General features: G+C 37.9%; 1 protein-coding gene across 2 annotated transcripts; it reads right to left on the bottom strand.

The window, feature by feature from the left end:
- Positions 1-18,260: 18,260 nt before the first annotated feature.
- Positions 18,261-53,442, bottom strand: CWC22 (CWC22 spliceosome associated protein homolog). Of its 2 annotated transcripts, none has more exons than XM_055812064.1 (20): positions 53,392-53,442; positions 52,854-52,965; positions 49,843-49,910; positions 48,925-49,041; positions 48,556-48,813; positions 47,945-48,073; positions 46,294-46,462; positions 45,753-45,806; positions 44,706-44,841; positions 44,417-44,623; positions 44,235-44,297; positions 43,784-43,879; positions 42,465-42,546; positions 41,157-41,217; positions 28,444-28,521; positions 27,162-27,314; positions 26,153-26,280; positions 24,360-24,461; positions 24,069-24,265; positions 18,261-20,792 (listed from the first exon to the last, which is right to left on the bottom strand). In XM_055812064.1, the coding sequence occupies exons 2-20, from the start codon at positions 52,878-52,880 to the stop codon at positions 20,206-20,208; spliced, it is 2,712 nt and encodes a 903-aa protein (XP_055668039.1). In that variant the 5' UTR covers positions 52,881-52,965; positions 53,392-53,442; the 3' UTR covers positions 18,261-20,205. The 2 variants fall into 2 exon arrangements, with proteins under 2 accessions (XP_055668039.1, XP_055668040.1); XM_055812065.1 differs by having other exon boundaries at positions 48,556-48,810.
- Between the last annotated feature and the right edge of the window lie 17,048 nt (positions 53,443-70,490).

Below are 70,490 nucleotides of genomic sequence, written 5' to 3'. Positions count from 1 at the left end.
TTTTTCCCAAAAATTCTGAGTTCGTCTGAATCTGTAGACACCAAGTAGATGACACAGTAGGAACAATCTGCCACTTAAGGTGGGAACATTGGACTAATGGTAGAGGAACTGTGAGTGTACACAACCTCTTCAGTAACTGAGCTCACAAAAAAAAAAAAAAAAAGGCAAACCAAAACCAAAAAAAAACCAGGCTGGCAGGATTTGGGGTCAGATTACCTTGCAAAGGAACATCCATGTATGATCACACACAAGCAACATCCAACATTTTAATATTTGATTATCTTTCGTCTATCTTGTAGCCCTTTTCAAGACAAACTTCATGTAATCTAGTATAACAGTCTCCAAAATACATTCAGAAATCTCAAAATATGTCAGGACCGGAAAAAAAAACACATAAGCAATTTTCTCTTCATGTCCAACTGTTAAGTCCTATTGTAAAGAACTAAGAATATTACGTTCACACAATATTATTTTCCTATGTAAGCAGTTGTTGTAGTTGCCATAGAGATGTTATTCAATCTCAAATTGAAAGGTGGTCTACAATGACCATGCACCATATTTGTTGTTTAGATGAAAATGTTTAAGAACCCCTGTGAATACTATGACAGTCTTCAGAACAAATACATTACTGTTCAGTAGGCTTATTAATTACTTTTTACAAAAGAAATTATATTTCAGTGAATGCTAACCATCAACCCCCTACAGAGAGATGTAATGGCAGATAGATAATTGTATATGGTTTTGAACACTTTATGTGAAAGTGTATCTTGGATCTGTCATTGAAAGAACTTTCTCATCAGAAACAGCATCATTTAACCCATAACTGTAAACATCTTTATAAAGCATTTCAGTTAAGTCTTCCACTGTGCTCTAGAAGACAGTATAGGTGGGAAAGGTGAAAAATTTGTATTACCAAAATCTCACGTTTCATCTCTCTCTAACTCTGAAAGCACACTAGAAGTTATGAAATTACAGATTTGTTGTACAATTATTATTTCCTAGGAGCTGAAGAATATCAAGACAACTGTAAAAGTGGTGTGAGCAACAAGACCATTTAACTAAGGAGACCTTATACAGAGATAACAGGTCTGTAAACTCTGAGGAACCTCATGGAAAGGAGAGGTTGCTATTTGCTGCATTTCTACTCAAAAGCTGCTGCATAAAAACCAACTTATAAAAATAGGTAGAGTTGGGATCCGATCCTGAGTAAAGTAAAAATATGCAGAGTAAGACAATGACATGCCAAGTGTGAATTAGAATTGCTTTTTATCATTTCAGTTTATCCAGAACTTTACATTTCATTCTACCAAAATAAACTTGGATGGTTTGGATTTTTTAAAGCATCTACCATTGGGAGTGGGTTGTGTGACACAAATTTTTCACTGAAGGAGTAGATCCACGCAGAATGATGTGTGCAAGCAAACCTCTCAGGGCTGCCTGTGACCCAAAATCAGTTAGGGAAATTCAAAGATCTGGGAAGTGTTTCCTGCTAAAGGCAATGGTAATGTTAAATCTGGATGATACTTTGTATTAGATTAGAGGCGAGGTTACCACTGGGAGACTTCAAGCCACCCTCACAGATGTGATTAAACCTGTAAGAGACATAATGCAAGAAATCCAAGTAACTTTTTCTTTTTTCCTCTAGAAAACAAGGCAACTGCCAAGTTCTCCATACTAGTCTGTTCTATATAAGGCCTACTTGCCTGTCGTTCTTCCTATGAGAATGAAGGGTCAATAATTTTTTATTATTGTCCATTTCAAAGATAAGCTGCCTCTAAGCACCACAGGGCATTTGATGTATGCATATAGGCTTTTTTTGTTTGGTTGGTTGGTTGTTGTTTGTTTTGGGTTTTTTTGGTTGTCTGTGCAAAATACAAAATTAGTGTCCTAATATTAGCGCCAAGTGTTGATTTGCCTTTTTGGTGATCCCATAAGGCTAATAATGTAAGGAACAACAAAAATAAGTACTTCCAAGGCACATCACAAGTCTCCTTCTGTGGGCATAAACCTAAGTGTTTCACTTCTCCAGTAACCTAATCGATGGTGAGAAATGTTTCAATAAAAGACTTCAGAAATGGGAGACCAGACATAGAAACCAAGACTGCAGGTACAGTTAGTACAACATTTCCCCTCCATTAAGTACCAATTCTTCTCATAATGGGAAATGTTTCTAAATTATTACCTCAACATGTCTTCTTTCCCATGGTAATTGGCCCAGACTCTCTAAACTCATACTCTCTTGATTTTAACTGAATATGGGCAGCCTTCTGTGTTTGCTTTGCACTCTACCCATTCCAAGACAGTAATAGCCTTGTCACCATGTAGATGTGAAGAAGAAATTTGAGATGCGTTTGCTTTTTTTTCCTCTGAGAATTTCAACTAATTTCTATGGTCTTCAAAATCAATGTCTAATAACAGAGTTTTTATTAAAACACAGCTAAAGATCTAGCCACTTACTTTCATGCATAGAAAAAGTATGGTGAAGAAAGTCCCTCTGATGACTGAAGTATGATCTTCCATGCCTGAATGCATGTCTCTGTCCCTAATCAAACTGAGATTTTCCTGGTATTTTCTCACAACATTGCTTCAAAAGACTGTAAGTTTTCCCCACTGGCATGCAGTTCCTTGTTTGTCACCGGTTTTGGTTTTGTGGTTTGGTTTTTTGTTGGTTTGGTTTTTTTTTTTCCCCAGTAAAAGAGTTCTTTAGAGTTGTTTCTAGATCAAGTGGGTTTTTAAAGGCTTTTGAAACTTCTTTGATTTCTTTACTCAATTTAAAACTCACAGCTATATGTGTGTCTTGAGTTTCAGTTCCTCTAAGGGAATTTGACATTTTATAACCAGGTATCTAGCTTCCCTGTTACTGCCTCTGGGGAAACAATCCCAGATTTAGTAGATCTCCATCTGCCTCCCCTGTAAAACCAGACAAAGCAACTACTTAGCCACCCTGCTACTTGCTAACCAATCTATCTTTATTTTTTAAGTAGGGCAATGATTTATTTTGTTGTTCTTTTTTACCTTGCATCTATATTTGATGGAGTCCTTGTTACTGGAGATGCTTTTTGCAGTTTGCTGTTAACTCTTTACTGCTCTTTTTTTATTTTTCTCCAGTTTTCCAGTTTCTTGGTGTTTTAAAAGTGTGTTAAGTGTCCCACTTGTCTTTTTAAATGCTTAAAGCAAGGGTCCTCAAACTATGGCCTGCGGGCTGGATATGGCCCCCCAGGGTCCTCAATCGGGCCCCTGGTATTTACAGAACCCCCCCCGCCCCCCTGCCAGGGGTTGCAGGGAGGGGGGGGGGAACCAAGCAGCTGCAGATGACTGCCTGCCACTTCATCTGCGCGCTGGCCCCCTGTTTAAAAAGTCTGAGGACCCCTGGCTTAAAGGATACCTCTTAAAAACCTGTGTCTGCTAGCTATAGCTAGAATGCTCAGTATCTGATGAATTTAGCTTGGGGAGAATGCCTTTCTGTGTTATTCAAAATTATTTGATAAGTTGTTTATGTGAATACACTTTATGCAGCATCTGCCAGTCATTCAATCTACATAACTATGCTATTTGTACTGTGTGACAGGTCAGTTAATTTCCATGATAGCATTTCTATTTCCTGACTGCATGTTGAGTAACATGATGTGGATTTAGTTTGTAAGCTGTTTGGCACAAGGAATTCTCTGTATTATCTATCTACATCATGCTCAGAAAGCGCATCTGTGAGCTATGATTAGGGTTGTATGTGCACATTCAAAGTAAATAGTAAATAACAAACAGAATAACCAGATAGTCATATGAATGCATCTTCACAAGTCTGCTGTCATTTATATATTCACCGTTCTTTCCAAAACGACTTGTGAACAAACATTTATGTTTTATACTAAAAATAATACTGAAAGTTGGAAACCAGGAATAAATATTTTATTTTAATGAAATATTTACATCATTACCTTCCCAGCTATGTCAAATGTTTTTATATTTTTGCAGTATGTTCTTCCTTTGAGAAACTGAAGCAGAAAAAAGTAATCTAAAGAAAAACATATGACATCTTTCCAAGCACTTGAAAAGCAGCTAAACCCTTCCTTCCAGTCACAATCTGTTCTAAGAATGAGAGCTCACTGGTACATATTAAGACTATTCAATGTTATCCTGTCCCCTGAGAATATCAGCTTCACAGTTAACATGGAGGCCTGTTCCTCTGCATAACTAATTTACTGTGAATGCTGGAAACACTAGAGATTTTCTAATTTAGAGGATAAGTAATAGCAACAACAGACAGGGAAGATCTTCGCAAAAGAGAGCCAGATTTTTAAAACTCTGATTCAGTTCAAGGAATAAGGTGATTCCTACACAGGGAAGAACAATTGGGTAAAGAAAGTACATCAGTAATATAGGACTTAAGAAGTTGAAAACTGGCAGAGAGAACAGCTGAAAACCTCCCGGTAAAGTACCCGGGTAGGCTAGCCAGATGGCATACTATTCGTTTTCACTACTTCATTTAACATAGAAACAAACTACTCTTCAGCTGAAAAACAAAACCAATTAGAATATTTCTTTCTTTCAGTGTTCCTAAACGAGCATCCATTAAAAAATCACCAGGGGTTTTCAGATAAGAACTATGCAGTTTCTCTTTTAAAGTACAGGTGAAAGATCAGAGACACCTCCCGAGTTCCCATCTGTTTTTAAAATAATACTACCTGCACAGTGCAGGAGATGAGGAACTGTGAGAAGGGTAGTACAAGGCATTTGAGCTACTGCATTTGTTCTCTGGTGTCATTGAGTCAAAACCAAGGCTGTTGTATCATATATGCATGTAATATTGGGATTTTTTTTTTTATTAATATAAAAACAGTGCAACAAACTATGATTCCAAAAAAATCTGAATTGAAAAGATCATTCTTTGGTTAGGGGGTGGTCTCTTCTCCAAGATATCTGCCACTTCAAGGACAGACAACAAGCCAAGTATATACAGCATAACTTTACCACTTTCACCCTAGTAGAAACACAAAAAATATGAAATACGAAATCCAATGTAAAAGCTAGCAGTTTAGATCAGACAGGAAACTAGTAATTTTCTATCTTGGGCTGTGGCTTGAAAAAGGTACCAAGGATAAGAGTAATCTTTTATTCTTTACGTTGCCAAAGCTTACCTTGGAAAAGTCAGTATGTGGTAAAAGAAGCGGGGTGGTGGCAAAAGAGACTTTTCTTTTCAACATCCTCAGGACCTTCTCTGATCAATGAAAATAAAAGAAAATGTTATGAAAAAACATTGAGATCCTTGATTGCAAGTACTTGAATGAACGCTATTCAGTATGAAATCTCAATGCATCACCCAAAATTGTAAAATAAATAATAGTTCTTCTAATTAATCCTCAGGGAGAATTACTCTAATGACAACATGAATAGGATTTGTCTTTAACTGCAGCTCTGTCTGTACCTTGAACAAGACTAGTGCAAATCTGGCAGCACAGGTGATGCTACTTAGCTACTTAATTGAACTGGTATAGCATGCCATAAATTTCTATGTATGGATATTAGGTGCTTTATGCTGGTATTACAGCATATTCCAGTATAGGAAGGCTATGCAAGTACATTGCTATACCAGGATATACATATACACATCAGCTCTAATGATACAAAATCCACGCTAAAAGTTTGTACTAGCATTACCTGTGTTATTTGATACTGTGTGCCATACTATTATTTTTGAAAATTTATAAGTATTTGACTACTAGCTTGTAGGTTTGTTTTTTCCACCCCCAGCAAACAGATTGCGTATCAAGACTTCTCTCTCATACAGAAACTTTTCCTTCTCCATGGTAAAACTTACCCACTCCCCAGCCCCCACCACCCTTTTCTTTTTCTGTCAAGAGATAACTGTTCCAGAAAAATACAGGACAAAACCCAAACCTTACAAATAGTTATATCCATAGAAAATCTGAACAGAGAGCAAGTTTAAGAATATTTAAAGGACAAGCTGCAGCTGTGCTTGTTTAATTTCAGCAGAAATGTGAGAAATTGCATCAATAAGGTGGATGTCTCTTAGACACACTGGATGAGTCATATGAATCAGTCTTCAGGACACAGTAACTGGACACCTGCAAGAGCATGCTTGTGCCATAAGAAGAGCACAGAAAGAAAAATAAGGTGATCAAGAACGGGATTTAGACTATTTTTATTTCCTACTTTTGTAGGGCTTTTATGCCTGCATACATATATGTTCATCTGAATTCCAGAAAGATACTTCTGCTTAACCAGTAGGAGGAATGGATATGTTATGTGGACATACCATTTTTAAAATACACAGGGGTTTCATGGACAATGTTGAGACTGGATTATACTATTGGTTAAAGAGTAATTTGAGTTGGCAGATAATGCAGCAAAATAACTTTGGGAAACTTAAGATGGGTTCCTCAGTTTAAAGATTACTTTTAGTATGCAGCCCTGTAATTACATTGCATATTTTAAAATACCCAACACAATGTATAATTAAATAGCTGCTTATTAAACATACAACTCCACAGCCTTATGGAGTTATACCCCTACAATTACTGTATTTCCCATTAAGTCCTACAACAATTTTAAAATAATTAAACTTTCCTTAGCTTGTTTGCATGGATCTTGTACACTAAGATTTGAGGAGGAGATTAATTCTGATAGACTAGAAATTATATCAACACTTCAATTCTACATCTGATTTTTCTCAGGGTTTATCACTCAGTTGAAAAAAATAGTTGGTTTCTTCCCAGCACGTTTTCATTCCTTCATTTACTTGCTTATTCTGTAGAAGAAAGACAGCAATAGATACAGCTTAATTATACGCTAAACAGATGAAAAGCTGCCTCCATATGATTACACAGTTCTGAAAAAGAACAGTCACCAAAATAATATCCACCAAACCAAATTACATCTGATGTAACCACAGAGAAGCAAATCAAACCTTATGTGCAAGGTAAAATCTGCACTACTGTGAGATCTGCCTTCTCTTTAAGAGGAGGCTTAGTGTGTACAAAAAAAGCATAGCTTCAGCACTGTCAAGAGAAAAAGCAAAATGGGAAGCTCTCAGATCTCAGAAGCAAATCGCTTAGACTACAGTTGCAAAGAAAAGCCACACCTAGTATTGTACTGGTGGATTTCTCAACACACCCAGCTCCTCAGATAGCGATGATTTTGGAGTGGAGCAGAGAGAAGGTGGCTTTTGTGAAACCCTTCCCATCAGTGTGCCAGGTAAGGGGCTGAGCCACGCTTGTGGTCAGGGCTCTCTGCAGGGTGTGCAGGCTTGAGGCACTCATTTTTAACACGTGCCAGGCACCGGGCTTGCTTAGAACTAGTGAAAAATATAGTGGTTTTATTTCGTGAAGTCTCTGTTGCTGTAGAACTAGTCTCTCTCTTGGGTGTTGCAAGTGCCAGTGACAGGCTGTAAAGAAATACAGCAGCAGTCCCAGGGATAACGATAAGGCGCAGGGATCTCTGGGGGCTTTTCAAGGTCTATTATAGGTTTTGAGGAACGTGCAGATTTTGGTACCAGATTTACTGCCTGTGCCAGAAAGGGGAAACAAATTCACCCTGAGCTCCTCCCATGTCCGTTTGATGGAAGCTCCAAGGGGAACGCTAATGAATATTCTGCTTTCTACATGGATAAGAGAATGCTTCAGTGCACAGATACACATTTATCTATAAAACAACAAATGCAGTTTATATGTTAGGAAGGTTTTATCAGAGTTGGTCCACCTTGTAATTATGCTGAGAAATGAATGGAATGGAATCTGAATGACTTAAGGTAAATGAGGTATTAACCTACCAAATGATTCATGTGCACTCGCTTTTTCCCTCTTGCCTCTCACTTCATTGTAAAGGTGAAATGAATGACTAAGTTGATCAGGACATCAGCAATCGTGGCTGCAACAGTGTTCGGCAGAAATGAAAACCAACCTTCTTTACACTAAACAATCCAGATAATGTTAAAACAGTAGGATTATTTTCTTTTTAACATTTGCACAACATGGACAAATAAGAAAGAGTCAAGCAAGACCCTGGGTAGTCTCATTTCCTCATTACAAGAAATCCCCATTGGAGCTAACCATACAAAAGAATGAATAAATTCTGGGATCAGACTGAGAGGAAGACAAAGTGATGTTCTGCTCAGCTCTACACCTACACAAAGTCCCTCTCACACAATTTTCAGCTTATTAGGGACAACTTTTCTTATTTCTTTTCTTAGTAGGCACAGGAAATCAGCTGCTTTGAAAATATGTGACAGCCTGGCAACGGCATGGCACAGACAGGCTGTTGTGTCTCAGCAAAGGAATTGACACATGACATGACTGTCTCTACTACCAGCCATCATCCCAAAAAACTGTACAACCTCCAGTGATTCCTTTTGTAGCTTAAAATCTTTGTGACAGCAAACATAGTGGGGAGACGGACTCCCCCTAAGAGCCTGCATTCATTCTTTCCTAGAATGAAGAATACTAAATGGACAAAAAAAAATATATTTCTCGAGAGTTCTTTGCAGCTGCAACTTGGTCACTGCCGGCCAGCATCTCTTGTTGGATGGGCTGGCAGGCCAGCACCGGTCCTTCTGGCCAGGGGTCGGAGTTGCACCTTGCCTTCAGCTGGTTAAAGCAACCAGAGTTTCTGTGTGAACCTTGCACCAGGTGGTCCCTTCTGATTGAATAATACAGGTCTTTAAGAAAAAAATCGCCCACCCACCCCTGAATGTTGCTATGACAAGAAAATGTTTCAATCACTTCTTTCTCTCGCCTGTATACAAGTAAAACTGGTACCAGCTGGGGGATCCCCTCCCCTCCCGAAGTCAGGCTGTATGTGGGGGATGGTTGCAGACAGCTCTCTCTTGTGATTATGAACATGTGTTTCATGATTTCTACCCCAAACACAACAATCACATCTGAAAGTTACGTATGCAGTATTTTGCTGTTTCATGTTGTAAACTACAGCGCTGTTTAAGAGTAATCATTAAGATTAGGACCTGGAAATAATACAAAGCAGGATGAGAGAACCTGCTTACAGCTCTGTACAGAGAAGAGAGCGAGGAATCTGCAGAGCAGACTGGGAAGACACTGCCAGCCCCAGCTGTCCACAGCTCAGAGCTTCTCAGGCACGGACTGTGTGCATGAAGAGCGTGTGTGTAACCTAAACAGAGCATGTTGTATGCAGCGTTGCCTATGACAAAGCAGTTTATAGCCCAGGAGACTGTTTCCTGTTCCTGTTTGAGCCGTATCAGCCACCCTGGGGGCTCCCGCATGCTCTCCTCACAGCTCCATCAGGTAGGATCCGAGGAGGACCCAGTGCCATGGCCCAGTGCTGGGCTCCAGCACCGGGCTGTTCCTGGGACATCACCCTCCCTCCCAGCAGTTTGCTTCCCGAAGCTGCCAGCCAGTCAATGGTTCAGCCGGCTGGAGGGCATGGAGAAGGGCCCGGCTGAGCACCTAACAGCAAAGGCAGGCAGAGAGCAAGCAAAGGAGATGTGGCAGGACTGTCCCCGGCCTTGTGCTCAAGCCTTTTTGCACGTGACATTCTCCCTGTGCTCTGTGCCAAGCTGCTGCATCTCTGCGTCTGGGGTAACACATGGCCTGACAGTGGATTAATAAATCTAGAGGGACTGACGCTGTGTTCACACTTCCTCCTGCTTTTGTCACCTGCTGTAGCAAGTCAGGGACACAGCAGCTCTGCAACGTCTGCTTGTAATTGAACTAAGCAGTTCAAGGGATTAAGATGGTTTTCAATAAGTAAAATATTTTATTTCACTGCTTTTTTTTTTTGGTCCTTGGCATGAAACAAATTAAACTCTAGCTGTTCCTGAAGTAGTTTCAAACGAAGCTGCTCAACCACCTGGAGCCCCAACAAGGGAGAGGATTTTTCACACACAGTCTTTATCTTACTCATTTAAATACCTTTCCTTTTAAATACCTTTAAAACTGTATTTGAACACCAAGTCCTTGATTTATCCCCTTGTAAAGATTTTCATCTTCTCTTCAACCATTTAATCCTTTAATTCAAGTTGTCAGTTGTATAAATTGTATCAAAGGTCTTCAGGGGAATTATTGACCTCATTTTTAGTTACATGATAAATATTCAGTAAAAATTAAAAGCCCTAACTGCAAAGTAATAGGAACCACCAAAAGATATAGGAGGGAACCTACCTGGAATAACGTCATTCATCTGGACATTCAAAAAGCCTTTAAGAAGTCCTGCACAAGAGGCTATTAAAGAAACAATCCGGTTGTGAGGTAAGAGATCAGGGATTTGAAACATGGTGCTGGAATATAAAGCATACAAAGACATGGTCGATATTCTGTATGGCAATAGGTTAACAGTGAAACAGTCCCCAAACCATGTTCTAACGCTGTGTAGCACTGCCAGCTGTCATTCAGCTTACGTGGAACAAAAGTGATAGGAAACTAAAGAATTTGAATTAGCTGAAAGGACAATACAATGGCAGCTGAAAGTCATTGTTGACAAGAACATGGTAACGGACATTGGAGGAAATTTGTGAATAATTCATACAAGTTTGGTGCACCAATTGTGGGAGAAAGACCAGAGGATCACTGTAGACAGCTCAATCTCCCTGATCACCATTCAGTGGCTGTCAAGAAGCAAACATACAGACTGTTTCAAGCATAAGGAAAAGAAAAAAATAAAAAAGGAAAATACAATGTCATTTTGAAAATTAGTGGTATGGTCCTGTCAACTGGGACGCTCTGCTTGATGGCTCCAGAGTACGGCATAGAATCACAGAGGACAGCACAAGAGAGAAAGGAGAAGGAATAAGAATGATTATAGGCTGTGAAGGCTTTCCTTCTGAAGTGAAACTCTGGAGAAGCGTTTACAGAAAAGATGAATAGAAAAGCACTTAGCCCTGGACATTGGCAATAATGAACATTATATGGAAGAGAAAATGAGCACTTCTTACTCTGTCTTGTAACAGGAGAGACATTCAATGAAAATGAAAACAAAACATTTAAAACAGATTACAGCTTTTTTATTTTAATGTTGTAGATGATTCCATAGTAATAGTCTGCAAGATTTGTGGCATCTGCTTCTGAAACACTGGCTGATAAGGAACTAAATATTTCACGTGTAATTCAGAACAATCAGGTGGAGCAGAAAGCTTATTAAGAAAACAAAAGGGGGTTTCTGCAGATATGAGCACCCCCCCCATCCTCTTTAATTTATTTTTATAAAAGAGATTATAATGGTCTTCACAGAAAAAGGAGAGACTGGAGTTATTAGGAACAAGGAAGAAGATTAAGTTAAAGCCAATGCTAGGGTTAAAGTGCAAATTAAAACTCTCATTCAAAATGAAAATGTCACAGACGGATGACAACTGCCATGCAACAAACCTTGAAACTCTCTCTGCCTCGACTGGAGTATGATATACAGATCATTAAAACAATTGGTCTTCATGCTGTATTTTCTTTATAAACCACAGTGAAACTGCAGTTATGGAAATAAAGCCTTCCTATAAATACTGTTAAACAGAGAAAGCCTTTGATTATATATGCACCCAAAATGAGGTAGACCTCAAGTCTTGGGTGGAAACCCTAAGCGCTAAACCTGAGTCATTGCTCCTGACCACGCTGGTAACCACAGTCACACAGACCGCCGGAGGCGCCGCCCGTGTTCCTCGGTATACTGAGGCAGAGCCTCATCTTGATGTGCACTGTTCCAGTTAAGTTCCAACTTCAGTTACTCCTGGAAAGGGAAGTATAATTGCATGTATATAGAACACCAGAATGGGACGCCAAAATATACACTAACAACGCTGGTATCTGTAATCCTACCTTTCGAAGCGCCTGTTATTAGATACTATATATAAAAATACACATTTTTCTACTTCGGTGGCATTATATTACACCATATATCACCAGAGAACCTCAGTTAATGTACCACATATCCTTTTTTTTTTTTTTTTCCCCAGCCAGATTTCACAACATCAAGACTGTGACTTTTTTGTACTGTTAACAGAGTATAGAGGAAAAATAACATTTGGGAGCTATTCAGATAGTATGGTGATAAAGCTCATTGCACAGAGTATAAAAAGCTGAAATGTATTCCAATGAACATATTAATTCACACATACAACTAATCTTAAACTCTTGTGTAACAAGAGAATTAAAATAGAAGACTTTATGCAAGCGTGTGTGTTTATACATATGTGGAAAACTCAAATACCCTTCTCCAGTATGTCTGTGCCTCTAAATAGAGAGCTAAAAATGAAACAGGAGGAAATAATTACTTTGCAAAATGAAACAAACTGCCTCCATGTGCATAGGGATGAATTTAGCCTGAAGTTCCACGAGGACCACGGAGGCTGCCTCCTTCCCTGCCATGGGCTTAGTATGAACCTATCCTCATGGTTTCTCCTCACAGCCATAATCACATACTCAGCACGAGTGGAGGAAATGATGGGCTGTGAAGCAGTTGTGGATGACATCTCAAAGAATTCCAGTTTCAAACAGGAACAGTGATCAAAACAGGCTGATGCACCATCTCTTTTCTACAAAGAGGTATAACAAGGGTGGGTTTTTTTGTGCAGAGAGAAGAGGACAGGAAGGAACAGAGCTGCAAAGGGACTTTTTTTTTTTTTTTTCCCCAAATGCGTATTTTCAGTTTCTCATTTCAATCACTTATCAAGTCAGTCACTCGGGTTCAATTTTTCCTTAAGCACTTCTGTGTTCCACCTCTGGTGACTCATAACAAAGTGTATAGCACAAGAAGAAGGGGGCCCTGTGAATCTAATCAAAGAACAAGAGCCTACAGACCAGACATCCAACCTCAAGGCCTGAACAAAGGAAGCATATTCATTAAAAGTGTGTGTCCCATTCCAGGTAGTCAGCACTTAAGTATTCCTCCCTCACAGGAAGCCACAAAGGCTGTCTGCACCTCTAGCATAATGCGATCTGATGTATCAACTTTTCAATTGGCTATTTCAACCCCCAAATTAATGCAACTTTCTGTCCACCATAAATGCCCTGACACTGAAATCTATTAACACAGGTTAACTGACAGAGGAGACCCAGAGAAGGCCACATGAAACCTATCAGTTACTTCAGCCTGTTTATCAAGGTGAATATAAACACAACAGATTTGGGGCATGAGATACCATTTTTAAAATGAACAGAAAGAGGTGACCATCTCTTCCTTTGAGGGACACATGGGAGATGGGAAGGGGAGGACAGATTGAGAGAGAACTGTTGTCATACATCTCCTTGAAGAAGTGTGTTTAACACTCCCAGCAGTAACGCGTGGTGGCAAAAGAGGGAGGATGGCATTCTCACTAAAACAGCAAAATAAAGGGCTGCTGTCAGCCACCTAACTGGAACCACTTAAGAACTCGTGGAATCTTCTGCCCTTCAGTGCCACTGGCCTACATTAGATTTCCAGGGGAATTTTCAAGTTGACTGTTTGGGCACTTCTCATTGTGCCTCTAGTCTACCAAACGAAAAACTGGGACACTTCTCAATTTCACATAAGACATTCACCTATGACTCAGAATCAGGCAGAATATGAAGGAGGAAAGGAGGAAAGTACTTGCAAAAGCTAACCGTGGTATAATGAAGCTATTCCCTCTGGGCTCTATACCCAAGAGAGGCTTTTTCAGTTCCTTGTATGCTGCAGAGGTTTCCTTCACTTATGACCCATAAAGCAGCCACGGTAGGTTAGACTTACAGGGTTCAAGCCAGCCATTGTGAAAACCTGCAGTGCACGTGAACAGCTGACCAGAGCTACTGTTCACCTTGCTTGAAACATTACTGGGGCAATCATCACCAGAATGGACATCAACATATCACACCCAGCTCTGAACTTGTGTGCTGAGGGACAACAGGGAGGGGACAGTAAGATGCATCTCTCTCCAAATAGCCTTGCCCAGGCATAGGTGATGGATAAACTGGCTGAGCAGTGCACACCTCCCCCCATGACCCTCTGCATGAGCCTTTGTGGCCGAAAGACTCCGGCTGATTACATAGTCTTTCAGTAAGAAGATAGCAACTCTTAGTATTCCCTACAGGCACACAGAGGCCTATGGGATCCAGTGTTGACTCCCCTTCACTTTTTCTGCTGTTACTAGTATTCCTGCAGCTCCTCTGAGGGCATGTTGGCGTACATAAGACACCGCAACCACCTCTTCACCTAAATTCAGAAACCTGTAAAACTCCACCAATGGTTCTTCCTAGCAAAGGTGGTGCAAAATAAATGCAATCAGAAATAGATGTTTACAAATGTAAGACTGATCAAATCTAATCAAACTTGCAACTGTCCTCACTATTCTGAAGTAAGGAGAAAACAAGAAGCATGCTGCACGCTTGTTCTTTATGGTAGGTATGTGCATACACTGTTCCTTCAGCCAAGCTATCCTTTAAAGTTCATTTTTTGATGCATTATGCAAGTGAGATACAGTAAGTTTTTGATGTGTATTTTTGGCATTATACTTTCTTAAATGGCTAATACTGCATGTGATAACGAACAAAGTTCAGGAGGGCTAGGAAAATAAAAAAGGAGAAACTGTAACTAGAGCAGGAGAAAACGAGGAAAAGCCTAATGAGAGTAAGAATACTGAGCAACACAAATACAGGCGATGCAGGAGCAACATCTGTAACTGACTAGATGAAAGATCTTACTCCTCTCCTTTTCAAAAACCAATGGCCATCTCTCCAATTAGCCTAAGTGTCACTCCAGGGCAAAAAAAGGATGCTGAAAAAGGATGTCTCTATGGAATGGAGAGGGCTTATCCATGGGGACTTAAAAATACAAGGAATCTTCTTCAATTTACACAAATTTTAGGGAAGGTATTAACAACGGAATTTTTACACAGATTATATAATAAGCTTATAATCTGAAATTTCACAAGAGATCTCTCAACTGTGACTTAGGCATAAAGTACCTCTGAAAGCAATAGGTAAGCAACTGAAACAAAGCCAAGGGACCAGCAATTTTAAAGGGAGAACACATATTTTAATTAAGTAATTAAGGAGCAGTACCAGTCACCCAGCTAAAACCAATTAGCATTGCACCTACACACCTGTGTCAGTGGCTCCCCACTGTGAGAACAGCTTTGAGCTCACCTCCTTACCTGCCATGAGCACCCCGACATGGAAGACAAATTCTCCTGTTTCTTGGAACTTTACATCTTCTTCCACACCCTTGCTCTTTCCCCCATCACCCTCTTTTAAGAAATGTTGCAGCTTATTTTCTCCCTCAAGAAAAAATTTAGTCCACACTTCATTTTACAAAATAATGGAAAAAGATAACTCAAAACAGATATATCTTAACCAGAGACAAAATGTGACAATTTTCTTAATGCGCTTGTCTGTTTTATGGGTTAACAAACCATTTTCCCAACACTAAGGTTTCAAATTGCACACACAGCCTTTTTTGAAGTTAGAAGAAAATGCTTGATGATAGTTATGAGTAGACAAGAAAAGAAAATCCTTAGTCTCAGCCAAATTATAGACTTGCTTAAGGAAAACATAAAAAGCAAAACATCTCTGAAGTGACCTCAAGTTTTTCTAGCATATAAAGTAACATTTTCCTCATGCCACTTTTAACCTACTAACACCTTTAGTGCAGAGTTATAATTAAACTACTCCTATACTCTACATTTTTGGCTTCGCCATTTCTTAAAAAAAAAAAAAACACAACCAAAAAAATCTTTAAAACAATATACTAACCTAACCTAATTGAAAATAGATTGAAAGATAAGCTTCCCTACTCCCTGACTGTTATTAGAGTCACTGGTCAATTGTCTCTGCTTTTTCAGATTCTCCAAGAAAATTAGCTTTATGCTTTCCTCAAGAGTGAAAGATAATTCAAAGTAGTTTAAGAACGGTGAATGAAGATGAGCTAGTGTCTTCTTTTATATTCATAAACCTACAAATTTAATGACAGGAAGGCACTTAAATTGCTACTGGAGCTTGGAGTGTCCACCCTAGCTCATCCATTCTTTCGGTGGCTGACATGTGCCAAGCTATTTTAGAGTACACTCAGCATTCAAAAGTTAAGAATTACGGTACTGGAGCCTTAAGTAAATTAGAGAACACCATGCTCCTGGGTCAAAGTAATACACCACCTAAACCTAATTAGTACTACTAATAATTTTCAGAATTGAATTTGATTTTCAATATGTACATGACCCATCTGCAAAATTCATTTTACATGAACAATGCAGACAAAGAGGTTTTTGTAGCCATATTTCCATTCCCATGCAGAACTGTGGAGATGAACTATCTACAATTTGAAGACTGCAATATTGCTTAAACAGTAATTAAAACTGCTTTAGAAAGCATGATGTGAATGAAAATTTTAAAGTATTTTTAACTAAAAGGAGTTATAGTTTTATCCCAAAATTTATCTATGTGCTTTCATACTATGATGTCATATTTTGATAATTTATGTAACAAGATGACCTCAACAGTGGTAGTCATTGCCCCAAAAAAACATTCTTCAGACTTGAGTAGATGAATAGTCAAGCTTCACAGTCCTTGCTCCAAATAAAATTACAGTTACAGAACAGAATTACAGTTCTTACAAATACCACAAACACATCGGTCAAGACTTAATCGTTCATGAACAGTGAATTCACTGGGCAAGTCAGCAGCTCCTCTCTGCAACACCCAACGCCACCACCGTGAGGAAACTCAGAAACTCAGCCAGGGCGCCCTCGCACAAGGGATAGTCTTACTGTACCTATGGACTTGGATATTAGAACCACTTTTGAAAGATTAATTAATTCCTTCCCAAAGAGCACAGCAGCTCTGGACCCTGCCAAGCCGAGCCTGGAAGTCTCCTCTAGCAGCTGTCCCCTTTGACAGGCAACGGCGGTTCATACATCCAGCCCCCGCAACAGTTACTCGTACCTGAACAGCGACCAGCACAAGGAACTGTGTGAGACAACCCAAGAAGCTGATGACAGTTCTATGTTCAAACACACCACAAAGACCAAGGCCCAGATGCCCAACACCGCATCACTACAAAGACCCCCATGCATAACACTTTGAAGGCCAACAGTATAGGTTGCTAGCTATAGGGGGAATAAACAGCACGTTTCTCTGACGTAACATTTACATTCTTCCAAGTCAAGAGCGCTTGTGACTGAAACCTGCAGTTCAGCAAGACCAAAGCAGCTTAGTAATTCATCTTGAGAGGCAGCCAAGCCACGACCTGAACACAGCCCAGAGGTACCTTCACTAGGAGACAGCTGACAGCAGAGGCCTACTCAACAATGTCATCACCAGCCCCAGCTGCAGAAGGCTGAGGCTGGGCTGTTTCAGTCATGTTTTTACATAACAAGGATTAACCGACTAAAATAGCCCATGCCATAGAACCTCCACGTGGTGCAGTCTTTCAGTCAGAACCACTATTTGAAACACAGCCTAGAGCTCCGGTATGAACTACAGACTAGATGCACAAGTCACTTTGTTAGTGTGCACGGTCCACAATGAGCTATTACCGCTGAGGACAGAAAGCCCAGGATCGCTGTGGATCGCTCAGCTCGACAGCAACTGAGAGGATGGGCAGCAAACAAACCAGCCCCCAAAGCTCATGTCGCTGTGCAACTCCAGGAACACCCTCATTTTGAATACCACATGCTGCTTTGATGTCCTTTCCCTTACAAATAGTACAGTCAAATAAATAAAGGGCAGGAGGACTGATCAGGGCTACGGAGCAGTCCTGCACAAGGAGAGATGACTGGTGAATTTTAGCTTCTGCAAAAGAAAGAGTAAAAGAATATATATATATAAAAATCCCACACAAGACAGCAAGCAGGAACTGCACACTGTTATTCAGAGAACACATTGGAAAATAGTAAAAGTGATCAGGCAGAAGCTATAAAGGAAACACTTTTACGTGTACCGTACAGTAAAATATTGGAACTGCTGGCACCGGATGCTGCAAAATCCCCCCCAAATGAGTTAAAAAATTAGGCCACCCAATGGGCAAGGCCTTATTCAGATGCACAGTGCCTCTGGCTCAGGAACCTCTTAAGCAATAGTCTGCTAAGAACGGGGAAGAACACGCGACCACTGCCTCTCTCATTGTCTTACTCCTTCTAGCGAACACTAACCTGCCCACAGTAGTAATGGTAAAAATAACAGCTAGGTATTAAATATCTATTACTTTTTTCTGGAAATAAAGAAACAAATCAAGAAATTGTAAATGCAGCTAAGACCCGACCTCAATGCCTAACCTCACCTTTGTCAAAGACCACCATATTTTTATCAGCCCATATGAAATAACACAAAGAATTGGAGATGTTTAAGTTGGCATTTCCTGATTCATTTTCAAGGATCAAATGCTTTATTTTTTAATAAATGTTTTAATGTTTTCACATTTATTATTTTAATGTAGTCCCATTTATTATAGATGTAATTAACATGCTTGTTAACTTGAACAGAATATCTCAGAAGTTATGGGTTAATAAAATTTATGCTATTAAACCCATAACATAGTAAATGAAGTATTACTCTAGATAAATTAAGTTTGTACAAATAAACCATTATGAGTACAAATAATTTTCAATAATGTTCATAGAGAGCTATCAAAGCAGCTCTACATTATCAGCAGAATTCTTTTTAGAAAGCATTCTTTCAAATTGTTTTCCTGGAATTAACACATACTGCCAAAATGCACAAATCATTTTGAAAATGAGAAGTGCGTTGGACAAAAAACCACCACAGTTTAAACAACATATACCTTGTGATACCGCTACAGCATTTTTAGCTGTGTGGTATATAAGATAGAAAACTTATTTTTTCTCTGAATTTATTTTCCATGCAAATATTTTTGACTCAAAATGTTTTATTACATGAAAGCTTACAGAACTAAGTTCTGATAAATACAGGAAAAAAATTCTGAATATGACATTTTTCTTAGAAAAATGTTGACAAGATTTAGGCAAAACTGATCTATTTCCTTAGGAATTGTTCTATTTTCTGTTATAAAACAGCTCAAATATTTTCTATGCTTTATACAAGATGAAATATGATGTACACATGAAATATGTTTCACAAAGTAAAAAAAAAAGTAGTGACAGCCTCAATTACATAATATACAACCATTACCTCTGTCCTTCCTACTGTCCACACTATTTCCTACTTATGCCAAAAGACTTAAAAAATTCTCCTTTGTTATTAGTGAGATTTTAAGTCTTAACCAGATGATTTTGATTCATTACTCATACAAAGAATTCTGAGCTAGTTGCTTCAAATGACTCCAGGTAGAACCATTATACATTATAAACTGCTGCAGCAACTGAATTCTACCCACCAGCCCCCAAAACTTTACTTCCAATAAACTTGAGCACTTCACGATGTGTAGTTCAAAAAGTGTAAAAAAGTTTTTTGGGAAAAATAAAAAAAAAAGTGTATTTAAATTTTATTACTATTATTATACACTGTGAAAGATGTTCCTTAAACACTTCCTTTGCAGGGCTAGTTGAAATGTATGACTTTAAGAATCAAATTTTTATTTAGAAAGGAAAAAAAAACCCCTCAAAAAAAAAAGCACCACCCCACGACATTTCTTCCCCTATCTCTAAAATCACAAGTGTGACTAGCTCAGGATGTTACAGTATTAAAAAACATTGTGAAAAGTAACAGAAAAAGTTGACACACATTCAAATGTGAAATTTAAAACAGTAATATTGCTTTTCCAATTTTTAACTCTTGAAGAAGAGGAAAAAAAGTCACCTGAAGTATTTCCTGAAAATATTGGTCAAACTTGCTTTTATGTCTGTGCAGCTGAAAAAATATACAGCTACAGAATGCCTGAAACACTTGCGATGTTTGAAAATTTTCATAAACCCTTCTCATGTAGCATTTGCATCATAATCTGCAACACTTAGATTTATCACCCTACCTTCAGTATCTTTCAATTAACAAAGTTAAAAACCAATGCTTTTCAGACCATAAAGGTACAAACCCCTGAAACTGACAAAAACACCCGTTTTGCTAAGATCTTAACAGTTTTATTCACAAAATAAACAGCTTTGCCTTTCCAAAGTAAGAATTTAAAAGAAAGCCTCATAACAATACTTAGAAAAAAAGTGGTACTGAAAATTTGAAAAAGTCTGAGAAAACTTACAAATGCAAACTATCACTTTGTACAAAATCTTTTTTTTAAGGAAAGTTCAGTAATAGATTTTAAAATACAGTTTTAATAGCTCAGAAATGCACATTGATTTCAAACTCTGGTTAGGTATTATTTTCGTCTGTGTGGAGAACTATCCCTTCGTCTGTCCTCATTCTTTCTGGGTTCTCTGTACTGGTCAGAGTAACGGCTGTGCTTCTCACGGTATTTCTCGGAACCATTTCCGTATCTGTCTTCTTGTTCCTCCTCTCTTGGACTTGAATTGTTATGGCCTCTCTCTCTAGATTTTGATCTTTCTCTTTTTCTGCTGCGATGTCCATTATCTTTGCTCCAGTGTCTGTAATTTTCATCATCAGACAAAGAAGCTCTTCTCTCTGCTTTCTTCAGTTTTGAATTACTGTGTTTATTTTCTAGATCCTTACTTCTTTCATGGTTCCTATCCTTTCCACTATGGTAACCATCTCTGCCATTGGACTCATCTCTGTGATGGTATTTTGATACGTCATCTCTCCTGTGTGATTCTCTCAAGTTCCGGTGATTTCTTTCTGATTTGCTCTCAGTATCACTTCTTTCCTCTTGCTGACGCCTCCTCATTTTCTTTTCAAGTGATTTCCTTTTCTGTTCTTGTTTTTTCCTGGAAACTTTTTCAGATTCTCTATTCTTCTTTTGCATTCTCTTTCTTTTGGCCTTAGGAACATCTGAAATTATAACGAATTATGGGAATAAGGTTGTATTTTAATTTACTATGCTTAACTTATTAAACTATGTAGAAAGTTCTAGAGAGTTTTGCCAGAGAACATTTTTGTGTACATATCTGAACAAAGGTTTCAAAATAATGAGCTTAGATGCTATTGCCCCCTCTCCAGCCCCCAACTGAGCGTCTCATGCAACGGGGGAAAATTCAGCCATTCTTTAATTGAGCAGGGACTGATTATTTTTAAGTGTCTGCCCGCATTACAGTCCTTTTATTTTACATAAGGAGAAATTCTCCATAAAAGTGTGAACTGACTATCAAGCCCAGGACTACGATCCATTTTTCCTCTAAGCTTCAACAGTTCTCAGTAACTCCACTGTTCGCAACACAAGAACCTCGTGTTGTCAAAAATGTTCTGGGGTGATGTGTTGTGACCTTAAGAGCATACAAGTAAATTAGGGAATAGCCTTCTGCATTTATCCCATTTACTACGCCTACACAGGTACCAAGATGTAATGCAGCTCAAACAAAAAAGAAATTTCTTCCTCAGTTTATAAAAAACACCCAACAAACCTGCACTTGAACGCAAAACACTACTAAGCAGTCAGTGTTAAAATAGAGTAACTCACTAAATGGGAATCTGACAAGATCTGCAAACCTGTTAACCAAAAAATTCTTGAATTATGTGAGATGTTTTCATATTTGAAAAGATTTGAAATTCTATGTACTGATGAAATTCCAACAATCTTGCTTCCACCCCTCCCCGCCCAGTTAACTGCTTAAGAGGGAACCGCTCAAATTTGTACAGATACGGCTGCCACTCACAAGTACCCATCAGCAGGGCTTTTATCTCTTGGCTATCTGCAAGTGATGCCTGACTTTTGAGACCCTCTACCCATCATCATCTCCTTGTAGACTTGATGGAAAAGGACCAGGCATAGGCTGTAAAGTCATACATCAAAGCACTCCCACAAATAATTTTTTTTTTAGAAAGATCACCTTTCCCAGACCATCCAGTCTCTAGAAAATTTACTTTTCCAATTACTTCCTGGAAAAGCTTATCAGTCAGCGGAGATTAAAAACAGCAGATGGGGAAAAAAAATCTCCAACATTATCCTATGAGGAAACAGTGGCATGATGAAACTGCTTCAGATAGTGGTACCACAGCAACATAACAATGGCCCTCTGGCTCATTTTCAGGAGAAACAGTGACAGCTTTGTCAACAATTTAATTAAAACTATTTCTAAATACACAGTTGTCCTCATCTCAGTGGAAGAGGCCCTACTCTTCCTATTTGTTCTTTATAAGGAATCTCTAGATTTCACTTGACGGTACTTATCAGTAACAGCCACTTAAAACAGTCATCAATTCACCTTATCGTATGAAGTACAGTACTATTAGCTAGCTGTTTATATAATCACCTTTTGAAAATACCAGAGCCATAAACGGATTTAATAGTACGTCACCTGCATTCTACAGCAGCTGGCTAGCCTCACATCTGAACTAAAGCTTCCAGGCATTCTGAGAAAATGTGATGATGGATCAGTTCAGATAGATTAAATACATAAAAGTTTTTTTGAAGTGTTTTCCCAGAATCAGAAAAAGACCTGAGCAAGTAAGTACAAAGGAACAAGATGCTTGATTACAGGCAAATTTTGTGTTCTCCTGGACCTGTTTTGGTTGGACTAACTTCTTCAGAGCAATGCTGAGCTATGTGGTAACATTCCACAGATTAACTGTCAGTAAAACAGTAATCTCCAATTTAGCGGTATGCTCAATTTCTAACCTGTAGGTTTTCTACTTTCACTTATACACAGCACTGTTAAAACACCGTAATAAAACGCCTTTCAACTCTACCAAGTTGTTAGTTATAACCAGTAACAGACCTCAACCAAGTTTACCATTAAAGAATAGTTATCTCTAATTAGCATTCTGACCACTGTATCTAAGTACACAAGAACCAGGGCAAAAAAGTGAAACCAGGCTGCAAAGATATAAAAATGGAAGTTTTAATGAATGTGTTCCTGAATGAAAAAAGGCCAAAGAGTAAAAATGAAGGTCCTAAATTTACAAAAATAAAGTGTTTGTACTAGCAGACTGCAGACTCAGTTGGTTTGTCACTGAGGACTTACCCCTCTGGTTCTTATCAAACAGCTCAGCAGAGCCGCAGCTGTCTATGCAGGAGCCATCTGGCTCTGCTGAACCAACGCCTTCTCTGACCCTGTTTAACTGTGCCCTCCTCTAATGCTTTGCTGTCATTAATGCGGTTAATGCGATGACACACAAATCAGACTCTGTACAGTAAGACTGCAATGGAGAACAGGGCATTTCCAAAGCACGAGCAGTTTACATTGCTTTTATATTATTAATCAACATTTTCATTTCAAAGGCACGTAATAAATCAAATTAACTTTGAATCAGCAAGGTTCTGTACTATAGAAAGTCATGCTGTGTTATCATCTGCTCACGTTACATACAGTGGGGGACACTGCACACCTTAACCCACACTAGCATGTACTTTGTAGATTGAACAGTATTTATGACACTTCATGTCAAATAGAAGGTTCTATTTGCAGGATAGTATAAGGTGCTGAACACTAAGTATAATGCATAAAACTACAAAATACTCAGTTGTCAGCAAAAACATTCTTCCTTGGAGATCTCTCTACAGACAAGAGCCTTCACTGTATCGCCACATAAACTCTTCCTGAGGAAAAGGAATTAGAAATGGAGATCTGGAAGGCAAATAAAATTTAAACACACAACTAGAACTGAACAATGTCATTTCTGACCCATGAATTAGTACGTATTTATAGGGAAGGACACAAGTAGTATTTCAGCTCACTCAATCAAGCCATGCAAACAGAAAAAAAAAAAAAAAAAAAAAAAAAAAGAGAGTTGTAGACAGGAGTCTCTACAGCTCAGCAATAAACATCCCACAGAGATACTGATAGGGAATGACTCTAATCCCTCCATCCTCCACTACACTGAAGTGATAGTACTGTGCAAAAGGTATCAACTGTGTAATCTACGGAACAATGCTCCTCACATATTTAAGTCTCTAAAAATGGAATTCAGTTTTTCTGAATCTAAAATACGTTTCCATGAGCAAATTTAGTATTTTAAAACTTTCAAGTTGTTTTTTTTTAATTATTAGTTCTTAAAGCAGAGAAACTAATACTCTAGCTAGTTTTTCCTCAAAACAAGCACACATATAGAAACAAATAGGTACACAGAAGTAACTAGAAGTAAATGGTTGTAAAACTACTGTTTAAGTACCTGAGTCACTACTGTTGTCGCTGCTCGATGAGGAGTCACTGCTGCTGGATGACTCTGAGCTACTACTGCTGCTGTCAGAATCAGAATCTGAGGAAGAGTCTGTCTCTGAAGATGAAGATGAATCTGATGACTCAACATCTTGTTTCTGTGTCATTATCAGTTTTGGTGCATTTTTAAGATGCTCCCGTAATTCATCCCTAATTAACAAAATTTTTTTATTATTATTATTTTTCTTTAGCAGAGGGAAAGGAGAGAAGGAAAGTAAATATGAAATCAAAAAGTGTTCCTCACGTTAGTCCTCCAAGGCCAATAGAAGTGAAGAAATTGATTGCAAAGCGAGTGTTCCTTGGGTTATCCCGAGGCAATAATCCCTCAAAGAAAGGCTGCAATGTTCTGATGGAAAAAACACATCTAAATTAAACACCATGCAAGCTTATCACTAATTCTCATTTACACTGATAAACTGAAAAAGAAACTGCATGTATCTCCATAGAACAAAAGTTTTATCTTCATGCATTTTTCAATACCTTCATTGTTTCTATCTGATGTATCTAATCAAAATGCTATTTAAAAACTTGCCATTTTATGAAAACAAATTTCTTCACACATACAAGAATTACGTACATACTGTCAGATTATGATAACAGAAAGCCTGATTTTATGAAGCCCTGAAGAGACCTGTGAAATCACAGTAGCCTGTGATAGCAAAGGGTAATACTTGGTGACCGAGAAGTTCAAAGATCTAAGTACCAATCCTGAAATCCCACCAAACAGGGCCCTAAGTACAGTTTCAAGTTTAATTTTACATAAACTAAAGCATCTACTAAATTCTCCATCATACAGAGAAGAAATCCCAGTTTACAGGAAATAGCTCAAGCAACTGAAAGGAATACTGCCAGAATGCAACGCATTAAATCACATACAGGCCTAAAAGGATATATTACTTACACTACACTTAAGGATAAGCAACCAATCCTAAAAAAAAAAGTTTTGTTAGAAAAAAAGTCACAGTAACAGTGCCAGGTCCTGCACTTGGGTCACAATAACCTCATGCAGTGCTACAGGCTTGGGGATGAGCAGCTGGAAAGCTGCCTGGTGGAAAAGGGCCTGGCGGTGCTGGCTGACGGCTGGCTAAATGTGAGCCAGCAGTGTGCCCAGGTGGCCAGGAAGGTCAATAGCATCCTGGCTTGTATCCACAATAAGTGTGGCCAGCAGGACCAGGGAAGTGACTGTCCCCCTGTACTCAGCACTGGTGAGGCTGCACCTCGAATCCTGTGTTCAGTTTTGGGCCCCTGATGGCAAGAGGGACATGGAGGTGTTGGAGCGTGTCCAGAGACGGGCAACGGAGCTGGTGAAGGGTCTGGAGCACCAGTGTTATCAGGAGTGGTTGAGGGAACTGGGGTGGTTTAGTCTGGAGAAGAGGAGGCTCAGGGGGGATCTTATTTCTCTCTACAACTGCCTGACAGGGGGTTGTAGGCAGGTGGGGTCAGTCTGCAACAGGACAAGAGGAAATGGCCTCAAAGTTATGCCACAGGAGGTTCAGACTGGATATTAGGAAAAATTTCTTCACTGAAGGGGTGGTCAAGCATTGGAACAGGCTGTTCAAGGAAGTGGTTGTGTCACCATCCCTGGAGGTATTTAAAAGGTGTGCAAATGTGTCACTTAGGGACATGGTTTAGTGGTGGACTTGGCACCGCTAGGTTAATGGTTGCACTCTACAATCTCAAAGGTCTTTTCCAATCTAAACAATTCTTATGATTTATTTTACAGCTGTATAGCTGACAATACATAGAAACAGACTTGCACTTCAAAAATTCTTACACAAGCTGAGTATCATTGGGAAAACAATAAATAAAAGATACATCTCCTAAATAGCCATGCACATACATAAACCCAAATTGATGGTAGCACACTCAGCTAATGGGACTCTTTGCAATGACTAAATCTGTACATTAATATTCTTGAAGTACTGTAGCTACAGAACTGCAGTCTTAGTTAAACTTGAAAACAGAGTTCTTATCTGCTCTTTTTCAGATAAAGAAACTAATCAAATTTACAGTTTTGAAAATAAATTTTCAACTTACTCATCTTTTAATCTTGCATTTAGATTAGGTAGTCCCATATATTCACTGAGCTCCTGAAAGAATATTTTTACAAAAATTCTACTGGAGGATGTGGTAGTTTCTTCACTCAGTATTATACATTCAAGGACCTGAAAGTATTTAGAAAAATATTTAGAATCCCCCCCTTAAGTATAAACACATGTTCTTTTATTTACCTAAAACCTTTGTTCTTACAGAATAACCAATTTAGACTGATTTTGAATACACACAAACACACTCCCAATAACATAAGCCCTGTAATTCCTAGTCAAGACTTTCTTCCTCAAAAATTCTTTTATACCACCTGGGAGCAGCTTCTGATCAATTTATGCTAGTAATTCTTTAAGGATTTATTTTATTCAGGAAAGCTCCACAAGAGAAAGTCAGATGTGTGAACGTCTCACAATTAAAGATTAGGGACTGCAGTTCTAAAGGGGTGAAATATCTGGACTGACTTGTGCATGCCTGAAGAATGACAATTAGGCTAGGCTACGAACCAAGAATAAAACAGTATGAAAAGAGAAGTTACCTTGACACTTATTTCTTCATTTTTAATGTCACATCATTATATCTCAGTATGAAAGACTATTTTTAGTTATTTGGCACTTAAATGATAAAATGGCAGTATTTTTTAATTTCTTATAGTTCTGCTATTTACATTGCTGATTAAAAGTTCAAAATTCTAAAAAAAAAAAAAGTACATTTTAATCAACCAATTCCACCTGAGCTCCATAAAATAACAGCTTAAATCAACTCCTTAAGAAGTGGGGGGAGGGAGGATCATGATGCACTGGAGGCAGAAAGAGGAGATGGAGCAAAAGAATTGTTCAACAGTGTCTGAGAAGATACTTAAAATAATCCAGTTTGCTAAAAATACAAGTAGTTTCAAATTGTAGAATAAATACTAAAACTAATGTATTATGCATTATTTCTGAATACTGGAGATTAATTATTGAAAAAGAAATCTAGGACAATAGCCTTTTTCACTTACACTCCAGGGAATTGAATCGGTGTACAGGAGATGAGCAAACATCTTGGCAACGTTCCTCAGTTTGTTCGTTTCCAAACGATGAATAGTATCATATTGTTCTTTGAAAATAGCTTCAAAGGATTCCATATATTCTTTTTTTAACATGCAGAAACGCTGCGACAACATTGCACAATTCAAACAACCAGATTAAACAAAATATTAAACATGCAAATAACCTACATCTAAGTGACCTAATGGTGCAAATATTTACTGAACTATTTTCCTTTTAAATAACCATTTGAGGAGAAGAACACACCTTCAAATGAATACATTTTATTGTTTTAGCAGTTTGTCAAAACAAAAAGCTTATCTGCATTGCAAAGTAGTAATTATCAGTTTTGAACTACAGCAAATTATCCAGCAATTTCCTTGACTTCTGTACATCCACTATTTTCACCTGATGTAACCCCATTAAATGTAACTTTTTTCATTACATCATTGAATGACTATTTAAAATTAGAGAGGCAGCAGGGAACACAGAGGCAAGATACTCTGGATGTAAACATTCCAAAGAACATGGAAATTAACGTTCATATTCTACCAAACGTGTAGATTTGTATGGTTAGTGCTTTGTAACCAACTGTCAGCAGAAGTACCACCTCAAATACTGGATAAAATAAAATACAAATGGAAAAAAACCTTCCTTTCAGCATAATTACTCCCTTGAGAAGTAGTTTATCTTAACTAGTCAGATCTGATAATATCATAGATAAGGAAAATTTAACTAAGCGATAACTGCAACTAAATTAGCAATTAGTTACAGAAAAAGAAAGAGCTAGCTGTTTACTGAAAAACAAACAAAACCCACACACACCCACAACCTCAGGACAGTAAATATTCAGTCTTGTACTCTAAATAAAACCTACTAAGAAGAGTCTCCAAACTTCATCCTCAGCACTGTAAAAAGGGTATTTTATGGTACCTCATAATACTTTTACCCCTCTTTAGTACCATTGCTTTGCCACTGATTTATTGCTCTATCGCAATGAGAAAAGAGGGAGGCAAAAAAGCAACAATATGAAATGAGTTCTCTCATTCTGAACTCACTATGTTTACCATAATCAAAATGTTAATTCAATCCACTAAACACAACCAATCAACTAATATAACCATTTTCAGAATGATAAAAAAACTGTTAGTTTCATTTATCCATTAAAGCTTGTTTGACACACAAAAATTAGAGTAAACTAATGAAAAATGAAATTAACTACTATGAAGTGTAAAATCTAAAACCACAACTCACCCCTGCCAGTAACCCGAAGAATTTCTCATACGTTCTTTGCTGGGCACAGCAATCAAGTATCATATTGCAGAGTTCTTTCTGGTTTAAGAAAAAAAACAGTAAAATATTTCTCTAGGTAAATTCACTCTAGCAGCAGAAAAACCCCATCATTACTAAGCACCAAAATACCAGAGAAAGCCTTACCATGGTTGTGAGCTCTGAAATAAGAGCATTTACATAAAACTTCATTGGTAACTTAATTTCTAGAAATTGAGAAATTCAGAAAGCTACTTATCTGGGACATGCATATGAACTTTTGCCATTCAAACTCCCTGTTCTGCTTAAGCTAAAATCTATGAGTTAACACACTGTACATCTAACCAAAAAAGATCAAAACTAATTCACAAACTGACTATACCACAGTACAAAAAGGAGTTATAAAATAGAAAGGTAAGGCTTTGAGGGCTTTTTTTGGTGGTTTTGGTTTTGTGTGTTTTTTGGGTTTTTGTTTGTTTTTAAATAGTACCAATCCCTGCATTTATAGAAAATGAAGATTCTTTGCAACTTCCAAACATCACAATGGCTTCAAGACAAGCCATTTGGAAACTCAGATACAATGTGATGCTTAGCAGCCTATTTCTAAAATCAGACATTATCTGTAGATTTTGTATGTACTAGTATCTTTATTTAGCCATAATTTGCACAACAAGCTCTGCTTACCATAAGCAAGCAGAAGGCAGTGTTTCACTGCAATTGCTTCACCAGAGAGGCCTGAGGGTGATGTTCAGAAAGACTAAACTCAACCTTGCAAGGCCAATATGCCTAGACTTCCTCTATAACCAAGAGAGCAACAGAAACTTTTCTAAAGAAACTGGTTTAGGCTCATGTTCTGAATCAGCCCCTACAAGAGCAACTCTCCTTCTTGGCCAGGAAGGAGCAGAGGAAGCCTAGCTAGATTAGCCTCCCAAGGCTTTTGTGCATCCCCCCCACTGAGAGCCTGCCTTCCATTTTTTCCCCGGTCTCTGTGGTGGACACAGATGTAAAGCACCAGCTGTGGCAGTCCTGCAGAAGATGTTCCTCTTCCATCGATACCAACTATCCAGAACAGTCTTTTTGGAGTACATGTTGTCTGGCTCCCTTTCTCCTTGTTCTCCAGTGCCATCACCCCAAGATCATTATCAAATCAACCTCTGGCAGCTACCTCCTCCTATTCTTCATGCACACCAAAGCAGAACCAGAGGGAAGCACACACAGGTGGATTCTGATTTGCATCTTGCCTCTAGGAACAGAGCCCTTCAGTGGCTAAGAGCAGGGATCTGGGCAAGTAAGCATACACGAGGTTAAAACAAAGTTACAGACTGTAATATACCTACCAACCGGTTAGGGCACATTTTGAAACATTAAGACAAGTGAAGCAGACATTTTAGTATCAATTAAGAGCCATGAAATACACGGTACTTAAACAAGACTGGAGTTTTTCACCATCATTTTTTTTAATTACTTTTTCCTCGTAAAACAAACTCCATAGCATAAACCAATTCATGACATTCCCAAATAGGTCCTTGGCCGTCAGTCATGTACTTTTATGATTAGCTTAACTTCTTCAAACTAATAATAATGCTCACCTAGAAAAATACCTGATAATTTAAAGCATTTTGTCCTCTTTATATCTTATGCCAGTTTACGGTAACATACACCAGATTTCATATTCTCCCACTTGTGCCGTTTTTCCAAGCATGTATTCTGAAAAGAAACATTTTGCCCATCCCAAATTCTCAAAACAAATAAAAAGCCAACCATGCTGAACAAGAAAAAAATACCCCCTCCAACTAACAAGGCAGCAATGTATCAGACTTACAGATGTGTTTAAAGGCATTCCTTTCAACACTCTCACACTGCATTAGTGTGATGTATTAAAATGCATATTAACTTTTTATATTATCGTGGTTTACAGTAATGCTGAAGTTAATCAGTTTTTAAACAATAAAAAGGGTAAAGTGCTGATGCCACTGCTAATAATGTCAGCAAGACTTGAAAAACAAATTACTTTTTCTTCCTCATCTTAAATGCAATTACAACATTGGTATCCCCTGTGGTTTACAGTAATTAAGTATTTTAACATTTTAATTAAATATTACAATGATTTCTAGGAGGGTATTTTGAATAACCACAAGCATGAAAACAGTTTTGTCCACAGACATTCTTGCCAGCATTATCTAAACAACTCGAGGTTAGGACTAGAGTAACAGTCTTCCAGATTAAAAATTAACAAACTTTAAAATGATTTAATTATTTTTTGAGAGATGGGACAAGTTCACATGACAATCCTAGCTTCCTTTATAGCTTTTAAAGGTTAACTCATCTCTGTACTCCCAATGATAATACTTCTAGTGATGTTTATGGAAGGAAGAGCCCAAGTTTTTTGGTCCATCACTTGCTTTGAAGATTGCAATGAATTTGTTTCTCAATTTTACAATTTATATACTATGTTATTCAACAGTTTTCATACAATGCTCAATAAGTAACTATGCAGCTTCATTAAGAAAATATGTATAACTATCTGATCTGTAAGTAGAACACTTGGAAAATATCTGACATCCCATACAGATGGTGAATGATCTTTTGCAAAGACCCTTAATTCATTATTGTGTCATGGAAAAAAAGGCACTTCCCCAAACTGCTAAGACAGAAGATAAGGAGAAAGCTCCCTCTAATACACTGCATTTCTTACAGATCTCCCTAAATATTTCTTACCAACTCTTACCCAAACAGAATAATGGTTCAACCTAACATGGGAAGTAACATCATACATTTAAAGGGTAAACTAGCAAGAGAGAAAGAAAAAAAAACCCAAACAAACAAAAAACCTGGATTCACTTTTTCCCCCCAGCTTTACCATTTTAAAAAGCAAACACACCCTGCCCACTCTATATTGTCCCAGCTTCACACAAAGGCTATGTTCACTGCAGACAGAACAGCTAAAGCAACTCAGCTTTCTCACTCCCTTCTCATCATGCGTTTCTTCTTACACTTAGTACTTCCCCCCCGCCCCCATTCGCTTGTTTTTTGACATGTATTTTAAGATTTGCACATTCAGCCAGCCAAGATTGCAATCTTGGAGCTGCCCCACAGGCTGCCTCCAAAAGGTCTCCTCCACTCCCTAGTTGGAAACTAGTTGTTATTTCCACCCCCTGCTCCCTTGCCAGCCACACAGCTCTGTTCCATGCATTGCATACGTAAGCTGAAGCAATCATGAGACATCCCCACCCTGTAAGCTAATGTAGCTTCTTAAAATATAAAACTATCAATGCCAGTACTTGGTTTCTACAAGTTTCTTCACGGAACTAAAGGAACTGATTTGCTGGAAGCAAGCCTAGTAAAGGACACAGGCTGGTTTAAATCAATATGAAATTGGAATTACATGAAATTACTGCCTTGCATTTCATACATTTGCACTGCTTTTACAGATGCTACATTTTTCCTTTTTCCTCTTATTTCAGTTGAAGTGTATTTTAGTTTCACTTAATACCTTAAAAGCTTTCCCTACTGCTGCATATTTTAATGTAACTGTCACATGTGCCTATTTTTTTCCAGCATCTCTCCTCTTTTTCTTCTTTATTCATTGAGTTGCCACTTAAAGACAAGGCTGGCAAAGCCACAGAAGATGCTTCAGCAGCAAGTGGTCTCTTGGCAAACTACAGGCAGTGCTTTTGGCAGCTTACTATACTGTCTTCAGGTTTGTCCTATGTTTGGTCAGCTAATGGTCTTTCACAATTTTTATTGTCCCTTTCTTTATTACTTTTAACCTCAGCTTGTTTTATATTTAGAGCAAAGTATGCTTAAAGCTGAATATGGTTATCAAAAATCTCGCAAAAATAAGACTTAAAACATTTGACACAGGAATCATTAACTGGACATAAGGACAGACATATTTTTAATCATGCTGCTACAGGCCTGCAACACACACACACACACCACACACACACACCCACACACAAGTCTGGCAACATCAAACATTTAAAGCTACTCTGCTACTGTTCCACCTGAAGGCTACACATGCAAAACTTAAAATTAAGTGATGCCGTTGAGGTAATCTGAGCAATTCCATCTCTTTAGGTGAAATGAATACATATGTCTTAGGAAGGTCAAAGTCTAGGCAGAATTCTAGCTAACGCCTGCTATCAGTAACACACAAATATAGCATAATTCTGTAATGTCTTCTGTACCCTCATTTTTGCAGACATCAACATATACCACAACATACACAGAAAAGGCAATGAGGTTCCCAACTATATAATGAAACTGGCTATTTTTGCCTCATTAGTATCTTTAATGTCAAAGATATGCAATTTTAGAAAACTTTTTTTTATGCTTATTAGAAATATTTTAACATAAGTATCACCTGCCACATTTATAAAGCACAGGCAGCCTACTTTCCAAAAAATACAATTAAGCTTTAAGAACTCATGTTGGTTAAAAATTAGTTTTAGCTTTTTTTAGAAAAAGTATTTTCTGGTAAAGAAATCAGTAAGAGCTGAAAAATGTAAACTCATTAAAAGTTATGCGCATATGCTCAAATTAATCTTATCTAATGGATATCATGTATTTAAGGAAGTTGCATCCCATATCAGTATGGTTTAAAAGACCTCATTTAATCCATTACTAATTATTTGAAGTGATATTTTGACTAATCCCTCTACATGCTTAAATGATTCCTCCCGTCAAATTTCTCCTATTCTTGTGTGATCCACAAGCCTATGAAAAATAACCCCTATTCCATCCTTCTGGTCATTCAAGATATCTCAGGTCAGCCAAAGCAACTAATTCATTCCCACCTACTGAACTATTTAGAAACTGTTTTCAATATTAAGTATGTAACCTACATTATTAACTGATGAGAATAAAAGAGGGTAAACTGGTTCCACCAATGGGTCTTTCCAAATTTTAACCTAATACCCAGATTCTGTACCTGTATGTGCATTTCCTGATGTTCTAACTCTTCAGGGATTACACTGATGCCAATGGCACTGCATGTTACGCAAATTAAAGCCACTGAAGAAGCAGTATCTTGCCTATCAAAATTTCATATCCCAACTATAGAGTGTTCAGAAGCAGGGATTATTTTTTTTTTGATGTTGTAGTCTTTTGAGGCTCCTACAAGTGTGAAAACCAGGTCCAAATTACTATGTAATTTGTAAAAACCTTGATCAGTGTAAAATGGCCAGACAGTAACATAATATAAACAAGTATACAAATCAACATTTTTACCTGAAAAATGTAAAATTTCTAGTGGGAGTGTGGACCCACCTCAAACTCAAGGCTACTAATAGCACTAACAATTCCTTTCATTCTTCAACACCTTTTGAAGACTCCTGAGGAATAGACCTCAGATTGCTTTTCAACTTGTGATCTAAACATCTCTAGCATCAAGTAATTTATCTCAATTTTAAAATATAATTCAGAAGCCATATAAGCTAACCTATGTATCTTATGTACTGAATAAACACTGTAAACTGATGGACTGTCTAAAATATTCTTAGGATCAAACAGATCATAAAGAGATAGCCAAAAAGTTTAGGGAACTATGTCCCGTAGGTAGGGATTAGTTACTGCACCCCGAACTAAGAAACTGCTGCAAACGCACACAAGTCCTTTCCAACATAAAGGAGACGGGGCTGAGGGCCAGCTTCTTTCAGAAGTTTTGAAATATACTACAAACATTCAGCTATCAGGAATTAAGAACCTAAAAAATATATTAATTACATATTATATTTCATATAATATAATGATTATTTTACTGTTATTTATCATACTAAACCATCTGGAAACAAAGAAAACTAATGCTTCAAGCCAGGCTGATGTTCAGATAAGCAGTTAAAGAGTAAGATCACTTTGATTTTGATAGAAGTGGCAGAGTTAAGGCAATCTATTTTAAAAGAAGTACAGCTATATTTAATGATAAATCTGAACTAAATGCTATGATAGTCCAAGTTAAAATAGTAGATTGTTCAGAACACCAGGTGTATCCATGCCATTAGACTTACAGTTCCAGACAGTAACACCAAAAGAAGCAGGGAAATAAAGGAAGTTTATGCATTAACAGAACTCCAATTAAACACATTTTTAACCACAATGTCAGAGTTAGTGCTATGTACTGCTTTTTAATTGATAAATTATGAAAATTCAGATTGATTCAGCATCTTAGGCCCACAAAAAGGCCTGCTTCAAAAGATGGGAAATCTACTGGAGTATGATCATCACCATTTACAGGCAGCAGCAAACCTGTGAACTAATCACGGTGCAGCTGCCAAACCTACCAGTTACAATGCCCTGTAACAAAGGAAACTGATCAATCGAAGAAATCATCAGCTTGATCAGAACATAATTACCAGCTTTAGACAATCCCACTCTATACCAGTTTCCTGGACTACATTCTCACTGAATGTCAGGTCAAAACAAGTACTTCTGCTATATTCAAGACTCAATGCATAAATAGCACAAGAGAGACACTGACACCCCCACCTCTTCAACTATGACTGTTTTGAGCAAGTGTGACACCATCCTGTAAAAATGAAAATGTGTCAAACATGCATAATTTCTTTCAAGAAGGCTATGCCTACAATAACTTTTTTCTCTTCTATTAAATAAATAAACAAAAAATCCTATGACCACTACTTTTGTCTGGGCTAACTGCATTGAAGGGCAGATATTCCTACAGAAGAGCCTCTAATTTAATTTAGCAAAGTTCCAAGCATTGCTGTATACAAGTTTAGTTCACATTACAACCAAAAAAACCCACCAACCAACCAAAAGTCTAAAAGCCAATCTGTTTTACACACATTTTCAAAGATCAAGAACATATGTTAGGTTGTCCCCAGCTCCACCCCTTGAGGGAGACTGGGCAACAAGGCAAGACATTTATTTCGCTTTCTGCTCTCAGCTTGAATGACGCTAAACAAATTTTAAAATTAAATATTCTGTAGACAGTCAATTTAAAAAAAGGAAAAAAAGAAAAAAATATCTATATTCCTCATATGTTTTCCTAAAGATGGATCAATTCTCTAGCTAAGTAGTTGTCACTTCAGTCTAGATTCGTATTACTGTGAGGATCCTTAATTCCTTTCAATAAAAATATCAGAAACTGGAATGTACTCCTCCAAGAAGAGAGGCAACAAAAATCTCTTAAGGGAAAGCATTAAATAAAAAGCCTATTTCTGACATTTTAGTCAGGCTTGCTTGTTTGCTTTCCTCATAGTTCAGAAGCCAGAACAACTGGTAATACCATACTCCTCTAACTACAGTTTTAATTTATTTAAATTTTCGTCTCTGGTAATGCATGTGATTAATGCAGCTTTAACACAGATGATAAGAGTACTTTTTAAAAAAGAGAAGTAGTGTTCTCTGTGAGACTGAACATATGGCTAAAAAGCAACCATAAAGTTTGTTTAGAACAGCAGGGAGTACAACAAAGTGTTTCAACTTCTGATATGCAGGCTTCAGTTGGATCTAATAACACCAAGAAAAGCAAGCCTCCTCCTGTTAAACCTACTGTGAAAAGGAAGAAATTCAACTACTTGAATTTGTTTTTTTCCTTAAAAAAAAAAATCAGCAATCAACACATGAGAATTAATGCAGAAGAGCAGAACTAAGATACTACAGTGTGTCGATCAACAACAACAGTAACAAAGCAATAAACTCCTTTGTTAAAGCCTAAGAATCTGTATGGAAGAGTATGAGGGAACAAGAGAGTCCCAATGCACAGGAGACGCATACAGTTGTCTTCATACCTGAGTTACAGTAACAGCATTCACAGATCTGAAATAAAGGAAGCAGAGGCATGCTAGGTTAGTAAGAGTCCACTTGGAACCTAATCCTCAAGTGGGGATGGATGTCAGCACAAGAGATAAAGTAGTAAAATGTAGAGGGTTCTTACACCTGGGCAACAATTCAGGAAAGAGGTCAGAAACAAAGAGGTGGGGGTGAAAATAAAACAATCAGAAGCAGGAAGACTGTGATACCATTTAATCTGCTGAAGTTGTAAGTAAGAGTAACAGGAAAAACAAAATTAATTTGAACATGCTTTTAGTAATCTATTTAGGAAAAATTCTCAGAACTGAGAAAACCTACAAATTTTTTATTTTTTTTTTAAGAAACAGTGGTAGAATAAGAGAGGATCTACAAAGCAACACACACATGGGGATCCTGAAAAACCTGTAATATGAAAGAGACAGTGTGAAAAAGTATCAGGAAGAAGACATGTGACAAAAAAAATTAATATAAATGTCCAGAAGCCATTTTGAAACAGGCAATGTAAAACCACAGAGAAGCAACACTTTTGCTCACGTAAGGTAACTACAACATGCCAAAATAGAATACAGACTGAGGAAACCTGAAAGGTTACAAAAAGACAGAGAACCAAGAAAGCACATTGCTTTTATCTATCAAAGACTAATAAAATACAGAAGAAACTAATACATTTTTGAAGATTTAATTTTAATAACGAAAGAAGGGCCCCTTTGACACAGAAGACAACACCGAACATGCTGGAGTCATCTGAAAAAGGATTAAAAAGGGCGAGAAACTCATCAAGCATAATCAGGAGGGCAGTTTAAAGACAGATCCAGATACAAGAAGCAGATATTATATTTCCAGAATCCTGGAGCAAAAATAAATGAAGGGGGAGGGGAAGTGTCAAGGAAAAAAGAAAAACTGGAAAGCTGGAAATGAAAACTGAGCTTGTGAACCTGGAAAAGAAAACGTGGTTTCTTGAGAAAGAAAAATAGGACACTGCAGTAGGCAAACTTTTCACCCAAAAAAGGGGTACAGGAAAAAATAAAAGGACAAGGAGAAGGAAATGAATAGGTATTTTGAAGGAGAATATACAGTTAAGACTAAAAATTAAATGCATGCAAATCAGATGGGAAGCAGAAGATGAATGTTTCTGTTTAACAGCATCATTCACTTCAGAAAAAGCAGCATTTCAGTTCATGGCAAAATGAAAAATGTGTTCATCTCAAGTCAGAATACAATAGTTTTAGGCTAACAAATAAAAAAGACTGCCGACATTCCCCTGAGCACTCAGTACTGAACTGCAATGCCAAAAAGCAGTATTTTGTACTATTCCCAAGATTATCCATTTGAACCTTAATCCTCTTTCTGTCAGTCAGATCTGCGCGACAGATCCATTACTGATATTAAGCATAAAACCCATTTGTGTTGAACAGCAGTTAATGTGACACAATAATCTGATAATTCAACCACTGATAAAAACAGCTAAATATTCTGAATTCAGCCCTGCTACATCATGCCAAAAATCTCTGTACATAAATATTTCTGGAACGATTAACATGCAAGAAAATCATTACGACTGTATTAGTCTCAAATGTCTGTCTTCAGGTTTTGAATATTCTTATCAGTTTTCAGATTGTATTTAATTGACAATTAACTACTCAAAACCTGTGGAAACCAATCTTGATAATGAAATAAAAGATGACTTTATTAAGTAAAGCTTTCCAGAAGAAAAACACAAAGTTACTGTAAAACCAGACAACGTGAACAAAAATTTTGCAACAGGAATTTTAAGTTTCACCTGCTTCTTAAGCGACATAAAGTGCTTTAAACAATACTTCAGTCCCTGCTTCTCATCATAACTGCCATCCATAGCAGGAGTTGGCACAGAGAACGAGCTCTAAGCTACAGGGTCTTCACTGTAAGAAACAGCCAACCATGACATTATCACAGCTCCTACACTCAATCTAAATTGCAGTTTTCTTACACCAGCTTTGAAGATTCACCGAAGAATTCGGTAAACATTTCAGGAATTTCTCAAGACAGGTTAAAGCTCTGACTTGTAAAGTGCAAAGAAATCACAAAGACACAACCATACTGCAATACAGGTTGCTGAAGGTTTCAGTAAAACAGAACAACCCCCCCCTGCTTTACAGCTGAAAATATAATCCTGTGGTTTGTTTTGATAACGAAGGCAGTGGGAATCAATTCAATAAAGGCTTAAATCAGAAATTTTTCTTGTTTAGAAATTTGCAGTTAATTCTACCAGAAGCTTCCTGCTGAGTGCATTCAAGTTTTTTATGCACATGGACAGACTCAAGCCCCATAAATCCTTGAATAATTTTATTGTCTGTATCTGGTTGTTCTTTCTGCTCTCACATTGATCAGAAAACCTCAGGCTTTTTTCTCTTTACCCCATAAACATTCCTTAGGACCTCTAAGTCTATACAACGAGCAAGTCAAAGCTCTCACATCTTTGATTATGGTGAGGTGAAAAGTAATGATTTTTAAGGGGAAAAAAAGAAGAGGCCCTGTGATAAGAAGATGCAGCTTTACAGCCTTTTTGAACCTTGAACTGTAGTAATTCCTACAACTAGTATGAAATCATAGGTTAATACTGATTTATTTTGCTCTCTTTAGATACATATACTTGCACACATACAAAATGCCAAAAATACACTTCTGCATTTATTTTAAAAGCATTTCATTCATAGCAATTACAGCTGAATCATAACTACATCACTTCAGATTCCTCTTTTTTTAATAGGGTGGTGTGCTAACCAAAATAAATTATCTAAGCATCACAAACTAATATTCAAATATATAAATTCTTACTTATCCAAATGTAATAGTTTTCAAAGAATGCTATAGATTTTAATATTAAAACTGTGATGTTCAGTGAGCTTCATACATCTTCCAAAGCACAAAGTCATAGGAAAGTATCTGTTGGAATGAGATGTTAAGAGAACAACATAATATTGTCTAGAGACTTGACTAGACAGCTAGTGGGATATGTTTTGCCTCCTCCAATCATCTGTCTCTAAAGAGACCTGAAAGTAAGTGAAAACATTTCAGAGATTATAGTGCTGCTGGTCACAAAGCTACTGCGCTCTAAATTAGTTAGCATTGTATTTAATTGATTCCCAACAGTTCCACATATATTCAGTTTACTCATAATTCCTTGAGTCTCAAAACTAGACCCTGGAGTTGCTGAGAGCTTTCCTACAAAATCAGGAGTAACAATTTTTGTGTTTGCAGTGCAGCAGGAAAAAAGAAACCCACACGTTTGCACATTTAAATTTTGCATACAGAAACATTCATGTATTTTTAATTTGTGATTGATAGGGGAAATATAAAGTTTCTCAAAGCTGAGACAGAAATAAATCCCTTCACAGGATTATGTAATATAAAAAGATTCATAGTCACTAAATTAGCACCCCATAAAATATATGAAAATTAACCCCTTAAATTCATCTGTGTTTGTCTAGTTATTTTTATTTGCAGCATGCAAAGGCTTCACAGAAAGCAAAAGAAAATAAACTGGCAGCAAATATTAAGTCAAATCTCAAAAATACAGAATAAACTGGTGAGAGAAAGTCTACTTGTTTTTACGCACCTAAGATTCTGACTAATAGGTTAGGGTTTTTTTCTTCCCCCAGTAAATTTATTTTTTCTGAATAGATCTTGTCCATGGAATAGTTAGTAGTTGACAGAGACTGCAATGATATTGAATACCAAGAATTAAGCAGTTCTCCAAGCAGTTACCTAACGAGCACAGTTACACAAGTTGTTATCTCCATTGTATGATACAGCACATATGTTCTAGATTGTTCTATGCTTTATAGCTGAATCATCTGCTGGAAAACAGGATCTTTTTTCCTCCTAAGAGTTCTTCAGGTTATGCTGCACTGAGAATTATAATCCTGTGCATGTTTAGTATCGCATTTCATGCACAGAATTATAGAATTAGGTAAGAAAATGCAGAACAATCATCTGAATTCTTAGTTTACTTCCATGTAAACTGCTTAATAACAAAATAGTACAAGAAGTGGAAAAAAATAGGCAAACCAATTTCTGATTACTAGATTAAACCAAATTTCCAAAGAACACCTAACCACAGCTCAGATCTCCACTTACTAGTTATTATTATACTAATAAAATTACTTCTACACACATTGTTTCAAGTAAAACGGAATAGTGATAATTAAAGTCACAAGAAAATTAAAAGCTCTCTCAAGCGCAACTCTCATGCTGATGGCTTACAGATGACTGAAAAGCTGTTTATAGAATTAGATGGGTATTTACATTCTACCAGGATCTAATATAAGTACTAGCTGAAGGACAGTTTCCTTTACTCGAAAGCATACCAGTTGTATTGATCTTGCAGTGTTTGAAGACAAAACACATTTCGCCTGATTGTGTCCAAGATCACAACAAAGCAATCGTACTTACAACTGCTTTAATTCAATACACTATTATTCAAAGAGGACTGTAAAAGAAAAAAAACCCACATTCTTTTACCACTATGCCACATTTCAAGTCCCACAGAGAAAAGTCTACAGCAGCCTGCAAGTATGACCTTCAACTCAGTTGCTTCAGAGACACAGCTCTGAGAATCACTGCCATGTTACAGTACTTTTATCATAGGATAAATGTTTCAACAGTCCAGCCAACAAACATCTTCAAAACAGACTATGAGCAAACATTTGAACTGCTTGGCAGAAAGGAGCAATTGCCCAAGACAAATGTCTTACGAAATACACGTTAGCCTATTTGCTCTTAAGATTGTAAGACCCATTTTGAGGAACAACAGCTGTAAGGAGTCATTCTCATTCACCTGCTTACTATACAAACTAGGTCCCAGGACAAGAGCAAGGATTCTAGACACTCCCATAATACTATTTCTTAATAATGTTAACAAAAAACAAATAAGCAGCAAGGCTTACGGTCTGACTTTCAGGAAAGTCCATCTTCAGTAATTTGTGAGCACATTCTTCAAAGTCTAAGCTGCAATAACAGAAAAAATACTTCTCAGTATCTGTGCAATATACAGTACACTAGACACTTTTCAGAATTCTATTAAGATTGATTGTTGGTGCTGAAACTTCAACTGTTTTGAAGTATCTCATTAACATTTTAAAATCTGTTTGTTTTGTTAGGGTTTTCTGTTGTTTTTTTAAAATAAATATTTTGTATTTCATAGTTTATGCATGAAAATTAATCCAAGTCATTACATTTGCAGACAATTTGAAAACAAGATGATTCGAGCCATTACTATTATATCATCTTACAAAACTTAGCAAAACACAAACATGAGCTCATTTTACACATCCTGAAAAACAGTGAAATGCAAGCACTGTACATAAGCTCCGAAGTAAGTATATACCACACACACCACTCTCCCATTCTTGCATATTGCAAGCCTTTAGCTACCAGTAAGCACCTTCCCCCACCCAAGTAAAAGACAAACAAACTTGGGTATGGCAAGAAAGTATTGAACAGTAACTTTCAGAAACATAAGAGCCTTTCATACATCTCAGTATGGTATTAATTGATATGTGTAATGATCAATACCACAACTACATTATCTCATGTATCATGCAGGTTCAGACCTGCAGAATATTGAGGGTCATACCTACTTTTGGAATTGAGTGGCATCCAACAGATTCATCTCTCCTTTTACCCAGGTAACACCAGAGTTATACCACCCCGTTTTGTTTATTTGGACTTTGTACTGCAAGGGGATTTCATTTTCAAGTTGCGTACAAATAGAGTATACTTCAGGGTTGGTATATGTATACTTAGTTTCCAAACAATGCAGATGGAAACAGGCCTAAATAGTACCACACTACAGAACTACTTAGTCTCTGAAGTGGAGGAAATCTACAGCATCTCTATTTTAAGTGTGTTGCAGGTTTTTTTCAGAAATTCTTCAGATGCTGCATGATCTGAAGATCACCAACTTGTTCACTCAGAACATTCTGATTATGGCAATCCTCAAAGAAAAGTCCCACTCAAACATTTTGAAACACATACGATTTATCTTAGAATGAGAATTCGGGTATTTAATTTGTCAGAACAGTCTGCTTTATACAATCAGGTCCGGCTCCCTAAAGAACACCTCCCTGTTCATTTTTGTTTGGTTGGGTTTTTTTAAATTGCACATTAAAAAAGAATTTTAAAAGAAAGAGAATTCCAGTTCACCCATTTCAAATTAACTACACTCATACATGTACAAATTATATTAGATTTACCTTGACTGAATAGCAAGATAAATTGTACGACGGAAGGAGACCAGGTTAATTTCTGTTTTGTCATGGACAGTAACTTTCTGACCTGGGAAAGAAAAACATGGGTTTTAAAGAGCAAAACATTAAGGCAGATAGGTGTAATCTCTTAGAACAGCTCTATTTACTATTTACTAAGTCTGTAGCGCACTGTGCAACACTTTTTCTAGAAATATTTAGGACTATTTGGCATGTTTATGTTTTTATTTTTACAGAGAAGGAGAGAAAAAAAAACCCATTTGCCTCATTTATAACTATCAAGTGAATATTCAGAGGTTATTTTGTATCTCTATATATCTGTAGAGATTTTAAGAGGATAACTCTCCTTTTAAAGACCTTTCAAATGACTTAACCACTGCATCCTCTCAGTTTAACATTTCTTGTCCACATTATTAGCAAGGTATTTTCTGCATAATTTAACTATACAATGTTCTATGTAGTCTCCCTGGTTTTAACAGGAAATTATTTGTTTCAGTTATGCGTAGGATCTAGTTACAGCATTCTGAAGTTCTGTTTTGTCCTGGAGCAAGTATAGAAACATCCATTCCGAACCAAAATCATTCGGGTAACACCTTCATTCATAAGGTATTCCCTATTCCTTCATTATTTTAAAGTTTGGTAACAGTATAAATCATGAAGGAAGCTCTGCTCGCTCATTTGTGAAATATGCCAGCAAACTGGTGAGGAAATCCATTCTTGGTATTCAAAAACAGGACTTAGCTGGCTTTTCAATAACTCAGTCCGCACAAACACTTCAGTTATATTCATCCATCAACCTTTTTCCTAGGAATCAAATACATCCTTTGAAAATGTGTAAACACTGACTGCTTCCACTTAAGATCAAGAAAAGGGGCTGAACTGAACTAAGAGCTTACAGAATGTAAATACAGTTGTAAGAAAACTCATTCTGATTTTGAAAGTGAGCTAAAAATATGATAGAGCACTAGCAGGCATCCAGGAAGGTTGTCTTTGCTAGTTTTTAAGACAGTGTTTTCATGTTAATTGTTTTTAATATCTTATATTTGCAAGGCTTTTCTCACATGAAACTGATATGGTCAAGAACAATCAGGCAAAGTTGCTTTTCATTTTCTGCCTGTGCTGAATGCTTCCTTTTAGACTTTTATACTTTTTGCTAGTAAACACTAGCAAATCTGAGAATAATTTAGGATGAAAACATCCCTTAACTTTTGAACATTCTTAGTGTCACAAAATGTGTAACAAGTTAAGCTCTTCTTTCCCGTTTCATCTACAACCAATCATGAGTAAGATGTCAGTCATATGCTTACCATCTTCATCCTCCTCCTCCTCCTCCTCTTCATCTTCCTCACTACTTCCACCCTCTTGATCTGCTTCAGATTCACTGTCACCTTCATCAAGAATTTCTGGAAGAGATGTATCCCAGATTAAAGGAATATAGTCCACAGTAGTTTCATTACCAAAAAAATCTTGATCCAACATCTAAGAGTGAAAGAGTGTCTCAGGTGGAGAATGTGGGAGAGCCAATAACATAGGTCATAACAGAATGAAGATGTAGCTGGAGGAACGACGCTGAAGAAAATAGCAGGATTACATTGGAAAGTCTATGATGAGCTGAAAGACAGTTACCTGGGACACAAATACCACCCACTGTTAAATAATAAACATTAGTAATAATAGTCAGATAAGTAAATGCCAAATTAAGTGTGCAAATATATCAATATTACATATAAAACTCATATACACACACAACCCCCCTACCTTTCTTCAGCGTTTTGTATTTCTCTTCATTTTCCATAAAGTTTGGATCCATCTTGAAAACATCTTTAAAATAAAAGAAAATCTTCATTTAAAATACAAAATGAAGAAACCCATAAATATTTATTTATAATTTTGTTTTCACAGAGAATGCAGTCATGGAATTATCTTCCATTCTAACTTACTAAGAACATCCTCTGGGTTGTAGTCATCTTCTAATGGCAACATATGAGTAAACTGATCCTCCTCCTCCACTAGATCTAATCCCTCTGGAATGATTGGATGATCCTTGAAGCCATCCTTCCGTACAGCAAACATGACTTCTATCATATACTGAACACGCATATCAATTTTAGATTCATGCAGAATGTGTCGAAGACGGTCAAAGATTGCTTGGGAAAGACAGAAACGTAAATATGAAAAGAAATTACCAATACAAACACCAAAATACAAACGTTGGCTAATTATACTTACCATTAATACCTCTAGGAGAAACTTCTGTTAATTTGAGCCCACTCTCTTTAATAAATCCAATTGCTACTTCAATACTGTCATCAGTAGGCCTTTCAAGAAGCAAAGTGAGCATTTCCAAACATAAAACCTCATGAGCCTATGGAAAGTATATCAGTAAAGAATTAGAATATACAACGTTACACAATTGTTACAGAGCAGGTTTACTTAACAGAACAGCCCAGCTTTTGAGGATGCTTCTTTACTTGTTTACTCACACACACAAGGCAACAGTAGTGGGACAAAGCTAATCCAGAGGAAGTCAAAACTCCAAATAAAATTTTACCACTTGTATTTACACCAACTTTGTGGTGAATGTGACTATGTTATTGAAATGAACAAGCAAACAACGGTAAACCTTTTGCCACTAAGAAAAAATTAGAATGCATTTCCAAGAAGCAGAGAAACCAGCTGTAAGTGTGTTGTGTCTATTAGTAAATCAGGTCTTCCACGATCAGGCACATAAGCAAATGGCACATCTCAGATTAGTTTACTCTATACCAAAATGCTGCACATGGCCAATGCATTCCTGAAACACTGTTTCTTGCCATTTAAATTTGAGTATCTGGATTTCTAACACAAAGAAAGTGGCATAGGGCTGGATGCAAATCCATTTTAGATGCAACTGACTAGCTCTGCCTACACAGATGTTTAAGTCAGATGACAGTGCTGCAAGAAAACTCTGTTCTAGATTTGTGGGACAGAGCCTCGGATGACACTTGCTTTGCATCAAGATTTGTCTCAATACCAGCCCAAACATATTTATGAAGTCTGGGGAAGCTCTGGAGCCTAAGTACAATAGTAAGTGATGATAACTCCATAGACAATTACCAATGTCTTTTCTAGACAGGTCATACCAATTTAAAATTGGCATTAAAAGGAAATTTCAACTCAGATTTTCAGTAACCTTTAGAAAAGGGAGAGCATCCTCACCTAGGCTACTGCTGCCTTGAAACTAAATAAACAGCATATAGGGGGGTTTGCATTGAGTAGAAACATAAATTAACATACCACATTCTGATTCATCAAATGTGCCACAAACTTTGAAGATGTTAGACAGAGTTGCTGCAAAACAAATAAACCGGGAAATTTTAACACATAGTGTATGGAAGGAAAAATTTGTAAATCAGACTTACTACAAATTTGTGCATCTCACGATCAGATTAAATTATCCCAAAGTCACTATTTTGGGATACTGGTAATTGTTCACAATTAAGACAGTACACTTTAAAATAAGAACCAAACCAAACAAAACCCTTCCTGCCCACCTCAAAACTTGTTCACAATTAGGACAGTACACTTTAAAAACAGAAACCAACCCAAGCCCTCCCTGCCCCCCTCAAAACTATCACAGAACCAACCCAGAATAAGTTGTCAAGCTTTCATGATACTCTAAAACTACTGAAATGTACTAGCAACAGGCCCCAACCCATTCACCTTGACTGTGTTCCTTTGAAGTACCTAATTTTAACACACTCAATATAAGGTTAACACAGCAGAATTACAAGTTTCAGCATTTTGCTGAATGCAAAAATGTGAACATTTTACATACCTTATCATTTCTGCGATATCCTTTGCGAAAATTTAGTATCAACCTCTTGAGAATCAATTCACCAATATTTGGAAACTTTGAATTGATAATGGCCACAAGAGCAGCATAAACATGGGTAAAAATTGGAGAGGCACTCTGAGCTTGGAGAATGGATCTAGATAGCAATCCCCTGTAAAAATATGTAAGTTTAAGATTTTTCTGGGTAATAAAACATTTAATGTTTTATGTGATATGTACCGAAGAAAAATAGTATTGTACAGCTGGAATAGTTAGTAGATACCAAATAGTCATTTTCAAACAGTTATCATGCCACAAATGGAGTTTTACAAAATGTGTTGCCCAAATGTACCTGAGCTGAGAAATTCTTAAAACTGACACTTTATCTTTCATTAAGTATTGTTCCTATTAGAACTACATTTGGAAATGATAAGAAAGTAAAGTCTTCATCTTGTATCCTGCAATCATCCTATTTTAACCCCAACACAGGCTCTTCCTAGCTTTGAAATTTGCATGATTGAGCTGTTTCTTTTCCCCAGCTGAAAAAACAAAACCCTGTTTATGACAGAAGAGATACCTGCACTGCAACTATTTATGAAAAATACAGAAGTGCGTTCTAGTACAATGATAACTTAAACACACAAACAAACTTCTAAGAAATAAAAATCATATTTCCATAAAAGGTCCCTAAGAAAAAACATCTACCTAGAAGTAAAAAAAACAACGTTCAGTAAAACCAGAATGAGCAAAGTATAATGCTTTTCACTGTTTTTTCTCAAAAGAAACTACATATTTTCAACATAATTTTAATGTTTGGAACTAAGAACTGATTATAAAAGACTACTAATTAAAGTCTACATGAATGTAAACACAGGACTCATGAGATAATAGCCCTTTTATTATACTATGGGTGTCTAACAGTTTTATCAAGACTGAAGTCTGAAAATAATCAAAGACTTTTTTCCCCTCCCCCCAGTTTTGCTATTTTAATATGCTTTAGCACATAGAATTTGACTTTTGCTGTAATCCTAACATGAATCTTCAAAATGCACACTGGTACCCAATTATCATCTTTGTGGTCTATTGAAATTAAAAAAAAAAAAAAAATCTCCTACATGGTACTAATTACTGCATAAGGACCTCATTCCTACTTATTTTGGAGTTGGCAAATGGAACAGAACTTATGTCATACCAGTGCACAGAAACAGGATATTTCATTTTGAAACTATTTATTAGTTACTTCTCACTTACAAACTGAAACTGGTGTCGTCCAGATCCTATTTACCCTCTACTTACAAAACTCAGAAAAGGACTTTACAACTAGATAAAACTTCTTATCACTATTTTGCTAGTTAGATAAAACTTCTTATCACAATATTTGCAACTCAAATTTGGAAGTCAAAATTAACTGTAAGGAGGAAAGAAATTATGCCATTTTCCACCTAGATTATTTTGAAATGTATACTTATAAGCCACATACAAACTTCTATGGGCAAGTGTATTCTAAAAACATTCCCTCTCTAGAATTTACTTAGTTCTCTTCTGTTATTCTTATGCTATTTGCAGGATTCTGATCATCCCATCACATACGATATACATGAAAGCAGTATATTAGCAGAACGCAAAAGAATTGTTTTAAAATACTAAGACTTACCTTCCCCGAACAATATTTTCCTGAAGGAGCTCATGAATGATATTTTCAATATTAGAAACATTCACTTTGTTGACAAGACCATTGATCGACTTCTTCAAGGCTTCCCAACTCATCCTCTGATACGCCAAGCTATTCCAAAGGTAACACAATTAATGCCTGAATTTGAGGAAGCACTGAGTGAATATATATATATATATATATATTGATATGAAAACGTGGATGTAAGCTGTGATTAGTAAAACAGGTAAGAAAATACTACTGCATAAATGTGAAGACTAGTTCACAATTTTACATTTAACTATCAGGAAATCACTGAACCAACATGATAAACCAAAATGTAATGCTCTACAGATATGGTATAGCCCAATACATTCAGTTTTCTAAGATATTCCAAAAAATCCCTGGTTATACTCTGTATCCCACTTTCCCGTTTACAGTTTGCAGCAGAAGCAGGTAGTCATAATCTGATTCTCTTACCTTTCTTCTGGTAAAAATATACCTTCAAAACGATGATCACAGCCCTCAAAAGGTATCCCATTTTCACCAACACTCACTAAACCCCTTTATTGTTCTCCTTTTCAGTAAAAATTCTAATGTTACTTTCACCTCACCTATTTTTATCAGTGATTTGTTCCTGCATCATCCTGAGCTTGGCAGGTGGAATATATGCACCACCCGTGCGAGTAAGGATTGGATCCACTTCTTCTTTCTTCTTCTTTGAAGTGGTCTCATCATGAGCAAGTGAGCTCTGGACTGTCGACCTCTCTGGACTCCTATGGTCAGGTGATGAGTATCTTCTCTGTCTCCTTCGATCAGATTCTTTCTCCTCCCATTTATCATGGTATCTCTCTCTTCCCCTTTCCATCCTTCTAAGAAACAAAACCAAAACCACCACTACACACGCATGGGTTCGTGAGAAACTTTCACATTTCATACTTTAAAATCAGTATTTTATTACTGATTAAGAAAGGGCTTGATACCTTCCTTCTGAAGTTCTGTCATCATAGTATTCCCTTCTTGAATATTCCTGATCATATCTGCTGTCATCAGAGTACCTTCTCTTTCTGGGAGATGGAGGCCTGTCATGCTCTATATCCCTGTTTGCAACCCAAGACACAAAATTTTTAGTAATAGGCTTAGAAAAGCAATGCTATTAATATGTACTTGCAATACAACACAGAACTGTTCTGCTTCCGCAACCTGCATTTCAATATCCATATCATTCAAACAGAAGATGCTCCATTTCTAATAATTTCTTGTCAGCAAAAAATAATCAAAAGTCAAAGAAGCACTGTAAAAGGAAGCTCCTCCTAGAACTTAAAATTAAATGCTAAATGGCAATAACATCAAATACCAAAAGTAAATTCAGCACCATGCCTTCCCTGGAACATATGCATTCATTCACCTACTTTTGCCTGTATAGTATAAAACAGAATAAACACTATTAGAAAAAAAAATTGCATTGTGTTTAGTTCAAGAGGTTTCATTCTAATTAACATGTGAAATTAAAAGCAGACTGGTAACCGTGCACCTCATTTGTAGACTGCTCTTCAAATACTGTTTCTCCAGCTCCTGCTGGCACCAATAATTTTGCTCCAAAGTGAAAATTGTGACACCAGCAACACACGAGTCAAAGAGAAAGCTGGCATCTAGTTTCTATTTTCAAGTTCCATGACAATTTAACTGAACACTAAGGACTTTGTTAACAAGTCTAATTACTGCTATATTAACATGCAAGTAGTCTATTAAACCTACACTTACTTTTCACTGCTCAGTTATGGTAACATATAAAAAGAAATGGAACCTGATGTTCAGTTGTGGGTTTTTTTAAAAACTTATCTAACCCACTATGTGAGGTCTAGATACAAAATTGTAGGGTATAAAAATAATCATTCTACCTGTCCTCTGGAGACAAACTTTTTTGGCGCGAACTGTAGTTTTCCTTCCTTTCGTAACTGGAACCATGCTTTAAGAAAAGAGAAAGAAAAAATCAAGCCCCAACATTATATATTAATTACTGTGAGCACATGTCTTGAGATCAAAGCGTACCATGTCTTCAGTTCCCTACTCCTTTAGGGCCATCAAATAAAGCTAATGGCAGTCAGTTATGACAAGGACAGCTGATTCCAAGTAGGTAGTTAAGCAGCTGGACTCCCTGCTACAGGATGCTGCAGACACCAAATGCTTCCATACATTCAAGAGACTCGACAATCACTGAAGAAAAATTCACACAGGTTACCAGGACAAATTTATCTGTCTCAGGAAGCTGCAAATAGGCAAACAGAGTATGTGGACGGGTGCTTTTAGAGCTGCCCTGCTCCTGAACTTTGCAAGGGATCTGCTGTCAATTACTGCTGGAGATGGACCTTCCGTCTGCCTTTCCTGCTTCCTTCTTCCATACGCCATTTTACACTTTGTTGTATCAAATGCAATACAATGCAATTAACAGAATTCTACCACTTCTTGTTTGGAGAGTGTCTTCCTCCTAAGAATTCCCCTTACTACATAATTTCTCCTTACCTTCCTCCTTCTTACTACGATTTATTTTCTCATGAGTCACTCCTTGCTTCATACATTATACACATCCAAGTTACACTGTTCCACTTGACAGTTCCTCAAAGCAAATATAATTCTAGATTTTTTTGAAATGTAAGTTTGCAGGACTGTTTAAGTGATATACGTTTAATTAGTTCACAGCAAATTCTTTGGGCTGAACCATGACATACAGAAGTATGCAGTCATACACAAAAATCAGAGCATGACAGCATCTACAACACACATAGGAAGACATTCACCTTATCAAGATGTTTCAAAACTACTTTGGTACAGCTAAGAGGCAGCTTCTATAACCTCTATACTTCCATTGTAGGCATCCTCTCTTCCCTTATAATATTATTTGTGATTTTTCAGAACCACAACCTCAGGTTATATGCCAGTGATCAGCCTGTGAAATAGGTAACATTCACCTTGATGCATAAACTCAACACAAGGACCTACTGTGCACCTTTACTGAACTTTTTCCAGAAATACTCATTTGTTGAAATGGCATGCTACCCACTAACACACCAGCACACTGGGTTTTGCCCCACCAAAGAACCAGCTAAAACTACCAGTTAGTACAATACAATGACAATCTCATTCCTAAGCAGACCCTGATGGACAGGTATAATCAATGATCTCCAAAAACTTAATTAGAAAGAAAAGTATCTTTACTAAATGGCAAGTGTGGTGTCTATAACGAGCTGTGCCAGTAAAACAAACATTAACTGAGGCTTTCTAAAGAAATAATAGCAACACAAAGATTATGAACATCATCCTATCAATAGACTGATGAGGCTAACTTGCTATCACCCAGCCTGGGGCGTGTGTCTAAGTGCGTATATATATATATAAATATAAATATAAATTTATATTTTTGAGGCCACGATAACATACCCTAGAGTATCACCTTTCCTAGGGTCCATTTCTAACACTTCAAAATTATTCCCAGTATTATCTTGCCTGAATCAACACAACAGTACAGAACAAATGCATTGCATCATTTTACTGGGAGCATGCATACAGACAAGTGTAACGCCCATCTGACAATTTAACTACAAAGTAACAGTATGTTTGATGGCAAAGCTAGTACAAGAAATTAATTAATTTTCACCAAGGTTTTCTTCCCCTTTCAATATTCCTTTGTGGGACTATACATAACAGCAGATCACTGAAATCATTCAAAGATTAAAGAAGTTCGTAAGTTGTGTTTTCCCCAAAATAATATAATGCAAGATCGTATCCTTAGCTTCCAAGACAGTGGTAATAAAAATCTTTGAAAAACACAGAACAGTTATTGTATTTAAATAATATTTAGCAGATGGGAAGCAGGAGGTCTTTTTAGGATGATCCATTCTCTTGAGTTCTACATCATCTGCCTCTGTCCAAGCAGACCCAAAGAACACGTGCTCACAGAAATAAAACAACGGTATGTATTTGGCAGTTATTATGTGTCCTCGCAGAAGCAGCTATGTTTGCTGAAGAACTTGTCACCCTCAGCTCTTTGTGACTAGGCTTTCTGTCACAGTCTTCTTCCTTGTCCATTTTGATCAAAATGATTAACTGATAGTGTCCAAACAGCGTGCTTTTTTTAACTGGCTGATTTCGACAGATAATGGAGTACCTTATGTGGTACCTATAAGGGAGTACTACCAGGTTGGGAAAATAAGAGAAACTATCAAGCTATCCCTCAAGCACCTCTATTAAAAACCGCTTCAGTCAGAAAAGCTGGAATCAAAAGAGTGAAGCCGCCTACATAGGGTTGAACTCCAGAATAGGCAGGGAAATAGCATAGATTTGAGACCATGTATCAAGAGTACCACTCTGCTAACCTGTCCCAAATTTAGTGGGCTTTACAAACATGGCATTTCTAAACCATCATTAGAAGAGTAATTTTAAAGCAAATTTTTTCTTCTTGCATTCCTAAAAATCACTCTCATCCATTCAGAAATGCACCATGCAGCTTTTAAAAAGGAAAGCTTAACTTGCACATTAAGAAATACAGTTACCACATTAACTGCTACTTCCTGTCTCTTTATCTTTTCAACATCATAGTCAATTTTTCAACATCTCTTTTCTCCATTCCTCCACATGCTTATGTTCTCTGTTGAGCTATCATTCAGTCACTTTTCAACAATTATTTCTATATCACACGGTAACAGCATTCAGAACTTCCATTGTTAGGACAAGCGCTAGAAACAGCTGTAATTCACTGACTTCATAGTCGTATTTGTCTTGTAAACAGGCAGTTGTCAATTATGGATCTTGTTTGCTTTACATTCAGGAAGTTTTTACTTAATGTAGTATCAACTACAAACCTAATCGCTAGTAACATGGGAATAATCAAACTCTACAATTTAAGAACACTTACATTTACTTGTGTCACCCTGCTCTTCATCTTGACTTCCTACTTTTTACGAAGTTCCGAACGTGCAGCAATGAGACAACCCGACGTGGAGTTCAACATACGAAAAACATTTCATCTGTAACACACAGAAGACAATCAAAAACCTTTTACTGCTCACGGTACAGGAACCTACGCTTTTCATTTGTTCTTTACATCTACGTTTGCATAACTCCTTAAAACAAAACCGGTACAAAACAGCACAGCTGCCCCCACCCCCAACCCCCCCAAACCTGGTCAGATCTCTTACGGCTACACAGCACTAGTCCTAGGAGGTAAGGGCGCCACCGCCGCCAGCCCCGACTCCACGGGCACGGCCCCGGGCCCGGCCCCGGCCGCCCACCGCGCTCCCCGCGGGGCTCCGTTACCAGCCGGCCCGCGCCCTCCCACCCGCCGCAGAATCGCGACCACCCGGCCCGGCGGAAGGCGGGAAGGGGAGAAGGGTGCCCCGCCCGCGGGAGCGCGGCCGCCCACCGACCCGCGGCCCACCGAGCCCCGCACCTACCGCCCACCGCCACCGCGCACGGCCGCCAGCGGCGTCACTTCCGGCGGAACGCGGCGCACACTGACGCGCGGCGCTCAGCCCTGCAACTGCGCGCGCGCGCGAGCTTCCGGCCGCCCGCGCGGCGCTGCATGGCGGGAAACTGAGTGCGGCGGGGGCGGGCGGGCGGCTGCCATCTTGCGGGCCGCGGCCGCCGCGTTCCCTGTTGGTCTGTTACTCGGAATATGAATGTTGGTAGCGGTTGTTGCAGGGGGAAAAAAAAAAAAAAAGCGGGAAACAAGGCGGTAGAGTGACTTCAAAGCGAGCAGTACTATGGCACACCACTCCCTTCACTTCAGCCTGCGCTTCACTACTGCCAACTTCTCAGGTGAAGGCTTCTCTGAATAAACAACCCTATTTCTACCAAATGTGCAAGGTTCCTGTCAGAAATACAAGTAATTGCAAACAAGCAGTCAACTCACTTCCCTTAAAGATAAGAAGCTGTCCAAAGCCTTCCAGCATCTCTGTAAATTTTAGCAAATTTACTGAGTGAATTTAGTAAACATGCCCCTTCAATAACACCTGTAGCACACACTTCTGTTACTTACGCATGCGCTACTGGTTCAACATTAATTGAAATACGTCCAGTATATGCATAATACATTATACCATAGTGAGTTTAGGATACCTGTTTATTAGAGGGAGGGGTTTTGCCTCTGAAAGTTTCAAGTAATTGAGCACCACTGATTCACGCTAACAGAGGGCCTGTGGCTTATTATACACGCAAATTTGTTTGGATTGGGGAAAGTAAATACATAGGAAACAGAAAGGAAAATGCTATATAAGGTCTTAAAATGCTTACAGTTCATTTTCAGCTCTTGTGAGGTAATGAAAATAAACTCTTAGATGACATGGGAGATCAGGGTCAGAAAGGCATTAATTCAGCCAAGAGCCAGATGGTTCCTGCAGGGACATCTGTAACCAAACCGTGTGGCAGTACTGCTGTGCTGCGCCCGCCAGCATCCGCGTGCAAGTCCCTGTGCATGCATGTGTAGTGGGACATAGTATTTGTTGAGGGGAAGAAGGTGGCAATGAGCTGGGACCAATGCCGGAAAAATGCTACTCATAATTTCTCCTATCAAACAGAAGGGAGAAACATATCAACGACAGAGTAATTCTGATGAGCTGGAGTGTATATTGGCCTTATGCTGACTCACAGCCAAAAATACAGAGTTATCAGCTAATACACTCCCTGTGTTCCTCCCACAGCTGAAATGTGCTCAACTATGCTATTCATAGGCTAATCCACAAGATTGTTTCCCAGGAGTGGCAGGTATTTGTTTGCATCATCCCTGCATGGACAGGGGCATGAAAGTGTGTCATTTTTCATCATTTATTCCTGGTCGTCCTTCCCCTCTTGTAAGAACTGCACCCTCAGTCATGCGCTCTGGTCTTTACTTTCTCACAACCAGGTAGCTATCAAGAGGGAGGTCTCTTCCTCGGTACTGTAGAGTCTCAAGCTCCTGGGGCAGCCCAGGTGGCCAAGACTAGGGCCCAGAAGCAGGGGAACTCTTGATTGTGCCTAGGATTGTGTAGCCACCTTCTGCCCTGTTTTGCAGCCATGATGCACTGCCCTGGCCCTCCACGTTGGTGAGCCAATTTGAATAAGTTTTTAGTGACTGTGGTCCTAAAATCTGCAAAAGCCAAGTCCTCCCTAGCATTTTGTAAAGCAAGAAAGGACCGCACAGCTCAGCCACTCACTTCAGGTGCAGAGATAAGGGCTTAATCTCCTCTTTGTGTTGTGATGCTGGCCAGTCTCACATGCCAGAAAACAATATGGGAAACAGTATGCACGGGGAAAAAATGTAGAGATGCATTATTTCCTGAAACAATACACAAATATTCCTGAAATGGTGCAGAAAATCAGCTAATTCAATATACCACATAGTATGGAATAAACAGTGAAATCAAAATGGGGAACTAAAGAAAAAAAAATGAAGATGTTTAATTTATAAAAAAACCCTGAAATTTATGACACAAACTTCTGTAAGAAAACTCATGTAAAGTAGAAGTCCTATTCAGTGCTTATTTTTGAGAAGAATCCCTTTAACAGAGTTATTGGAAATCTTCTATTGACTTTTTCAGTAGTATTTATTGCTTAGACTACAAATTTTAAGCTCCACACTTTTTTTGAAAATATAATTCTCAGTATTTTCTTGCTACTTTCCAAAAAATATTTACTGTCAGGAATCCCAGAAATTCTTTTCTTGTTCACAACAGCTCACACTTACATGCAATTGCTGGAATAGCTACCATTTTAAAAATGACCTTTCAGGATGCCGATTTCCTTCCTTTATTATTCAGCAGTCACATTCTTAAGTTAGCACTTGATGAATACACATGAGTAACTTCTCACTGTGAAAATGATACAAGGTTTCTGCTTTTGAAGGATTAAGATGTTGATGAAAAGATGGTACTTCCTGAAAGGATGGGCATATTTGTAACTCCAACAAGGAAACTTTAATTTTTACATGCTCTGAAAGATTTGTAATTGCTTAAATACATGCATATACAGCACTAGATGAGAGTATTAAAAATTTAGTTGTGCCTAGATCTTTAAAGACTTCACATTTTATTTGAGATACATATATATATATATAAACTTATTTTGTGAGAATTCTCTTAGGACAAGGCTATTTGAACTGAAACAAGATGTTTTTAAATCCCAGTGGTGCAAACCACCTCCTCATTGCACCCTGTGGATTACTGTGCAAAGTCAGGACTACAACATCCTCTGTGTCCAATTCTTGCTTGAAGTGGGGCTGGTGAATTTGCAGAGATGGGGCCTAACAGGTGTGATCTTGTAAACAGCATGAGCTTAGTGTGATGACTTTGACTGGGGTCTTATTAGTTGCTTATGGATTTTTTTTTTTGTTTGACTTGCATATTTTCTAAGGGTAAAGGATAGGTTTAGTTATATAGCTTGCAAATGTTACTGTAAATATGCTTCATTTTAAATAGGGCTTGATTCTACTGCCAGGTTCTGGCATGCAGATGATTACAGTGACATTAGGACATTATATCATATAAACCAGATGTTCTGAAAGCTATAACTTAAAAAGAACCACCCCTCCCCAGCATTTATGCTCACATTGAGCGTACATTAGTAAATATGAGGCCAGGATTTTTTTTAATGCAAATACAGGAAAACATTTTAATCATGATAATTTTATGCAGTCATTCCATTTAGTTAAAATTTAGAACCAGCATTTGATTCTGCAAAGGTACATTGATGCCATTAAGAGTCCATGCCACTGATGCTTTATGAAGAAATACTGATTTTCATGAACATGCCTGCTTGGCTTGATTGGCTTACAAAAAATATAAAGGAGAGACTAGATGAAGAACATAATGAAATGATGGTTTCTACATATTATTATGAAAACCCACTATTTGTTTTGATTCTGCTGTCATCTGCTCTTAGCATTCCTCAAACAGTGCTGCCTTGTACATTTCTTTCGGGACATAGAATCATAGAATAATTTAGGTTGGAAAAGACCCTTGAGATCATAAGTCCAATCATTAACCCAGGACTGCCAAGTCCATCACTAAACCATGTCACTAAGCACAGCATCTATGTGTTTTTAAAATACCTCCAGGGATGGTGATTCCACCACCTCCCTGGGCAGCCTGTTCCAGTGTTTCAACACCCTTTCAGTGAAGAATTTTTTCCTAACATCCAATCTAAACCTCCCCTGGTGCAACTTGAGGCTGTTTCCTCTTGTCCTGTTGCTTGTTAACTGGGAGAAGAGACCGACCCCACCTGCCTACAACCTCTTTGCAGGTAGTTGTAGAGAAGCAAAAAGTCCCACTTGAGTCTCCTCCAGACTAAACAACCCCAGTTCCCTCAGCTGCTCCTCATAAGACTCATTCTCTAGACCCTTCACCAGCTTCATTGCCCTTTTCTGGACATGCTCCAGCACCTCTACGACCCTCTTGTAGTGAGGGGCCCAAAACTGAGCACAATATTTGAGGTGCGGCCTCACCAGTGCTGAGTACAGAGAGACAATAATTTCACTGGTCTTCCTGGCCACACTGTTTTGGATACAAGCCAGGGTGCTGTTGGCCTTTCTGGCCACCTGGGCACACTGCTGGCTCATGTTCAGCTGGCCATCAACCGGTACACCCAGGTTTTAGTAGTGTCATTAGTAGTAATGAGGGCCATATTCAAAACATGGGTACATCTCCTTTTAGTATAAAAAGAAGGAAGTTTGGCTCAAACTCCTGTCTAAGAGGTTATTTACTACAGTTTTAGAGCCTACAATCCAAATTTTTGATCACTTCTAGAGATTCTTTTTCCTGATTTGCAAAGCACATACTTTCCTGCAACATCAGTGCGGTTCTACTCCTCCTTCCTTCTTACCTGTCACTTACTTTCCAACTGCAGCACTTTTGTCATACTGCATGCTTGATTTTTGCTTTTTCTCTTGTAAACTTTCAGTTAAGAACAGCTTCTGAAGAGCAGCTCTGGTTTCTGCTCTCCAAAGGTGTGACTCCTGGAGACAGAGGGTGTTTGGTACCACTTGTACTACTTTCTGAGGAATGCTGCTTACTGCCTGCTGTAAGAGATTGCAGGTCTTACAGAGGGAACCCCTAGATCCTAAACCTGCTCTTAGAACAAGGAATGAAATGTGTCGCACAACTATACAAAGATTTCCAGTTTACCACCTGTGAAAGAGCTTTAATTTCATATTGTACTTACCAGGTTACCTGGAGCTCATTTTGTGGTGGTGGCGGTGGGTTTTTTATTAGATAAAATAATAGGTTGGTAAAAGACTAATTTTATTCTCTTAAACTATATAATTTCAATAATGGAAACTGTTGATGAAGCAATAAATATATTTCTAAGATTAAACTTGAGTTGGGGTCCTTTGTGACCACTTCAGCGTCTCTGCTAATTTGAAAGGGCAATCACTTGGCTTTGTACCCTGCACCAGGAGCTCTCAAAGCATTTGCAGCCCTGTTTTTTCTTTCAGTGCTGAAACAATCAAATACTCTTAGTAGTCCTTTCTCTTTAGGTCACATGACTTGTAGTTTTTGTAGCTAATCTTCTGCTTGACTGCTTCATGCAGGTTAAGGAAGCCACAAGACAAAGATCTCTGTATAATTCCCTGGTTTTGTTCAAACGGGAATCCATCTTTCTGATTGATAAAGGCTTGTTTCTCATACCCTGCTCAGGGAAATGACTTGCCTTTTCCCAGCCTTCTTCCCTAAATGTTCTTAAGTTACCTATTACTCTGTTCCTTAATGATACCACATTCCTGGCCATAGGAATGGAATAGCTTGTTTTCTCCTTGACCATGTAATTTCTGCTTAGGACTCCTGAGTTGTTTTTCCAGTTTTACTGGTGACTTGCTGATACACTGGACTAATTCCTAATCTTCCTTGCTATTCAGATAACCCTTTTGTAGAACAATGCAGAAAACACATTTTCCTCGGAGTACTGGGGGGCTTTGAGATCTATCTTATACTTGATCACAGTTTTTGTGGTGTTTTTCTTTTGTGGTTGAAACTATGTGAATGCAACGCCATTAATATTTTTAGGGTTTTAAAAAAATACTTTCTGGTAATGTTTATTTTTAAAACTATCAACTGAATTTAGTAAAATTTTCTCAAGGTTGGAAAATGCTAGAAGTTTTTTTCTTTCTTTTTGTAGGTTCTTGAATCAACTTACTTATTCTTTACTGAACATTATACTACTGTTTTGTCACATCACGTAACATATCTGTAACGCTACTTTCATTCCAAGTATTACAGGCTTAAATCCTCAGTGTTCAAAAAAAAATAAATCACAACATAGTGAGGAGGGCACATTCATGATTTGACAAATTAAGTCTAGTTAATCTGGTGCAGCAGTTGAAGATTTAGCCACCAAGATTTAAGCTGTTTGCCCTGCTCTGCTGTCCAAGACTATGATCCCACAGAAGAGTCAGAGAAAGGGAGCATCAGCCCATGACTGAGATCACTGAGTATGCTATACAGCACTTTAACTCAAAAGTGCTTTGGTTTAAACTAAGGTACCAGTCTTTGCTCTCCAGCACTTGAAGCATTAACAACCTGTTCTCAAACTTTTCCAGAGACCTACTATCATAAAACTATGCATCCTATCAGGTATAAATATTCTGCACTCCAGAGATAATAGCTATTTTTATATACAAAGTTATAAAAGTCAGCTCTTACTTACTTTGCAATACTAAGAATAATCAATAAAGGAAGAAATCCTTAATCAAAACAGAGGGATGGCATATGTTAGGTAATAATAATCAGAAAAAAATACATGATTTTTTTTCTCCTTATAACTAAGTTTTAGCTACAGAATTTGATTTCTTTGGCTTTCAAAATGATTTGCAACTGTGGCATTTACACCGGAGACTGAAACCAGCATGTATCTGGATGGTTCTACAGATTCTGACAATATGAATTGTTAAATGCTTTCACTAGATGTTCCATGAACCCACTGCAAATACAATATTGCCTGCCTGTGAACGCTGTATGGTGTCCCAGTCTGCTGTGAAAGTAATCTTTTTCCTGACTCACACTGTGTAAACAGGTGTCATGAAATAAAAAGGCATATGGCATCAATGTGGCAGCAGCATCTCACGAGAAGGACGTCCTGTGGCTGATGGCACATGTACCATCGCTCAGGCTGTCCCTCCAAATGCCCTGGGAGAGAGCAAATACGGACAGCTGAGCATTCCCCTCAGAGGGAGCCTGAGGACAGGGATGGGAAGTAAACAGTCTGCTTCAAAGTGCCTTCACTAGGAGACAACCGATTACCTCTGAGAAACAAGTTTATGGTTTTAAAGCAGCTGGTGACATAAATTACACTCTTCAGTTTTCTACTTAAATGTAGAAAGCAGAGGAGGGGCTGGGAAGGTTGGATTCATTGAACAAGAAAGGGAAAGGGCAGTTTAATACTGAATAGAAGCAGTGAAGTGTGGTTTTCTGTTCCTCCTTTCCTAACTTAATGCTTTTACTATTGGATTGAGTGAAGCTCCCTTCTGCTCATTTCTTCTCTGGTCAGCTTGTCTTGCAGTCCCTTTTCTGCAGTTTGCCACCCTACATTTTATTGCTCATAAGGGTGATTGGAGAATACTTTCAGTTTTATAGTGGGTTTAGTCTTGTGGTTTGGCAACGTGCTTTAAGAGATGTAAGTTTTAATTTTGTGAGGGTGAAAAGACATGCATACCTAGAGCTTGCATACCCCAAGAGAATGCTTTAAGGAGTAGGCACTAATACAGGCTGAACACCCCAAACCAACCTTTTTGAATCTACAACGCTCAAGATCCTAAATGTATGGAGTCTGAAGTAGAATCATGACCATGGTTTCTGGCTTTGAGAGGGTAAGGGGAATTCAGGCACATCCTTTTGCTTGGTGTGTCTTGCACAGCTCCTTGCTCAGCATGTGGGCTGCCTTAATTGCCTGGGAAGCACTCTGGTCTCTGTGGTTGTGGTGAATGAAGCATCTAACTGCAGCAATCCTAATCACCCTGCAGGAGCCAGGCAGCTAGTCTCTAAGTGTGAGAGATGGCTAGGATCTCATCTCAGCCTGAAGTAAATTCCTGCAAATGGAACATGAATATGGGGTTCGGAAAAAACCCAAAAACCCAAAGATGAAACCACACAAGAAACAAACAAGCAAAAAAAAAAAAAAAAAGAAAAGAAAAGAAAAAACAACCCCCTGAAGAAATGTATAGTCAATCATTAGTCCTACATGTATGCACCAGTATCCCCAGTGACCTCACAGAGCTGCCCCCCCCATGCAAAAAGCAGGTCCCCAAGTCACAGCACTTTCGCCCAGTGGAACCAGAGTGTGGCAGGACTCTGTTCAACCCTGTGCTAAAACTTGACCCCTCCAGTTCCAGTAAAATGCATAAAAGCAAGAGTAACTCATGAGCATTCTTAAACAAACACATACTGGAAGAAACTGTATGAGAGTGCTCTAATGACAGCTCTTTGGAGATTGATTTCATATGGGTTTATTTGTATTTCTGTGTTATCTCAGGGCATGTTTACTGCACAGCGCAAGTGGAACGGAGATAAATGAGCCAAGTTAACTCTAAACGACCTAGTTCTACTGCCAAAAACCATATAGCCACACTAAGTAGAAATCTGCTCTGTCTGATACACCTTGTTTCATTAGGTTAGCACAGTGCTGTGGATGGGCTAGCAGGATCACATTGCTTCTGGTATCTGAATTAACTCATGTCAAGTGGCTTTATGTATATTTAGGACAGTGGTAATCAACACAGAATGCTTCTTCTTCTTAAGTGAGCACAATGATAGATCAGACCTTAAAATACAACAACACCTAATTCATATAAAATTAAATCAACATGAGATGTTGTGCCTTCAGATAAGGTAAATTTAAAATATAAATTTCTACACACTGAAAATGCTGAAAGCAGTGACAATTCAACTGAGACCAATAGCAATTAAACCAAACATAATTATAGTATTTGAAAACTGCACAAAGGGAGAAAGGATAATGTGTCCCACAAATTCATATTCATCAGCTTAATGTTGTGCATGAATACTCCATTAGTAAGCCACAGGAAACGTAGTTTTAGTCATGTTGTTTTCCCATGGCAGTTTTTGTCATTGTGCTTGAAATACAAATCAGAAATCATCCACATGCTGCACTCCCTGGACTGGTGCCTCCCCTGGCATAAGCAGCTGTAGCTCCATCAACTCCCAGTCTTCTACAAATAAACAATAAAAGTTTGTATCTAGAAGCTCACTGAAAGTACCTAATACTACTGGAAAAGCAACCGTAGCTGCTCCAATACCTTACTCTGGTAGCTGATTCTTTGCAGTTAATATTGCTTTATTAATTAGCCACAGAATGATGGATTGGAGACTGGTTTCCCTGCCTGCTTTATTAGGAGTAAGGCATTTACATACAACTAATTCCCATTAAAGTTAACCACGGTGACCTTTTAGCATGCTGAGGAATTAAAATTCTGTCCAAGGCTCAAACTGTACTTCCAGATAGCTGTTACAACACACCAGCCATAGGATATTGCTGCAGACCTCAGCTGAGACAAGAAATTGCATCCTCTGCAGTTTCAGTACAAGGTCAGATAAGTGAGCGGAGCTGAGCCTAGCCAGCAAAGCAGGTCAGAGACAACAAAGCTGAACTTGTTCAGCAGTGGAGTGGGACGTGGCCATGCAATCCCTTCTGCCACCTTTTCTGTGGCAGCAGTAATCTCTGCTACAGGGTGTTAAGAAGCAACATGTTGGGGAGAAAGAGAATACAAGCAAGCTGTTATATTACATATATACCACTGTTTCAGAGGGATCTCATAGCTATGTTATGAAGTCCCATCACCGTTACATTTTAATAAATGTTAGAAGATCATGGACATACAATGCTAACTGAGAAATATCTCATTTTGGTACCTCAAATGGGTGACATTGGTGACACTCCATAAAAAAAATTTTTTTCCAAGAAAGTACCAGCGTACTCCTAGCTTGTTTTGAAACCTCATCAAAGCAAAGCTATCGCCAGGAGCTCAGTGGGTAGGGTAGATCATATGTGGAACTTCCACACAATTTCCACTGTGTGAAAACACATCACATATGTTTTCTATTATTTTTAATGACAGTCTCTCAGCTGCTTCTCATAGCAGTCAAAAATCTGCTCAGCTCCTGTTTAGAACAGGTTCCTAGTCTTTATGCTAAGATTTCCTTTCTTGTAATTTTGTGGCAACAGTGTTCTTCAGTAAGCCTCTGGGACTGGAAACAATTCCTATCCCTTCAGGCTCCTTCTACCCTTAAAGTAATATACAGACTAAGCACATTATTCAGAAAAGGAGGGCACAGCAAATGCGGATTGGCATAAAAACCTTTTTTTTACTCTCATGTTTTGCTCATTAATGTTGCTAATGCTTTTTTGTTTGTTTGAAGTCATTCCTGTTGTGTAGTGTGGACTGAAGCCAGAGGTAATGCTGTAGGTACAGGTCACCCCCATCTGTGCAAACTGGTGTTTCCATGTCCTTACACACTGCAGGAGAATGCTGGTTCTCTTCCATGGTGATGAGTTCATCAGACCAAGGTGTTACTCTACAGCCAGGCCCCTGAAGTTAGAGTACATCTGTCATGAATTGAGCTGTGTCATTATGTGGCAGCTTTAGCTTATTTAGCAACTTAAATCCTTTCAATTATGATTTTGTTCCTTTGTGCTGATTTTTTTTTTTTTAGCCTCTATGAAGTGTTTGTGTATCCCCTGGCCTTTAAAGAACAAGGTGTCTCTGCTGTTCTGCAGAGCTGGGACAGTAAAGGCCCCTCATGGGCAAACAACGTTCAGTGCCAGAAGATGGGTTTGTGCCCAGAAACCATAGGACAGGGTATGATGAATGCACTTTTCTTTGGGCCTACCTGCATTCAACTGGTGATTGTATAGCATTAATGCGCTGGTTAGCGATTTGGGGTTTAAACGCACCCACATTCTTTGCTAAGCCTGCAAAGTTTACGTAATTTAATCCTTCTTTTGATATGTAATTTAACTCAATTTGTACTCTTCAACTAGAAAGGGAACATGACTGTAAAGTTATCAGAAACAAGAGTATTCCATACATATTGGAAATTCCACCTAAATTTTGTCCTGCATTAAAGGCTAATGCGTTGATTGTTACATGCTTCAAAAAATGTGCCTAGATAGTTAGACTATTCTTCAACTTTGCTTTTCCAAGCTAGAAGTGGAAAACACATGTTCTTTCCATAGTTTATCTTTCACAACAGGTAAAAGATAAAAGGAACAGTCCTCTGTTCCTTCTGCCGCTTTTCTGCTGTATTTTTATGATTATTTCATCGCACAGAAGCAGCCACTCAAACCTTTAACTAAAGGACAAGTTATCGTAACTATTTCTTAGCTACTGAACTGGCATTCAGATGTTGTGTTTGTCTTTCATGTCTTTGGCAATGCAGAGGGAAAGGTAATGTCTGACTGGAGCTAGTGACTGCTTGCAATGAATCTCATGTGAGATTAAATGATAAATGCATCAGGGTAGATGGTATATTATAATATACTGGAAAGGACCTGCTATATGTAGTTTGCCTTATGTTTAGTGAACCTGAATTAAAAACCTGTGTATTAATTACTTCTGAATTTCTTCAGTTTCTTGATAAACCTTATGATCCTGATGTCATAATAGAACAACTATATACTGGCAGAACATTGAGCACCCCTTGGAGCTCCTGGATCTTGCAGCATATCCAGCTATGTAAGTTCATCTCAAGAGGGATTTAAAAACATTGAAGGTTGTTTGAAAACATTTTCTTCAGAGTTTAAACAAGTAACAATGTAGGGAAGACCCCCTAAAGTAATTCACAAAGAACTTTATCATATACAGAACAGTAACATAATGGAAAAAATAAAGGCAGGGCAGTATAGTAACAAGAAAAGTATCAATTAAATTCTAAACTCAAGCGTATTTGTATTGAAATATTTAATTCCTCTGTAACAGCCAACTAGTGCTGCATAAGTATTAAGTTTTGTACAAAATGCAATGCTAATAGTCTTTTCTTGGAAGAGATACATTTTACTTATATTAAAGAGCAGCTCTTCAGTATGTGAGATCAACATTTGTGTTCAAGGTAAAAGTGACCCAAGGTTCTTCCTTGACTTGTGATTGTAGCTAGTCTAAATCCTTACAGAGCTTTAACACTGCCTCCTGTCTCTCGTTTTAATTTTTAAAATCATAGTTCATATCACAGCAATTTTTCCTTAGTTCTACCCAGAAGACTGCTTTTTTTTTTCTAGATTGAAGCATCTTCTGGTGGTAATGGAAGAGTTAGCACTTCAGTCTAGAAAAGAAAATATTTCAGTCAATAAATAGTCGTGTACTAAATAGATAAAAGTGATGACTTTGGAATGACAGTGACAGCATGTATGTAATTCAATATGATTTTAAAATATAGAGTTACTGTCATGTTTAAAAATGTATATATTTAGAAAACAATTTCACAGAAACTGGCAAAATGACATGTTCAAAATAACAAAAACAAATGCCAAAATGTTGATGCTCCTTTGACAGTTTTACCAGTTGTAGTGTAGGCTTGCACACTGTATATTCAACAGTAATATCTATTTGGCCTTTATCTACTTTACCTGGGGACAGATGTATGATCTGTTAACATTTTTTCCCTCATTAAATTACTATGGTATATTGCCTAAGATTTTACTGAGAGCAGCGTTATCCAGAAGAAGTCACTGTAATGAACCCCTTCAGAAATGTGTTCGTCATGTCACAAAATGGTACATTTGTTAATTATCTTTTCTTAACACTATAGCAGACCTTCAAATTAATAGCTGTTGCAAACTATAGGCAAACAGTAGGTGCCTGACTTAATTAACTCTGACTCTGTGTGATGTGATTTGTATCTTGGTGTTGCTTGTGCTATAAGTGGGCACTGGTTTTCCTATGGCATATGGCTGTATTTCTCCAAAGGGCTGTGATATAGCAACTTTAGATTTAGAATACTTTATTGTTATTTGATGATTTAGCTATTATGGACTGCAGATCAGAAGGTCTGCAGCACCAGGGCACAGCTAATGGAGTAATGCCAAACTAATTGCATGACTGTTTTGATGAAGACCTCCTATAAATAACAAATAAAAAACTATTAGTAGGAATACCAGAACAGATTTGCTGTATGGTCTAATTAGAAACAGACTGTGTGATGACATGGGTGGGATCGTCTGAAGGGCAGAATCCCACTGCGCTCAAGGAAGAGCTTTCCTAATTTCCCCTGAAAGGTTAAATTCTAATCCCAAGTACTGCCTCCTTGCTGCACCACTGTGGCCATGCACAGTTCCTCTCAGTAATCCAGAGTAGGAAACTCAGCTGCTCAGCTGCTAGTATGGTTATACTTCTTTGCTGTTCTATTAATAGTAAAGTATCTACTTCATTAAACTTCTGGGGACACCATGACTACAATTGAACACTGACAAAAAACCGTCTGCTTCCCAGAAATCCTTCTGGACAGATAGATTTCATCCTTGCTGTGGGGAGGACCATGTAAAGTAATGATGCTGTTCTCTTTTGAAAGCACAAAGTGATCATGATAAGTGCTCAAAAAACCCCTGTCTGGATACAGGTGGCACTCTCTATCAGTCACCTCTGCGTGCTGCTTAACAGGAGGCATTCCAGCATACCAGCACATGCTTTCATTTTTTACAGATTTGTAAAAATGTATTTTTTTTTTTTTCAAAATATGCAGTTGTGAATGTCCCATCCTTTTTGATCATAGTGAAAAGACTTCTACATTTTTGGGCATAAAATGCAGCATGTAAGTATACACAAAAATAGTAATATTCTTTAGCATTTTGCTACAGAATGTGTGGTAAAGTCCATATCAGAAAATATCATACATATCATGCAATTAACCAATAATTGTATCAATACTTAGAGTCACAACATGCTTTAATCCCTATTTAATATTAATATTTTGGGGGGTTTAGTGGGCTTTCTCTCAGATACTAAATTTGAAGGGAGGCAGTATACTCATTTTGGTTGGTAACCGTATTTTCTATTTTCAGTTGAGTCTTTACAGTCTTTGCAAAGTACCAAATGTTCCTATTCCCTGTGAGAAGGGTTTCCAAATAAGCCTTTGGCAACATCTCTGAACAAAGTGGGACCACTGTAGAAATAAACTGGCTTTGCATATCAAATCTCCATGGGGGTTATGAGGCAAAATGACTTCAGCAGAGAAAGTAGGTTAAAGCAAGGACAGAAAGCCTCCTCAATTAACAGAGCTGAAAATAATCACAAGTACTCACCCCATTCAGTACTCTTAAGACTCAGTAGTTCAAAAAAGAGCGCAGGTCAAAAAGAGTAAAATTACTAAGATTTACGAAAACATGTTCCTTAACTCTTACTCGAGTGAGGTGTCCTGCAGAACTACTATGACTCAGCTTTAAACTGGTTTTACTTTACAGATGTAATTTAAAAAATCTCATTTGATATAATCTTAAAATTTGAAGGTAGTCTGCTTTTGGACATGCATGTTTCCTGAAAACCTGATTTGATTTTCTTTTTGGTGTGTGTTGCTGTCAGTATGCATCATTATTAAGTGTTGGAGGGTTTGGGGTTTTGTTGTGGGCATTTTTAAGCATTGGATCATAGGTAATTTGCTTGTATATGAATTAATAGGAGAAAGAGTATCTTGCGGATCAATTATTTTTAGAATTTCTTCTTTCAGGCATGGATTCTCTAGGAATAAAAATGTATTCCTATTTTTCCCTACCTAATCAAATAGCTGTTGTTACTTCCTACCATACCAAGTATTAGCAACAATACGGATTTTTTTCCCCACCTACTCCCTATAGCTATAATGAGCTGTTACCTCTGGAAAAGGTTACTATTCTGTAAACTGAAAAAAAAGTAAGTTTCCTAATATATTGTTCCACTGCTGCTCAGCTCTAGTTATGAATTACCTTGAATGTAGTTATTAGTTTTTGACACTGAGGAGTTTTCATAGCTCCAAAATCTACTGATAATGCTTCCATCACTTATGTGTCATTCTCTACAGTATCACTGTGTATCATTGTGGGAAATTAAATTCTGAGAACAGAAGCATCTTGTTTTTCTCAGGTTTTCTCCTATCTTTTCCTAATGAAACAGTGCCCCCAAGAGCTTCTGTTTTGGAAGGGGCAGTTTAAGAAAATTAAGTCAATTAACTATTCACCAGTGTATTAATCCCTAAACATAAAATTTCTGCCAAGCATTGCAATCAGTGATGTTGGTTTGAAAGACAGTTGAAAGACGGTTCATTTTGGTTTTCTTATTTTATGCCCAATAATAAAAAGTTAACTAAATGACTGAATTCTTCTAATATTTCCAGTATGGAGACCTCTGCCTGCAGAGGACATCTTTGCTGGCATTCTGAAGAAAGGGAGGACGTGCTGTCTGCCGAGGCTGCAGAGCATTGCTTCTTGGCGAGTTTCTTTATGGCTGGGCTGGTTTTGTCCTTTGCCGGTTGACATCAGGACAGCTGGCAGTGGTCCAGGAGGCAGCGGGAAGCACTGTTTGTTTGTGTGTGTGTGTATAAACAGAGAAGAAAGATGGCATGAAGTGAAGAAAAACAAAGGGAGAGTAAACAAGGAACAGCTTTAGCTACAGCGCAGTCATAAAAATGCAAACAAGCCTGGAAGGCATTTTCCCTAAAATACATGAAATGCGCATGAAAATAATAATGAATAGCCTGTAAATCTTATAGAGGCAGATTTTATAATAATATGAAGCAATATATTTTTTTAGCATTTTGAAAAACGTTGAGTCATTACTACTTTTTCCGAGTAATACACAACAATTGATTGACAGCATCATGACTGTTGAAAAACTGAGGAATCATCATCACAGCATCTAGTAAATTCATCATCTTCAAAGGAGGCATTTTTAAAGCAAAATTTGGAAATGAAAAAATGACAGTTTATCTGTCAATGAGCTTTTACATTCAGAGACAGTATGAGGGAGAGGGGAAGGGTGAGAGAAAAAGAGGGCTTGACAACAGGAAAGGATGCCACTTGGGAAAAAAATCCCTTCATTAATCTTTGCATTCAGTGTAGAATTGAATTTATTGTATTACTAGCACCACAGAGCACAAGAAGAGTCATAAGCAAAAAGGAAAGAAAACAAAAGGGTGACGTTTGTGGAAAACTAATCACTGGCTTCAGTCTGCAAACCAGTTTTGTAAGTGTATTTAATTATAATCCAAAACTGTCTGCCGATTACCTACCATATACAGACAGGACAATTTGGACTGTGGATCTTCCCAGAAAAGATGATACCTAGTCTAATCTGACTGCTTGATAGTATATTAACGTATTTGTCTATGGAAAAGTGGCAATTTTTATAGTTAAGTAAAAGGGTGTATGTCAAGAGTGATGCCATAAGCTTGTGCATGGGCACTAAACATTTAGCTCTGATTAGCTCATTGCTGGGAGAAGCAAAGGGAGAGAAAGGGATAGGGATTGTGGCTGACAGGCTGAGGTTGTGTTTGTGAGAGGAACAGCCAGGAGAAGCAGGCATGGCCCTTGATTTCTCCATAGCTGTTAGTCTTCTCCTGGGGTAATGGACCTTACTGGAAAGGAAAGCAAGAAAATGATTTCTACCAATGAGCTCCACACCAATGAAAACTAATTCAAAATAATTTAGAATGAAAGGTAAGAGCTTCCATCTTACATAGCAGTTACCCTATACAGCAGTGACAACTTAAAGATCATGAAACAGAGAGGAAGAACTACCTTTCCTAGCAGACAGTCTCCCTGTCCGTCCCATATACCACGGTCACTAACAGATGAGCTTTGAAGCATCCTGTAATGTTTAGCAATACAGGTTATTTCACACCAAAACTGAGAAGCTGGGAGCATGTACGTGCAAGGCTATCAAAGTTACACGTTCATGTACTTCAGCTGCTTTTCCACTGCCCAGCTGAGGCACCTTCTGGCTTCAGCAGGGTCCTGTGCCACCTGCTGAGCTGGTGACCCCCCTGGCTTTGCTCACTTTCTCTTACTCACTGCTGGTTCAAGACAGCTGCCTCCTCCACAAACAACATTTGTTTCCTTCTAATATTTCTTCCACCACCCTGGTGCCCTAGTAATATTTAACCCTGAAAAACGTCTACCACAAACATAATTTGGGGTAGTTCTATGTCTTTCTCTCCATCCCGTTGCATGGGTTGGCCATAAATTGAAATTTATAAATTAAAAAACATACATATGCAAATAATGGCTTTAAATAATTTTTAATAACCTGTCACAGGAACAGCTCAGGACCTCATCTACTACAGGAGTAGGAAGTTTAAATAGTAGGCATGGTCTCCCCAAATAGTCGGATATTAGCTCTCTTTAGCAGTGATCTAATTTTCCCAGTTATATCTCAATTTGAAGAACCAATGATTTCCAGCCAGGTCCTAGGCCACTGAGAGCTTTAGAGGAGGAAGCCAGCACTTTGAACTCTACCTGGATACTACACAGAGCATTTCAGACTGATAAATAAGTGGACAAGGCTTGTGGTGCGGTAAGATCTGTGCCAGAGCCGTAATGCAGTAAACTAGAT

The sequence above is a fragment of the Falco peregrinus genome, chromosome 8 (assembly GCF_023634155.1).
Source record: "Falco peregrinus isolate bFalPer1 chromosome 8, bFalPer1.pri, whole genome shotgun sequence".
Lineage (NCBI taxonomy): Eukaryota > Metazoa > Chordata > Aves > Falconiformes > Falconidae > Falco > Falco peregrinus.
This window is presented reverse-complemented; position numbering and strand designations above follow the sequence as displayed.

What these genes read in the sequence shown, in the direction of transcription:
- CWC22 (XM_055812064.1), bottom strand. Translation starts at nt 52,880, where the DNA reads ATGAAGAGCAGGGTGACACAAGTAAAT. An exon ending in ATACAAAACGCTGAAGAAAG is followed by an intron (nt 43,880 to 44,234) that starts GTAGGGGGGTTG and finishes CATCTCTTCCAG; the next exon opens with AAATTCTTGATGAAGGTGAC. An exon ending in ACTTTCCTGAAAGTCAGACC is followed by an intron (nt 28,522 to 41,156) that starts GTAAGCCTTGCT and finishes TTCTTAAACCAG; the next exon opens with AAAGAACTCTGCAATATGAT.